Source organism: Fistularia commersonii, chromosome 3 (genome assembly GCF_037954325.1).
Source record: "Fistularia commersonii isolate RoL2024-O1a breed Wild chromosome 3, RoL_Fcom_v1.0, whole genome shotgun sequence".
NCBI lineage: Eukaryota > Metazoa > Chordata > Actinopteri > Syngnathiformes > Fistulariidae > Fistularia > Fistularia commersonii.
This window is the reverse complement of record NC_141286.1, coordinates 9,256,178-9,327,993: the sequence shown is the minus strand read 5'-3', so window position 1 is coordinate 9,327,993 and position 71,816 is coordinate 9,256,178. Positions and strand designations below refer to the sequence as shown.

At 46.0% G+C, this 71,816-nt stretch overlaps 2 protein-coding genes across 3 annotated transcripts; one reads left to right on the top strand and one right to left on the bottom strand.

Moving 5' to 3' along the window:
• Positions 1-20,137: 20,137 nt before the first annotated feature.
• On the bottom strand, positions 20,138-30,179 carry LOC147235429 (solute carrier family 25 member 36-A-like). The gene is made up of 7 exons (XM_086143550.1): positions 29,753-30,179; positions 28,512-28,676; positions 27,258-27,335; positions 25,599-25,699; positions 23,634-23,700; positions 22,722-23,011; positions 20,138-22,632 (listed from the first exon to the last, which is right to left on the bottom strand). The coding sequence occupies exons 1-7, from the start codon at positions 29,791-29,793 to the stop codon at positions 22,439-22,441; spliced, it is 936 nt and encodes a 311-aa protein (XP_085999676.1). The 5' UTR covers positions 29,794-30,179; the 3' UTR covers positions 20,138-22,438.
• Positions 30,180-41,005: 10,826 nt separating this feature from the next.
• On the top strand, positions 41,006-57,999 carry pxylp1 (2-phosphoxylose phosphatase 1). Of its 2 annotated transcripts, XM_086178737.1 has the most exons (6): positions 41,006-41,098; positions 42,206-42,350; positions 48,122-48,286; positions 49,632-49,758; positions 55,693-55,832; positions 55,919-57,999. In XM_086178737.1, the coding sequence occupies exons 2-6, from the start codon at positions 42,269-42,271 to the stop codon at positions 56,944-56,946; spliced, it is 1,542 nt and encodes a 513-aa protein (XP_086034863.1). In that variant the 5' UTR covers positions 41,006-41,098; positions 42,206-42,268; the 3' UTR covers positions 56,947-57,999. The 2 variants fall into 2 exon arrangements, with proteins under 2 accessions (XP_086034863.1, XP_086034870.1); XM_086178744.1 differs by lacking the exons at positions 41,006-41,098; positions 42,206-42,350 and adding an exon at positions 46,697-46,849.
• Positions 58,000-71,816: the final 13,817 nt, after the last annotated feature.

Genomic DNA, 71,816 nt, shown 5'->3' with positions numbered 1-71,816 from the left:
CAGACTGAGTGTGCTCAGGAGTTTGTTCTTATGACAAAAACTACTACTTAAATATATGTGTGTGCATGGCTGTGAGGGATTTTGCACAGTTGAACTGCAGACTCCTTTGCCCAACTCAAAAACTAGAGGCCAGACAAGCTTGGGAGTGGTGTTGTTGGAGAGCCGACACAAGACAGCATGGGGACAGGTCCAATTTCCATCGCTCTATCTCACACGGTCCTTCGGACAATTTCGGTGATAGTGGTTCTGACCTCCTTATAGAACCTTAACCCTGATGACCAATTTTTAAACTAATGTCAATCATCTAGTGAATGGAGCACAAATTTGGTACCGGTACTCGTGGAAAGCCCACATGAACCAGAGGCCTAACCCAAGCTTGATGCTCGACTTGACTATCTAACCAAAAAAAAAAGATGTTGGTTGTATCCCCCTTACCTAAAATTAATCCAAATGATCAATATTTAAAAAAAAAAAAAATCCTTTAAAACTAGTGTTAATCATGGATGGAGCTCTTCAATTTAACATAAGCTAAGCTAATGACAATGACTTTTTTCCCATTTCAAATGATTTCAAACTGATAAAGTTGAAAATATAATTCTTTACATATTACATCATAAAAGATGATTAGCTGTATTTTCGGATTAAAATGCAAAGACGATCCCTCTTTCTTTTCTCATCACAGAGCAGTTGCCATCACGAGGCCCAACCACCGATTTATTGCGGCCTTGTGCGCACAGCCCCTTCCATCGCCTGTGAAAACAATGTCTAGCGTCATGGTTTCTGACAGACCCCAAATGAAAGCCACATTTTTTTCCCTTTTTAATTAACTTCAGGTACTCTGTCATTTACCTTTCTAGATTCTTTACTTTGTGGATTTAATTAACCGGGATGATTTAGTTCTGCCCGCACAGTTTAGGAGCTCTGCACTGGAACAAGGTTGTCTGTGACGAATCATCAGCCCTAGACTCGGGCGCCTGGGCTGCATTTCAGCCCTACTAACCTTGAAATATTTAGCAGCCACCTGGGATCAGTTCCAGCAGGGAAGCTCGAACCGGTCTGATCAGATACTTAGCAGTGTTATCACATATGGGAGGGCTAATAATGATTAATCCTTCTTTAGATAACTGACGCACACCTCTTTAGCTGTGGGGACTTGGAGAACTAACCTGTTAATCCACTTGACGCTGGGCGTCTTGAGGAACGCACTTCTACGTCCAGTCAACAGGGCATTGCACAAACAATCAAGACTTAGGGCGCCAATGCCTGTGGCGAAAAACAGCGCCAGCATAAAACAGTAGTTGAAAACAAAAAGATTCACTGACAACGACAGATTCATATCAGAGCCAGCAGCCTGTGGGTTCTTCCTAGCAGAAGAGTAGCTTCTGCTAGGTTTCATTTTCAATTCCATATCAGTTTAGCGGTCACTGGTCCATGGTTCTGCAACTCTCATGGGAACCATTCAAATTGGTGGTTTGGACAATTTCGTCAATCTTTTCTGACACACATATGCATTCCAGCAGCTTCATCAATGGATGGTTATTATTCAACTAAAAGGTTTTCATTACTGAAATGAGAGAGAGAAGCTACACAGATGAACGTGATATTCAGGTAGAACTTTGAGGAGATACAATGCTACAGCTTCAGTAAGGCGTGTACTCCAACCAGGAATTCATACTACTTGTCGATCGACCTGCAGTGCCGAAACCATAACATTCATCTCTTCTTTGTTAGCATCACTGCAGGGCTACTCTTGATAGTCATCACACATTATAAAAAGAAAAATGTTTTCTTTTTGATCGGGGTGAGAGCATTTAAGGAGCACAGCAGAGGGAAAAGAAGAAAAAAAAAAGCTATAGTTGAAGCCACCACCAGCTTTTAAACACAAGACAAGCCCCATGTGTTGAAAAAAAAAAGAAATCACAGCCTCCTTCTCTACAGTTGAAGATGTCAAAGCCTCATGAGAACTTCGCTCAAATCCAGTGACAACTCAATTATGCCCGAGCCTTTAGTCTGTCCTCCATGTTCATTTCATGCACGCTTCTGTACATTTTTATTTTTTTTGGGTGGGGACGGCTGCAGATGTGCAACCAAACATAGCAATTGGATGAATACCACCGGAAGTTCTAGGGTGGCAGTGTTACACAGTATGCTTGAGTGTAATCGGCAAAAAAAAAACAGAAAAAGATAACGGAAATAACGGCACTCCAGGTAAATTCAGATGAAGTGACATCCATTATGCCGCCTTTTCTCAGAGTACACATTAATACCCTTACTTACAAGTTTAATACCTCATATCTCACAAGTTCCTGTATCACATTGAATTTCTCAATTAAAATAAACTGAAATGCTATCAACCTGTTCCAGCCACTACATTATTTAGTTAGGAAAATTGTACTTTAGATATAACAAATGATGTTAAAAATGACATAAGAGAATAAACTGTTTTTTTTGGTGTATTTAATGGGAAGATCTGACGTAATGCCAGCAGCGACAGAGGAGGTTGGAGGAGTCGCAGCTGTATCCCTTGACTTATCACACACGTAATGCTACAGTGTATTGCTAAATGTAACACTGTGATACACTTCATCGCTAAAGTGAATTCTGGAACAGAGCAAATCCTGCTGCTCTTTTTGAAAATGATCAAACCGTCCCCGACTCTCTTTGAATGACTCTTCCTATGCCTCGCGCATTGACGTTCGCGCCGGCTGCAGCAGCAAATCCCTGTAAATGTCTCCTGCATTCTTACGAATGATGCTCTCTGTCCTCGTATTTCAAAAACAACAATTTCTCCATCTCTTCATGGACGAGTCGACAACACGCTCACCTCACCCACTCTTTTCCATGATTTTCTCTGGGCTACATAGTGGCAGGCAGCGCGTTTGACTGTTTTTGCACGCCACATAGGAGACAGCTAGTATTTCAGAAAACGCCTAAGTTGATGCGCTCGTTAGTCAAGCTTCCACTGTACAATTTCACCAGGCCCTCTATTGTTGCCATGTTTGTTTTTGTCTGCAATGAAAAGCGACTCGGAACCAATGCCCTCTAGTGGATGTTTGAAAACAACGACAATGTAAAAGCATTTGAGTATGTAAACAGTCACGTTTGACAACATTTGAAATGGACAGACATAACCAGAGCATAAATGAGCCTTAACTCCCACCACAGACAGATAATCATGATTTGCATCATTTGTTTGTGCTCAAAATACTGATTTCACACTGGACATGCTCTGGTCATTCACACCTCCTCTGCGGCGCTCATCTCCTAAACAATGCTAACTCAAGGAGCGCAATTTACTGCGCCGCATGAGAGGAACGCAGCCAGCTGAGCTGCTGCAGGACGACTTGCGTCGCATAGCGTAGATAATGGAGAGCTGAAACGGTTAACAAATTGACAGTTTTAATGATGCTAAGAGGGAGGGGGACATTAATCATCAGAAACCCAAGGGGAGAAAACATCACTGAATGGTTTATGCCTCATCTACCTTCTCACCCGCCAACGATGAGTTTCAATCCAAAATATTCTCAAGTGACTGATTGCTTTGTGCTGGCCAAGCTGCGAGCAACCTAGGCTCTGATAGTCTAAATGATAAGACATTCACTTGGACGACAAAAGATGCCTGCCAATCCCCAGAGGCAAGCAAAGAAGAATTACATCTTGAATCGCGTCTCATTAAAATGAATTTCAATCCCGCTTTCTGCTAAATGGCTAACACGGTGAGTTAGCAGACTTCCACTGGTTCAGCTGAGTGGTCGTGTTTGTGTGTGTGTGTTTGTGTATGTCCACCTCAAGGTTGAACTCAGCTAAACGGAGTCATGTAGCAGCGGCACACAGGAAGAAGCCCCACTGACGGGGGGGGGGGGGAACAAATCGTCGGGGGTGTGGGACATATCACGGAATTAAGCACATTAGCAAAATTTCAAAACGGCAAGCAGCCAGGCGTAATAACAACTTCCACGCCGGGCGCGTGCAAGTAGGCCGCCCAGCAGCCCAGATGACATAGAGCTTAACCAGCAGCCATGTATGCAGATCAAAAGTCCCACGACAGCTTCAGCGATTCTGTTAGCAAAGCGTGCCACGATTGGGCTCGGGGCCCCCACTGCATCCCGGGGTACACCAGTCATTAGTTACAGTCAAACATTAATTTTTAATGGATGGCTGTACTTGATTGATATTCAAATTAAAATGCAAATGTTTGTGGGCGGATAGTAATTTGGAAAAATTGCCTGCCCTCCCCCCTTTTTTATGTGTTTGTAGCTTTGATGTAAAATAAATATTTTAAAAAGTCCCAGAAACTTGACTTCAAAAAGGTGCGAGTCTGTCCCCATCTCAGGATAATAAGGCAAATCCTCAACAGGCAACAGATTGGGGAGTAATTAAAAATGTTTTTTTTTTTTCCAGTGCCAGACTATTAAAGTAGTATACACCTCCCATATTTGTACTTTTCTCGCTATGAATTTCTGCTGGCAAAACAAAGCTGGATTCTGAAACTGGAGGACAAAACTGTGAGATTTCATTTCAAATCTGGTTAGGCTCACTGATTTCTAACCAGTAGTGTTTTCTGTTTATGGGGTGATTTATTTTTTTAAACCAAAAGTTACATGAAGTGCATTAATCGTCGATTATTTCGATAATTAATCAAGTTATTGGATTTTTTTTTTTTTAAATTGGGCCATTCTGCAGTTGCTTCCTGTTGACACATAGCTGCATGGAAGGCGTGCTGGTGTGGAAAAATAAAATACAGTGTACGGTCTATTTTTTCCTCTTTGATTCAGCTTGTAGCGGACCCATTTTTTGACAGTGCATTTCAGTCGCGGTGCATCTTCATGCTGCTTTCAATTACGTTAGCAGCGTAAGTTAACTTCAGCTTAGGTGCTAGTGCTGCGTAACAGAAGTAACCATTGCACATAACAGTAATACTGTATTTAACAAATACTCAAGGTACTTAATTTGCACTGAGTAGTTTTACTAATCCAATAACCTGGGGAACGATTTCAGCCCTGAAGTAAAAACTGCATTACTGCCTTTAAACAGCAGGTACTTCCTCTGCGATGGGAGACAGAGATGGTTAATGATTAGTGTCTCTGACTGGCGGCAACTGCGTGTTCACGAACCCTGCCCTCACAGTGACCCTGTGTTTTGGCCCAGGCGTTTTGCATGTCAGGAAGGCCAGCATAGGGGAGGGGGGGGAAGGCAACGAGCAGGAAGAGGAAAAGGCAGCTGGGTAAAAGCAAAAAGGAGACAGGGATGTCTGGTGTAAATCATTTAACAGGAAACCTCCCGCATCCAGGTCAATTTTAACTTTTCTGGTTTCAAACGGAAAGCCTAAAATGTAATCTCCGTGGAGCGGGGCGCTCAGCCCCCCACGTTTGAAAACAAACTGGGTATAGAATAAGCAGGCGAGGAGCTACATCCAAGTTTGCGTCAAAACCAGCTGTGCTTTCCACTGGGCCGACCCCAGCCACCCTAAAATATTCAGTAACTCTACTCCTATCTGGGCAGCATCACCAAAATCCCTTAATGCACCGTGGATTCCCGCAGCTTACACTACACACACCTAATTTAAAGGGAAACAGACTTTCACGCAGGAAAAGTCTTAACTGTCTTTTTTTCGTCAGTAAACACATTTCAGGCAGTTTAGTGTAATAAAACCCAAGGTTTCACTTAAGTTGAAAAATGAAAAGAGATAAGAAGCCAAAAGTTGGGCATTTAGTTTCACTTCAGGTGCTCCAACAGGGAGCAGCTTAACGGGTAGTGGGGAGTGCCGGTACTTTCGTGAGGCTTTGGCACCATACCTCCTGCATAATAAAATAAACGGAGCCTTCAGCTGCTTAAAAAGAATTACTTTGGCAATTACCAGTGTTTATTTAGGAGGCGTTGCATTTTTCAATAATCAAAAAGGTCACACAGACCCTTGAACAGCCTTTATTTGCATTCCTCTGCAGCTACCGCATTGATCTAACTGGAGAAATTAATATTTGCAGCAGTGATATTGATTAAACCACAGGATTTTGCATGGATCAGGGACTGTACTTAGCAGGGCGCTGATGCCCCTGGCGAAAAGCCTCGGCTCCCGGAGGACGCTTCCGTTGTCATTCCCCAAATAGGGGTTGCGGTTTACAGAAGTCACGCAAAGCCGGGGTAATTTGCGAGCCTTGAGTCGGAGAGTCGTTTTCATTCACAGGGGTTTACAGGCGAACGGAGCATGTAGAATTTGTGTCTAAACAGCATGGGGACACACGGAAGGATTATTTCTTTTTACACAAGAAGAACATTACCCTACATCCTTCTCAAATCTGAATGATGAAACTGCTCCGCCAAGCTTTGTGTGTTCTTCCTCCCCTTCTTTCCGGAGGGAATGGCATCCATCATCCACCGAGGGAGCAGTGAGAGAATAGGACGGTGGCTGCACGTCACTCACCCGCTGCCGGCGGCGCACAGCATAGACTGGTTTTGTTTTTTGCACACACCTTGCCTACAGCATGCCAGTTTAACATAGTGGGAGACGCTTAAATTGGTGCACAGAAGACCTGCTGCTGGAGAAAGTTGTTGAGCCAGTCCAATTTAGCATTGATTGACAGTCCGGATTTGCTCTGTGCTACGGACTGATTTTTAAAATAGGACTATTATTCTTACACACCGGTGAATGATCCTGCACTGAAACGTTGCACTTCTGCTTATATTAAAAAAAAAAAAAAAAAAAGATGAACAATCATATTTACAGTGGGAAAATACACACAAATTTATTTTAAATAAATGAGCTTTAAGTAATAAAAGCACAGCTCCCACCAGCAAACAAAACTAGCAGTTTCTACATGACAGTTCTGTCTTGTTTACAAAATGTTTGCAGCGTCAACTGTTTTGGCCGCAGGCAACACACACACACACACACACACACACACACACACACACACACACACACACACACACACACACACACACACACACACACACACACACACACACACACACACACACACACACACACACACACACACACACACACACACACACACACACACACACACACACACACACACACACACACACACACACACAAGCAGGGGAAGATTAACAAGGAGATTGTCATACACAGCACCACCAGCCCCCCCTTAAACAAAAAAAAAAAAACACAGCTGGCTTTAGGAGCTCAGTGTTGTCTCACTGACAGTTGTTTTTTTGGAAAATCTTTTTACTTAAAATTATCCATCTGCTTCCCGATGGCTCTCCCAGAAACGTTAAGTGGAAACACAGCTCTATAGCACGCCGTCGCTGATGTCGAATCAACCGCACAAGAGCGTCGATAAAATATTTGCCTTGTCCCTCCCAAACCCAGAATGATAAAGCAGTGGAACAGACAACTGAAGGAAGTTATTACAGATACTAAATGTCCATAAAACTCAAATTGGGAGAAAATGTTTTCATGCGAGCAGCTCGGGGGAGTAGAATTGGTCACATAGCACAAACACAGGCCCGCCAACCACCTTTTGAAATGACCCACTGTCCTTTACCCGAGTCCAGGCGCGGCAGCCCGCTGCACCACAATGCTCTTAATGGGAATTCAAAACAAACATTCTCCTGACTCAGCATCAGACACACTGGCTGCAGCGCTCCCCTGCTGCCTCATCTGTGGGCGTGCGAGTGTGTGTCTGTCTGGGCAGGGGGTGTTACCTAATTGGGACCGTTTCTGGAATAAACACTGACCACGTCAGGACCGGTAGCCTTCACAGGGACGGTTTGCCGGGCCTGGGCTGGGTGTTTGTCACGGCATAAATTGGTCGCAGTTGTGCTGCAAATACAAATGCAAGTCTGTACTTTGGCTTTGCGTATTGTATTAAAAAAATCTTTTTTCTCAAATGTTTGATATTCAAAGTGACTTAGAGCACAAATAGTGAGAACAAACCATGCTCGGCATTCCTCGAGCTTCAGCACACGGTTCTGGAAAATGCTTTAAAACCGTGAAAGTGCACTCATTGAAACACATTGACCTCCATGGTATCAAGGCTGTTTGATATTCAAGATGCTAACAGTTCTCAAAATGGGGAACTTGCACAGTGGCTGATGCTCACCTTGAGTTTAACGGACAAGCTCTGTGCCGTGTCCACGTTGCCCTCAGAAAGAGGTGATAAATCACAGCAAGGGAGTGAGTGCAAATGTTGAGATGTGAAAGTCGGGTCATTGTTCATTGATCAGCGCTCACGCGTCTGCACGACTGACCTCACAATGACGCGTGGGGGGGGGGGGGGGGGATTACTGGGGCGCGGGTCATCTGATGTTAAGGGGTCACCGAATTACTTGCTGGAAAGAGTTTGCAGAGGTCAGTTGAGTTTCTGACAGCAACATGTGAAGTTGCTTTCAACGGCACACGAAAGCTAGTTACCATTTGAATCCCTCAATTAACCAACTTTGTATCTAAATTGACCTTTTAGAACTTCTTAAAGGGTCAATCTCACTTATTTCAGTGAGTGCTATTTTGTCCGGGGCCTCCATCCTCCCCAAACTAACCTTGTCGGCTTTCCAAAGTCACATTTATGTTCAACATTAAATACAGATACAGAGCCTTCTGTCCTTCCTCCCTGTTTAATTCCTCTGTAATCCTTTATATTTTTTGGTGAGGTGACAGACACATGTCTGATCACTGCAAACTGAACAGTACCACTGGAAGTCATAGGGGACAGTGTTGTGCTTTTTAGTCAAGCACGCCGGCAAAAGGAGCAGGGAAGAAGACAACATGGCGTCAATATCACCAGGGAGAAGAATTCTACGTCCACATACCACCTCTGGCAGAATGTACATTATCACTTGCTCCTCCACTGGCACCATCTTTTTTATTATCTGAAGTAAACTCAGAAGTAAAATCTGAACTCTGAACTGCCCTGTAGTGAATTCATTGCTGAATAACCATGGCAGCGTAAAGCACCCGTGGGAAGCGTGTGGAGGGTGACGGACAACGTTTGAAACAGACACACAGTGGAACTTTGAGTTACGAGTTCAAGTTTTCCAAGAAACTAGCCTTTGCTCAACCGATTTCTTGCTTTGTGATTCAAGCCAGGACTGAGCGGGATGAGCGTTTGACCCCGATGTGGCTGCTTCAGGCCATGAAGTGGCGTTTAAAGACGGATGCGCCGCCGACGACCAGGCAGCCCAGGAACAAACATGGAGAAACATGAGCAAGGTGTGCGAGTTGTTGTTGGTGAGATATGAGGACTGATAGCATCATCTGTGAGAAGGCAGGAGACATTATGGGGATTTGCTCCAGCAGACTGCAGGAGCCTCAACGGACAAGGCATCTGAAGGGTCAGTCAAAGCCGGTCGAGGGCGGTTTGATCATTTTAAAAAGATGAGAAGCCCTCACTTTGTTGCTCAATGAAGTTTAGCAAAGTGTGCAAGTTACATTTAGCAGCACACTGTAGCATTAAGTATGTAGCCAGTAAGTGAAGGTAAGCGATAGCGCACCAAATGAAAAACTCCCCCAACTTTCTCCGCAGCTGCTAGCATCTTCGTCCAAACTTCCCATCCAAACTTTCCTCAACAGGCAGGTAAATACACTTTATAAAGGCAAATGAATTCTTTACATTCTCTTTTATTAGGTGCTATTACTTGTTATTTATAAAATACACTTTTCTTATGTAAAATACGTAACAGAACGGTGGAACTAGGACAGATTAATAGCATTTCAAATATTTCCAATGGGGAAATTCAATTTGATGTACGAGCAAACTGAGTTATGACCTCGGTCATGGAACCGAAGTCGAGGCTGCACTGTACTATTTACATTACGTGAGTGTAGATGAGCCCAAAAAGTGCAGCAGCTTCCAAGAAAAGAGGAAAAGCATCTTGTGCGTGATGCAGAACTTAACATCCATCGCCTGGACAGTGTGGTTTCAATACAGACAGCAGAACGGCAAAGCTGTGGTCGGGTACTTACGAAATTCCTGTGAAGTCAACCCGCCGGGCCACACTCATCCGTTTACACGTCAAAAGGTTCACTTCTTTTGTTGGTGAAAATAATCACAACAAACTGAATGCAACACAACGACATCGGCTCCGCTGCCACATCAGCCAGCAATATTCTCCACCTCACCATCTGCTGTGGTCCGCCCACACACAATCTTGCACACACACCACTTGATCTGGACACTAGCCTGCCAATGCCCAGGAGGGCAAACAGATGGTGCAGTTACAGCCAAAGCATCAGCCTTTGAATAACTGGGAAACTTCCAAAACTCAGGCCCAGCTCTGAACCGGTTGAGTACTTGAGGTTTCTTTCACCAAGAGGGCTTTTGAAATCTTCACACTGCGCTACTGGCCAATGAAAATCGTCGCCGGGAGACGGGCGAAGCCTGTCATAGCGATTGGTCGTGTACACAATAAGTATTTCTGACTGTTTTCCTTGCCCATTCCTTTGAATGTGTATTCAAAGGAATGTCAAAAAACACTTTCACCATTAGATTATGTCTACACATGCATTCTCATAATTGCTGGAGAAAGGCGTATATAAAGTTAATAAAAGCTTTTATTATTATTCAGCCAGAGTGGACTAAGGCAAAGCATTACATCCACCTTCTTCCAAAGCAGAGGGGGAGGGAAAAAAACAGAAAAGCACGTGATAACGGGAAGAAGAGGTGATTAAAACGTGTTTGAAGGGCCGAGGAGAAAATTGAGACTGAAGGAGGGGGTTGTGGAGACGCCTTGGCCCACTTGTTGAAAATCTAAACATGTCAGAATAAAGCTGCACACACCCAACTCTAACCATTATCGCCAAAGAAATGCGTGCAATGCACAGAGTCGGGAACAGAAGTGTGAAAGCCTGCAAGTGGTTTGAAAGGAAGTTGGAACTGCCGCGCAAAAGCGCCTCTATGGTGACATCTCCCAAACGGGCATGACAGACGACCACAATGAGCAATCACATTTGATTTTACTCCTGCAGGAGTGCGATCAATATGTACCACAACATGGGGATCGATCAGGATGGCATGACTGCACTATGCAGACAACAGGACTGTACCTGTATGAGCTGACCAGATTTTTTTTTGTTAATCTTATCTTTCAGGTTGTTAATCCGTTTTACTTTAAGACTGACCTGTCATACTATTACATAACGTAACCATATGCAGAAAAAACAGACATGTTTATTAAAGCTGAATGTGCAATCTGAGACCCAATAAAGCATTCAAATGATAAAGTAATTAAGTAATGTACCAGCTTTGTAAAGATAAACCTCACATCTTGTGTCACAGGAGTGCAGATTAACTGTTTCTCTTTAAGTTTTAGTCAGAGACTGAGACAAATCAAAAGATTTTCATCAATTCCTTCACTCATGAGGAACGGGATATTATAAACGCCTGTCAACGTAAAACACACACACACACACACACACACACACACACACACACACACACACACACACACACACACACACACACACACACACACACACACACACACTTTTCATTGGGTTTGCGTTGCGCTGTGCACTCATGCCGGTCTTCCAAATTAAAATGACCAGGTTCAAATTTTCGGTTTAATTCGTCAGGAAAAAAGTGATATTTCTTTCGCAGAATCGTTGAGTGAGTATTCATTTTATGCCGATGATTAGAACGCGTAGAAATACCCGGAGATTGCTTAAAAATACGTGTTTTTGTGACTGTTTTTCTTACCAGCCAGAGAAAAACCCGTAAAACCTCACATTTCGTTTCGCAGTTCGGCATCAGTTCCCCGAGGGAGGAGAAGCGAGTGGAGTGGAGCGCCAACCCCAACCGTCTCCTCGGACGAGGCAGAAAAGTTTGGTAGAGGTTGACGGCTTGTGACACGGCAATGCCACTGACATCGTTAAAATAATTTAATTTAAGGATAAAGTTACATTTCAGCGTGGAAAAAAGGAGCGGGACTTAACTTACGCGTTTCCAATTCCAGCCACGGAGGTTTCCGGAGAATCCGACCAGAGGCAAACACCGCTCGCAAGTTTCCTGTTTCGCCGCCGTAGCCGGACGCACTTCGACAGAAGTCTTTTAAACTAACCGGGAAACAAAAATAAAAATAAAACCCTTCTGTAGTATCAGAATCCACCCGAGTGGATAAAGTGAGGCCTCCGGGGAGGAGAGGGGAAAGGCGAGGAGAAGCGACCGGCGGGCGGCTTCCTTTGTTCCTGCTGCCCTGCAGCCTTCTGCTTGGATGTTAAAACCGTGCGTGCGTGCGTCCCCGGCGGTCGCTGATTGGCTGGAGGTGCGGGCTCATGAAAAAGGTGACCGGTGTGAAGCTAGCGTTATTTACCCTTATTTTTGTCCATAACGCGGCAATTTGACGGTAAAAATATCATTTGCTCCTCTTTTCTGCGAATATTAAGAAGAGTTTTCTCGAGCCGACCCGTTGACGCTTTAATATCATTCTATGGCGCAAACAAAACCGGCTTTCCGCTTTTATTTTGTAGATATCTTTTAGTCACTTCCGGTTTGTGCTGCAACTATGGAACTTGATGCTGGGTGGAGGCCGCCTCATGCTTGGCATAGTTTTATTCTGGGCATGATGTCCGTGTTGAAAAACAGAGAAAAAAAATGTCTTATGCACAACCTGTAACAATGGGCCAAGGGTCGTCTAGCATTTTTTTTTCTCAAACGTGCTCAGTAAATTACAAATTTATATTTCATTTTTTTCACATGCTCGAAATGGATTTGGCTGAGGTATATGCTCAAGTTCAAAACAACATATAGTTATTACGCTGCATACAAAAAAAGCAAAATGAACTCAATAAAAGAAAAAAGATCCAACATGGAATGATTTTTTTTTTTAAGTAAATGACCATCAGTTAGTGAGGATGTGGTTTCAAGCGTTAAGATTGAGAAATTCATGCTTGTGATATCTTTCATAAATACAATGCCATTTTTTTCCAGGGGAACAGGTAAGTCAGATAAGGACCGTTAAGTAGGCACAGCTAAAGCATGAGGATTTACACACTGTCACTGCGACACTGCATTCTGCTAAGCTAATCTCATGGGAGTGGAAATTACAAAAGACTATTTGTTCATCGCAATCGGGTATCCGCTCCTTGCTGTCGTTCGGATGATGGAAGGCGTTGATATCTTGCAGGAAATGTCAACAATAGCCAAGTAAAAATTTGTGGAATATTAAGAGGTGTTGCTAATGTCACAGTGGCAAAATAAGGCTGTTTATTGGGTTTATGCAGAGTGTTCACGTGGTTTCTGAGATTCAGTGCTTATATCCGGATGGGAATGGACCAGGAGGCCCTTGGACGCCGACGGACTTGATTTATCACAACATTTTAATCGCAAAGATGACTAACACAGTCCATGATACCAAAAGAAGCCTTACCTGAAAATATAACCGTTGGGTGACTTGCAGTGACCTTCACATTTCCCCAAAAAAGTATAAAAAACACCTTCAGCTCACTACTATTTGACTGTTTGCTGTATGTCCATTGAGCAATATTTTTCCTCTTTGATATCTCTACTTTGCCAATAGAAGAGCCCAAATACTCTCTGTAGTGCAAGAATAAAAAATCCCATGCACTGTAGATAAAATGTGTGGGTGCGTGTTTCCCGCTTGTGTGTGTTTAAAGAAGAAAAGAATCTATTTTTGTGACCTAAATTTGGTGAAGAGCAACTGTAATTTTCTTCCATACTGTCCTTTATTTTGTGATTTATAACAAGCAGAGCATGTTGCTGGTTGGATAAAGATTGCTATCTTGTCCTTGTTATTTTGGTTGTGTCTCTTTGGTACGTCTGAAGCTGTACACTAATCCTTTGGGTGTACGGGTATCAATGAAGTTGTTTTCCATGCAAACACGTTCACTCGTTCAATGCTGTTGAGCTGTTTCACAGGGTTACCGTCAGTGCAAGTGTCTAGATAATTCATAAGACAAGGCATATAACATATAACACAGCTACATGTACAATATTTTTCATACTCTTGTGCACTCCTTATCTTTCACTTGTTACTTAAGACATTTTATAGTTTTCACTCGCTACATAAGACACTTTATAGTTTATTTGTATTTCTTATTCTCCCTTTTCTCTTATTTTTTACTGTTTATACAATTTTTCTACTATTATTTATTATTGTTATATTTTTCTTGTAACTCTGGCACAACAATTTTCTTCGGGATAAATAAAGTTGTTCTTATTCTCATTCTTATTCTTATAGAAAGGAATCATGGTTAGTGCTTCTGCTTTAAAGCAAGAAAGCAGTGGGATTCTGACAGCGGGTCTTTCTGTTTGGAGTCTCCATGTTCTCCTAGCATGGGGTTCCTCCGAGTTCCTCACACAGTCAAAAAAAAAATGCAGACGGAAGTGTCCAGACGTGAATGAGAAGGTGATAACTGCTATATGCGGCCATGTGATCGCTCCAGGGTGGATTGGCTCCAGCATCTCCTCGACCCCAAATGCAGCATGAGCGGTATAGAGAACCAATGAGCGAATGATTCTTTACTTTATCTCACCAGAAACAAAACACACACCGCAGTTACTTTTGGGGTGTGTGATATGCGTACAGAGCTTGCATCACCCAACAGGGTACCGTATACCATTATGGTACCACCTACAGACCTTGGCATTAAACTGTACACACACAAAAAAAGAAACCTCTGCTGCTACAGTCTCATCAAATATCACTCCGGATCTGCATGCATTTTATATTCCATACTATATAGGTCAATGTAACAGTGTACGTTACTGCTAATTTGCACTCTATTATCATTATATTTTGTTAATTTCATGTCACTGTGGGACTGTGAGAAACGTCTTCTTGATTCCTCTGTATATCCAGTACATGTGGAGAAATTGACAATAAAGCTGAATTTGAGACTTGAGACTTTGGGATGACTATGCCGTTCTCCTCCCAGCTGAGCCCGGTTAGCCGGCTCGTGGCGAATCGATGAGGTCGGGGCGTCGGGTTTCTCGGACGGCGGCTCTTTGGCCGCAGTTCTCCAATAAACACCTGGGTGACTAATTGGTAAACAACGTCTCGCCCTCTGCACTCATCAGATGCAGAACCAACCCAGTCCGTTGTTCTTCGCTGTGGCGCCTCGTGTTGTTTGCCCAGACCCCACTGACCAGCATCTTTTTATTCCAGCATGACTCTGCTTGTTTTCTTTTGCTTCCTATCGGAGAACACTTGCACTTTTTATCTTCAGCCTCTCTAAGTAAGCTTGAAGAGCGTTCCGCTTGTGTTCTCGCCACGCAGCGCAGAGGATCATCGTTCCCGCCGGGCCATTCTCACGTGTCCTATGAGAGTTCGCAACGGCAAACGGCGGACGCAGATGAGGAGTGCAGCGGCCAGGTGGGAGACAGCTTCGTCGGGATGGATTTACGTGAGAGCGTGGTCAGATTATGACGGAATTATTCCAGCAATATTCTGACCCGGTTATTTCAATCAAATCAGAGTAGGATCTGAGTTGACAGCAGCAGACTTCCAGACAGAGCCTCGGGAGGCAGGTGTGCAGTTTCAACAAAAATGGACAAAAATGTGTCTATACTATATCGCTCAAACAACAAGGAGGCTCTTTCATTCATGCGGAACTCTGTGTATCTAAAGGACATTTTAAGCTTCTCTGCTGCTTCCAGGGAAAACACTGTAGACATGATCCGCTTTCAGACGGAGAAGTTCTAAGGAGTGTTCTACTCCAATGTTGTTCCAGGATCTTCTACCCTCCTCCAGGGGAACTTTTTAGCTATGCATTCCCCCATGCAGTGAGAGACCATGGTGGGTACCTGTGATGCAGGCATCTGCAACATGCACGCTAAGCACCACACTCAAAAACAAACCACCAAAGAAAAAGATAAGGAAGAAAAGGATGATGACACAAACAACATGGCTGTGGAAGCTGCCACACCGTTCATGTTCTGCAAGGCAGGAATAAAAACCATGGCCACTCAGATGGATTGGAGTGTTTTTATCTTCTCCCTGCTCTGCTTTTCTGTGTGAAGAAAACCCCGTTAGCCGTAAGCTAACCGGACTTATTTTGGCCCAAAATGTTGACGTTCCTCCACAAGTCCTGGAACGCCCCAGGAAGAGCTCAGACCTCTTTATCGCTCACTTTCTTGCTGGTGATGTCCAGTTTGTCGCTAGAAAACAGATGACCAGCGACCACCATAGTTTTCAAAAATGACCCTCAGCTTTCGAGTTCCACCAATCATCAAGCACCTACAGTCATGGCCAAAAGTTTTGAGAATGACACAAAGTCTGTTCCTTCAGGGTTTTTAGGTGTTTGCCAGGTGTTTCTATGGTTGTGTCATTCTCAAAACTTTTGTCCATGACCGTACATCAAATGAGTTTTTATGGAACTGTAAGAAGACCATGTCTTGGTGGAGAAGCTCATGTGGTTCTAGGAACTGAGGTCCTTGGCCCCTGGTTCATATGTTAATAATGATAATAATAATAATAATAATAATAATAATAATAATAATAATAATAATAATAATAATAATAATAATAATAACAACAACAACAACAACAATAACCATAATAATAATAATAATAACCATAATAATGATTGTAATAATAGTAATAATAATTTATCCTTTATTAATCCCTTGTGGGAAAATTTGTTTTCTGCAATTAACCAATCATGGATGAACCTTGAGCGGTAGGCTGCTGTCCACCAGCGCCAGGGTCCGCCAGCGCCAGGGAATCGAACCAGGAATTACGATTGCTCGACCACCTGCGCCACGCTGCCCCCTAAAAAACAGCAGCATTCCTGAAAAGGTACTGGGAATAGCAAAAAGTTCCTACAAGAGCGGAAGGGGCTGTGTTCACAGAATGATCACTCATGATGACCATATATGGCTTTCAGCAGGAGTCCGACCCCTGACCTCAAGAAGTTTCCTCGGGGGTCTCCAAGGATCTTCAGCCAAATAAGACTAGTATCATTATTTCCTCTGTTTACACTTGGAAAACACACCCCTGCAGGGATCAGCAAAACCATTCTCCAATACTCTGCATAGCGTTAGCTGATGCAAGCTAATGTATGGCTGACGGTAAAGGGTCTCAAGTTAATTTGGTGCATTCACTCAGAGCTGCCATGCTAGGCGCTAACCGCTAACCTTTGAAAACGCCAACCTGAGTCTGCTTCGACTCCGGACACAGCCGTGCCGTCATCTCGACAGCCCGACTTCCTGCCGCCAGAATTCAGCCTGTCTTCCCAAAGTCGTCCCGTGAGTCAGTTTTTTAACACACATGACTCAGAACTCCTGAAAGCCTTGTCTTTCACGAGACTATCCCCCTGTATATGTGCGTCAGGTTTTTCGCCATTGTGCAACATCAAAATCTCTCCTTTCCGCTCTGACTTCAGAAACGCCTGGCGCCGTGGTGTTCTCACCGGTGCGCGGTGTGAGTTCTCTGAAAGGTGGGTCACGTCGGATGCTTTCATATCACACCTTTCATTACGCCGTCCCTACTCTTTTCCCTCCTCCAGCACCTCTAGCATGCCTCTCTCGCCTCCTGGCTCTGCTATTTGTCTCTCTCAAAGTCACATCTTAATCCAGGGGGCCCCCTGCACCCTCCCATCACACACACACACACACACACACACACACCCAGACTGGCTGCGGAGCCAGATATAATTGGATAGCGTATTGACAGTCAAACAATGTCACTGAATCACCACAAGGATTCCAGCTTTTTAGAAAATAAAGGCGAGTTCTTTGTCTCAACTTGGCTGAACTTCCCTTCACTTTGCCTCCCATATGTAGACGATTTGTGTGTGTGTGTGAGTGTGTGTGTGTGAGATGCAGAGCTGTCCCTTCGTTCACCCGGGCCCAGCAGAGCTCCTCAAAACGGGTGGAGAGCCCAGATAAGTGGGTGCTGGTGTGTTTTTTTTTTCCCGGCTAATGCCGTTAACACACATCGGGATTCTTGTTTAATCCCTGGTCAGCAGACACCCGGGCCTCGAGCGAGGTTCTTGTTCGCGATGCCAATCCGCCGCTCCGACATTTTGGAGAAAATACCTTTTCGGTTTCCTTTTTCTTCCTCTCTCCGTATGACTCATGCATCTCTTCCTTCCCGAATAAACATCCTGTGGTTTGTTTTTAATCTCAACATGTTTAAGCAGAAACAGCCCGACAGCTCACGAGGTTTCCAGCTGTAAATGAAAAAAAAAAAAAAAGGTTATTTATCTTCTCGCTGTTTATTTTCAGAGTCCGACGGGCAAACAAAGAATGTCGACGGGGCCGGCCTGTAAGCTCACGTGTGCACAAATGGACTCACCTGTGTTACTTTTCAAAATAAAAGCATCAGTTAAACTCATCTCATTTACACATTCATCATCTATGCCACTTATCCTGCATTTGAGTCTTTAAGCAAGAGGCAGGGTTTATCCCAGACCTTCACCGGCTAACATACAGACATACAAGTATTGACCCTCTCATTCACAAGTCATATGGCGAAATACAATTACTGACCATCTTGCTCACACAGGACCAATTAAGGACCCTGCATGTTTTTGGACTGTGGGAGGAAACTGGAGAAACCGGAGGAACCCCGTGAACACATGAGAAGAACATGGAGACTCCACTAGGCTTTAGGAGCCGTGTCAGCCAATGAGGCAATTTCGAAGTGCAGATGAAGCACAGATTCCCCAAAGTCACAGAGCAGCCATGCAAAAAACATCGAAAAGAGGCAAAGCGGGGCGGGGCATCGAATACATTTCTCCTCCTGATGAGGAATCTGCTCGTAGTGTCTTCTGTGCCGCAGACATTTGCTGCAGCCATACTTTCCTGTCATGACCGGGCGGTGGCCGGCATCGGCGGTTACACAGGCGAGATGCTAAGGAATCGAATCCAGCGGGTATTTTAGGCCCTAGACGCAGACTGCCAGTGGTTTCCCCCATTGCTTCATAGGTGCGCGAGACGATGACACATCCTTGAAGACGCGACTCCATGCGTTCACTTCCTGTTTGCCTGTTGGAGTTTGGTTCAGAGAGGTCTGGGGACAGAGCCGTCCTCCATGGATCCTTTGGCTTAGAGGGTCTGATCTTCCTGGCTAATCGATAGATCGGCGGGTGCCACGTGAACCTCAAAGATTAAGTAATTGATCATGACACCGGGTCAGCCTCTAAAGCTCAAAGGTGGATATTGATCTGCTCAGAGAAACCAAGTCTTGAATAAAGAAAGCTATAAAGAAAGCTACAAAACATAGCTATTTTAAAAAAAAATTTTAACAAAAAAAAAGCAGTTGTGGATAATCAACACATGAACAAATGTTGGTGCAAAATGAAGCAGTGTGCCGCAATGATTGACGAGGACCTCTTACCCAGCCTTGTGGAGCTTTGTGCAGGAGAGCTACCTGGGTGGTGAGCTCACGGAGGACAACATGGAGATACAAGTTGCCACAGCATTCATGTTCAAGGCGGGAATCATAACCGTGGACTACCAGATGGGTTGAAGTGTTTTTATTTCCTCCCTGAAGAACCCTGCTGTTAGCTGACTCGAGATTTATTTTGGCTGAATGTTCCTCTGCGAGCCCTGGAAACCACCAATGCGGTCAATGTAGCAGACCAGAAGAGCTTGGACCTCCTGGTCTCACTCTTCCTCACCGATTCTTCCCATTTTGTTGCAAGAAAACAGCTGACCGGTGACCACAGATGGCACTCTGCGAGCTGCAAGAAGTATCTGGTAATGGGCAGGGCTTATGAGTTCCACCAATTAACAACCACCTTTGGAACCGTAAAAGGTCGGGGCCAAAATGGTTCAAGGAGCTGAGAAGATCCACCGCCCCTGGTCCAAATGCACAGAGAAATGGACTAGTTCCTGGAAAGGTACTAGGAACAGCAAGAAGTTCCTGCCGTGAGAAAGGGGCTGAGAAGACTCTTGAATGTCTCTGCAACAAGGTAATCTGCCCCAACGGGGAACTTGTCACTAACCTGATGATGTGATGCTATTCTTACGCCAGGAAATGACCCGTGGTTTAGGTAAGTGTGTTTTTTTTTCTTTTCTGAGGCTGCCGCCATTACTTATTTTTCTGCGGTCATTTATTTTCTTTGGCTTCAGTTGCTAAAAAGGTCCGCTCTGCAAGCGTCCACAGTGCAGGGCACAAGAAAACACTTGTGAGCTGCAGAGCGAGGGAGATAACCACGGGCTGTTAGCCCCACCTGCTGGACTTCAAGTAAAGGACAGACACCAGTGGATGTATTTGCACTCTTTCCTGTTTATTGAATTGTTCTGTAACAAAATAAGAGAGGTGTAAGAGGATGCATAGACCGAGCCACATGTGGCTCCATCAGGGGCGACCCGGGAGAGACGGATCCAAAGGTCAATGGGAAAAGGCAACATGTATTAAAACAAAATAAAAAAAAAGATATTATCAGTGTTTGCGGCTTGTGGGCAGAGTGCTTACGAGACATGATTGAATAATGGGATTGTCATCAGAGCGGACAAACTAGAGAACACAACAAACACTGATGGGCAAAGGAAAAAGAGTTGCACTTATGTTTAAGGTCAATCCATCCCCCCAAAACAAACAAACAGCCACACACACACTTCTCACAGTATGGAGTCACACAGATAGTTTTGGCATTTTATTGTCATATTTTCTCACCATCTCATGGTGTTGAATGGAATTCTGTTTGCTTCATTGACGCACCCCCCCACACACACACACACACAAACAAAACTACCTGTATAGTGTGCGTTAATATATTAGAAAATCTGCAAAACGAGACCCTTAGAGTGCAAGGGTGCCTTCAAAATGAGCGGAGTCTTGGGATTTTCCAACTGAGTCCAGACAGAGATGGGGTTGCGGATGTATTTGGGCAGGTAAGGGCAGTTCACCTAATCTGCTCCTACCATCCAAAAGGAGAGACAGTGGAGAATTAAATAAAAAGGTGGGCAAAGTCAAGATGAATTTTAGGCTGACTGGCTCCACCGCCATGACGCAACGAGAGATCAACCTTGCTGCTGTTATCATGAGAATAAGGTGATTTTTGTTTGTAATAATATTCAAACACACAAGACAATGGCAGTAAAAAAAAAAGGGTTTAATCCTGTTTTAAATGTAACAAATTAGTGTATCTTAACGGGCCTGTGTTCGATTTACGGGATTTAATGTGCTTGCGTTGGGATCACGTGATGCAGCTGGGTGGTACCGCTAGATTTCTGGAGTGACCCTATCCTCGCGGATTGTCCTCGCTTGGTTGAACGGACCCACGGTATTGAGACAAGTGGGGTGTGAACAGTATGAGACAGATGAAAAAAAAAAAAAAAACACTGCCATGTAACAAGAGCAACTGTTAGAGCCAAACAGGAAGTTTCTCTCTTAACCGGAGAAGGTGCTCAAAATCCGTTTGCCTTTGCCGTCCCATTACTGATTGGACAAATGCAACACATTCACACCATGTAGGCAGATATTATGTATTCATATATATATGTATACATATATATACATATATATATAGATATATATGTAATATAGATCTATCAATAATGCAATTTGTTAAAATTAGTTATTTACCTTTATTAACAAAAATGGGATAAGTGTTGTCCATCTTTCTCTCCGCTGTATTTACATTCTAGTCTACCGGATGTTCTAGCTCCATCTGATCCTGCTGGTTACTCTTCAACGGATTCCACAACACATGAGGGGGTTCGGTTTGTCTAGGGGACGTCCCTTAACACGTCAATCTGACGGCATTAGAGACGACGGAGTCAGATGGGTGCATTTCACACCACGCGATGTCCTGACGCCATCGCGTACCAGTGTGTGGCTACACCCCCCAAAGGGAAAGGGGGCTCCTCAGTCCCGTCCCGCTCTTGTAGATCAAAACCTGACACTGCATTTCTGCACAAGGCACCTCTACACCCTTCACCACCGCCTCCCATATCTACTAAACTCATCAAGCCTCAAACTGTGCCTCGTTCCCGGGTAACTTGAGAGAGCCCTGGTTCTGCCGGAGGGCGTTTTAAACCCGGAGGTGGGCGGGGAGGTGGGGGGGGATCATCGCTGGTTCGTGCCCACAAGGTGGTGGGGGGGGATCAAATGACTCGACTTCTTTTCCCAGAATTAGTAATGTTAAGAGGCAGAATATGCTTGAGCTCGGGTTCTTTCTTCACCCCTCTGGACACTACGTAGCGCGCTGAGCCGTGAGGAGGGCGGGTTGGAATACAAATTAATTGTGGGGAGGGAGAAGAAGAGGAGGAGGAGGAGGAAGGCAAACCATGCCGTTCTTGCTGCTTAACCCGGCACCCCACGTCAACTGGAGGATCTCCCCTCCACCCCCCTCGCTGAGCCTTTGGTTACGAACCCATTCGTTTTTTTTTTAAACACCGGCGGTGTTGCTGAGACAGACGGCGGAGGTGCAGTTCCCTCCATTCCCTCGTCCCGATCGGTGTGCACTTGCCTTCTACTCGCTTTGCCATCTCTAACTAAGGATGGCGTCACATTTACTGTCTTAAAGGCAGGGCGTGGGGAAACGGGGGGGCGAGGGATGGGGCTAACGGTTCAGGAGGTAGACCACCAGCTCGTAGGTGCACATCATGATGGCGGTGTTGGGGATCTGTCTGACCAGGTGTGTGGTGAGGCCGCGGTACAGGGCGCGGTAGCCCTCCTCTTTGGGAACGGTCGTTAGAGTCTGGAAGAAGGAGCGGTACTTGGTGCCCTCCTCACGTAGCCTGGTGCGGATCACTTCTGCAAAGACGGAAATAAAGGGGTGGTTAATATGAAAGCTGCGGCCACAGAATTGGGTCCGGTTGATCTGATCGAATGAAGTTCGGTACCGTGAGGATAAGCGATGGTTGTGGCACAGGTCTTGGAGGTGGCGGCGGCGAGCATCATCCCCACGAAGTCGGAGGCGTCCCTGGACGCGTCCTCCTCCTCGTCCATGTTCGGAGCCGCCTTAGCCTCCAGGAGGCGCCGCTTGATGTTCTCGTAGATCACAAAATGGATCACAGTCTCTGAGATGCCAGCGTAAGAGGCAGACATGCCCCGGTAAAAGCCCCGTAGGCCGTCCGACTGGTAAACCCGCCGCACGCACTCAAAGGCGCTCATCCTCCGCTCGCCGCGATTCCTGACGAAGGACAGGACACACAAACACTGTTATACTAGCCGTCAGTGCACATCTATTCTTACCATAACACACTTAAGCTGTTTTCTTTATTTCGCGTGGCAATCTTCGAAATAATTCAATGAGGGGACTGGTTTGTTTTCCCCCTGTGATGTATAATAATTATCTTAATATAATTGAATTTCGGTAAATAAGCTTAAAGAGAACACATGATATATAAATGAAGAATACGCCTCTGACTAAAGGGGGGGAGGTAGTGGCTGCAGGAAACGGGTGAGCTTTGGCTGGACAGTTGTCATGGCGGCGCCAAAGAAGCCGCCAGGCTGTGAGTTGGGGGCGGACACAAAGTTAAAAGCTCATGGCTGAACTGCGAATTTAGTAACAGGAGAAGCTTCGACCTGTGCTTCCGGCCCGAGGCGACGCCACAATCCCCACCTCCGTGCAAACACGCACGCAATTTCAGCAATATGACCTACAATTCGCTGTCATAAAAGTAGGCCAAAAGCAGCTTCTGTTGGTTTGGTTTTGATTGCAGTTTTCTTGGCGGAGATTGATTTCAGGTTTATTCTGTTAAATGCAAACAGAAAGTTCTGGACCGCATAGTACGTCTTTTATGTCTCTTTACCTGGCGTCCAGTTGTAAACGGGTCTTTATCAGCCATATTGGATTGGTTGCTGTAATGGCTGTAAAACCTGCAGGGGGAGGAAAAAAAAAAGCAGGTAGGGATTACAATGAGAATCTGAGAAGTTTCATTAGTCCCCGAGGAGCAATTAAAGGGCACAAGGGGTATCATAGCAAGCTACAGACAACCAACATCAAGAATATATAAGATAAAAATGAATTTATAGAATACATTGATTTTTAATTTCTAAGATACGCAGTTACACAATTGGGGGTATGGGGGGGTGTCACATGGAAGAAGCTGCAGCTTGACTGATGACCTAGAAGATAAACGGAAGGCAGCATGGGAAATTTAGAGAATTGCTCCTGATCCTCACATGGACCCGGATAACACTGCCCCCTCCTGTACGCACAGAGCGAGTGCATCTGATTGGCCAATCAGAGGACGTGTGTGGTGAGTTATAACTCAGCAATTTATTTCAGAAAATGAAAACTACAAATGGGAGCTGAGGCAGCTCTTGACCATTTGGGGGCAACATTAAGCAAGCTTTATCACAGGTAGCAGGGGTTAAGAAAGGTTAATTATGTTAGCCACGTATTGAAAAGTCATATTTTAAATGCCAAGTGTCAAACCGGTTTCTTTTGCCTGTTCGCTGAACCCGTTGGTTAAAAGCAACATCTTCAAACCGTTTTAAATGTGCCATGGTTAATTCATTTATTTTTATTTTATTTTATTTTTTTTTCTGCTTTTCTGGATTTCACATGTAAATCTGAGGCCCTGAGTCAATATTTCATCAACTTCATGTTTTAAGTCAAACAGAATAATAAATATTGCCCTTTTATTTATTCTGACAAGTTACACAAAAATTGCTTTTGTGTTTAAAATAAATAAAAAAGATCAATACATAATTAAAGCAAAGGGGTTATATCCTGTTTTTAATTTGCTTTAATTTTTCACCGGGACGTTATGAGACTCATGTTCTTTGACTTTGCTGTAAATGAGGCGGTGAGAGTTGATGGTTTCAATATATTTGTTGTGAAGCGTGATCCAAGATTAAGTAGGGTGTACATGTGTGTGTGACACACACACACACACACACACACACACACACACACACACACACACACACACACACACACACACACACACACACACACACACACACACACACACACACACACACACACACACACACACACACACACACACACACACACACACACACACACACACACACACACACACACACAGTCACTATCCGACATGCAACCTGGGGATCTTATCTCTGCTGTGGTGATGGGAATAGAAAAAGCATCGACAGGATGAATTATTGCTGGTTGATACCACATCACCTGTCACGGCAGCCTGGGCTGGCTCTCACAAGGAGAAATACCAACAAATGACTGACCTTGAACACAGAAAAGGCCCAAGTCATAGCGGGCTCCACGTGCAAGGGGTGTGACCCTTCATGTGTGTGTTCACACAAACATTCATAGATGGCAGTTACAGCCCGCCCGGCTGACCCACATTGTAGTATTTTGCCAGCTGGATCGGGAGGAGATAACGGGCGCTCGTTGTTACGGCATCAAAATGGAGGTCAGAGCCGTCCCTGACATTTAGACGCCCGCATGCAAATAATTTTTTAATGCAGAGCTGCTTGGAAGTCCATCGTTGAGAACATTACAAGATTTCTTCTTTCTGGCCGGCGATTAATTGTTCAAAAATTTTCTTTTCCAGCGGTCCTGAGGATATTGGTACACTATTCGAATGTTGTACCTTACCGCCCTTGAGAAAAATGCAACAAAACCAGTGCTAATGAGCAATGAAGCAACGTGACACAAGTTTAGCAAGGCTGATCGTATGTGTGTGTGTGAACTACTTGTTTCATTCAAGTGGCACTACCCGGGCATTTTTATGAAGAGAGTTGCAGCAGAGTGGTAAAAGTACATCAAACAATGTTTTGCTTACCTGCCATTCCAGCTGAGACCATGTGAACCTGCGTAGAGTCGGGCTCTAGCATGCCGTTCAGTTTCTCTTTGGCCATGGAGTAAGCAGCAAAGTAGATCGCCCTGTTGGAGGGCCGGGGGGGAGAGTATATTTTGTCAGAAGCCGGAAAAAAGAGGGGCGTCAGGTGCCGAGGGGTTTTGAGAAAATGATTTTCACCTGTGAGTACACACTGCCACAAGCAGAGTTGTATTATTTTCATTGTATGGGGAAATATGTTTCCACACTGTACATATGACAATAAATGCCTTGAGTCTTGAATCTTATTACACTGTCAATGCTTTGAGAAAGAAAAACTCAGCTGACCGCACGTCACATTCATATTAATCGGCTTCCAAACTCCATTAAGAGCAAAGTAGTGAGCTGAGAGCCCCATCAGAGTCGGCTCGTGTTCACAATGAATCTATTCAGTGACCAGAAATCTGTTTCTTTTGGCTAATCTCCATCTCGATTACCTAAAAAATGGTGGCGAGTGTGTGGACACTGACAGTCTAAAAAAGTATGTGTGCGGCTGAACATCTATCCAATGTGTTAGGTCGAGACAAACAGGTCGGGACAAACAGGAGGTGCCTCCAGCTCGTCCTATTTCATTCTACCACTGTTTGTGCATTCATGTTTAAATCTACGTCATAGCCCACGAGGCCCCGCTGGCCTTACGCTACACAGCTCATTGGATCAGCATTCCCTGCATTTTCTCGAAACAAAACAGTCCACGTATGCCGAACGCTGGCACCGGCCTGCTCCGATCCCCACCGGACTCCAGCTGAATGCTGATCTGTGGCAATCTGTATCATTAACCAACTGAAGTCGGTTACACCATTTCTTAGAAAATGACCCGCTTTGTTTTTCTCCTCTCTCGACGTCCTGCTGCCGCACCATCTTGCAGATCTTATGCATAGAGCTGCTGAGCAAACAACGGACCCTAATGGTATTTTGTTGCCAAGTATCCCCTAGGACCTCTGCGGTGGTTACATAACCCTTGGGATGCTCTGACAGGCCATGTATGCAGACCTTGTGTAGAAGGTGCCAGTGTTTAGACATGCTGAGATGAACTTAAGCTGGGGATATTAACTAAAACAGGTACAGACATTTTTTTCCCCTTGGTTTGTTGACGGACAACTGTACACTCACAGAACAGTGGTAATTCTGGGGTGGAATAATGTGGTTCAGATGGTCAAGTTGAGGGAAAAAAACATGAGGATGACAGAAGAAATAAGAAGCTGGGCCTACAAGAGAAGGGACTTTTTTTTTATTTTAAGCTAATTAAGATGCAAGGGTTTCATCTGGGTTCTCCATTTTCCTCCCACAGCCAAAGAACATGCAGCAGGTCAATTGAAGACTCTAAATTGCCCAGACACATGAATGGTAAATCTATATGTGGCCCACCGCCACCTGCTGACAGCTGGGATAGGCTCTGGCCCCCCTGCAACCCTGGGTGTAGGATAAGCGCTGTGGATAATGAATGAATGAGCAAGCTGCAAAACCATGGTCTGCATGGTGGTGAACCTGCCCCATATGCAGATATAAAAAGACTTGCTAAATTCTAACAAAAAGCGATACATTTGTCAATGAGCAACTCTCAGGATCACCGACGAAGATGAGAAAAGTCCATTGCCGGCTTACCTAGAAGGTGCAACGCCCACCAGGTTTGGTCCCAAGCCCCTGAAGAGGGAGCGTGGTCCCTCTTTTTCCAAAATCAGTCTGGAGAAACAGAGAACACAAGAGGAAAATTAACATTGTTCACCAGTAGATGATGGTACATGGAGCACCACAGCCTGTGTTCTATCTTTTCTCAGCGAAGGGGTATTCCTCACCGTGATTCTTACCATCTGAGATTTCCCCGTGACACTGATACCCTGTGTACGGGCAACCACGACAAAGCACCTCAGACCTTTACTCTCGCTATTATCAGGGTCAACTTTAACCCACATCCATGGCTCAATATGAACCAGGCTCTAAAAATAGCAATAATTATTACAAGCACGTTGGCTGACCTTTCTGTCATGAAAATGACATAGACGATGGGGTGAAAGTGAGCTTTATAAACATGCATTTTCCCTTTGTAAAATTAGAGAAAAAGAACCACGGTGCACGTGGATCTGCTTACGACCCGAAACAATTTTTTCCCACGAAAAACTATGAACGTATTCAGTTAATTAATATTTTATTGCGAAACCATTACGGCAAATAGTGGATGGGTAGGCTTTGCTTTGATGAGCCGCCACATCCGGGGGGGGGGGGGCGGGGATAGTAAATGTGAGGCAGAAGCTGAGATCTGTCCACCAAAACCAAGCTTGAGCTGATAATGTGGAAAGAGGAAAACAAAAAGAAAGACCGAAGACCTGCCTATTCTCCTCCTCAGGGTGCAGATACATAAAACACATCTGGCACTCAAATAGTACAAATCAAGTGGTGTGGTCTCAGTGTTTGGTTTTCTCAAAAAGGCTGAGGTTGTGGAGTTTGGTATCAGGCAGTGGTCAGGCTTGCCAAGGGGATGTCATCTTCGGAGCAGCAGCAACACGGTTGCAATTATCTCAACGTGCTTCCTCATTTTTTCTTTTTTTAAAAAACACAGACCAAAATCAAGCAGACTTTTACACCATCATGAGTGATCTTGGGTTTTTCAGCATTCTGCTGTCTCTATCTATTTCCACACAGACAATGAGGCACAAGGGCAGCATGATATCCCTGCTGTCAGACAGCCTGTGGCTACTGATGGACGAACCGTGACCTCTGCTGCCAAATCCTCTCCAGGAACACAAAAGAGGAAGAACCACAAACAGCACCATGCTGGAGTAAGACATGTACCAATATACACTGTGGGGAAGACTTGCCAGTTAGCATGATTGACAGGCAAAGGCGATTTAGAGAACCCACTTGAGGCAGTGCAGGGGGCCTGGTGGGGACATACGGGCCACACTAGGTCCGTTGACGGTGCTGAGCTGGACCTCAGACACATAGAGGGTGATGGAGGACGACTGCAGGCGAGTTTTCACGACTTCCAGCGGACAAGTCAGTATGGCTCCTACCGTGCCCCCACATCTGAGAAAAAGACAGGGGGAAAGAAAAAAGTTGAGGTGAGACCGCAGGCAATGTGAGGTATGTGCATATACACTGAAACTGGGTTGTCAGTCCTTTCTCAGCAATAGACAGGACAGTCATAGGAGTGAAAAGCATGCATTATCTTGTAAAAATAAATTAGCTAATGATGCGGTAGGTGGAATTTTAAAGATCCGTGGCATGTAGACGAGAAATAACTAAGCGGGGACAGAGAGCAATTCAAGGATAGCTTTGTGTTTCGTAGGAAATAGCAGCGAGCCTCTATTCGGTGCCAAGTGACATCTCAATTCCTCAAATGTACATATTCTAGGAATATGTGCATTGCTTTAGGAAAGCGCCATAGCTACTATTAAAAACAATGTCACACTTTGAAAACATTGCATCAGAATTGAAACGATTGACATGAAGTTTAGACATCCTCCTCTCTGCTGTTCAAAATTGCCTCCCTGCAGCTTCAAACCACCTAAATGAACTACTTCCTCACTTTCTTACCCAAACAGGTTTTTTTTTTCCTTTTACCCAAGACGTAACGATCGACAGTAGTTACTAGGCATGTTATTTTAAACATCTATGCTTAACCTAACACGAAATGCAAACAAACGACAACTTGGTGTCATAAAACGTGAAAAGGGGATAATGACATGAGTCACAAGCCAGAATGCTGGCACTTTTCCCGATTCTTCCGGCTGCAATAACCTCCGGCTTGACTAGTTAAGAGCTGCAAAACATGCTGTTTTAATGGACCCTGATCCATGTCTCTCCGAACAGCAACGGCATGCGCAACAAACCGCCGCCGCCGCCCCCCTACACTTCATTCAAACGCCGGGATGTCATTGCAGACCGGTGACATTGAGCTCGGCGATCTTAGACGTCTTTCAGTGCGGTTACAAAACAGTTAGCTTGACACCCGGACACGCCGATCGTTAATCGCTCCCATCGGCCGTATTTCAAAACAACATCGCTCCATTGTTTTGTAGCTTTCGTGGGATTAGCCGCCCCCCTATGCTAGCAACCTCGCGCACATACGGTTACAGGGTTAACGTAGGAGAAATACTCACCCTCCAGCAAACAGATGAACTAAGGTATCTCTCTGACTCATTCTGGATCATATTCGTGAACCGTCCACGGGGCACCACGCGTGGACAACTTAGGGGGGCGGTAACGGCCCCACTTGGCAAAACGCAGGTGGTATCGGCACCGACTGTGTTGTGGTGGAGGTCAGTTGCGTGGAGCCGAGCGCGAGGGTATGTAACAGCTAGGGGAGCTAGCTCAGGTTAGCAGGAGCGGCTAGCCGGTTTTCAGTGACAGTCGTCGGCGCTACACCGACAGTTTCCACTCTTCGAGTGAAACACGACACTGCGGCATTATTGTTCGTAGCTCTTGGACATCTGGAAGTAATTCCGGTCCCGTAGTGACGCCGGCATCTGTGTTCACGACTCGGCCTCACTGCGAGCCTGGCGCGTCAAGTCCCACTGTTTATCATCGGAAGGGCAGCCTCCGCGTGGACGCGCTGATTGGCTGGCGCCTCCCGCAAGCCCGCCCCGTCACTACTGTTTCACGTGATAGCGCTTTTATTTTGAAGGGCAGAAGCTAAAGCTAGCAAGAACCAACGGTCAGTGGAGTCGGGCCACGGAAGGAAGAACGTAGACATGCTTCAAAGTTATTAGTTTCAAATTTGATTTACTTATCACACACATAGATTTATTACACTCAATATTTATTTCCCGGCACTGGAATGAAACTAATTGTGATATAACTTATTCAGATGTTATATACTTCCGATCCCTCTGGTGGGCGTGGTCATGTCATTTTGTAACGTTGTGGGCATAAACGAGATGAGCCCCATAAACCACTAATACCACTTCCTCCTATTTGGCTGCAACATTATAATGTTTACAACCATCATTTTTAAAAAAAAAGAGAAATGACGAATATAAGGATTTGTGAAGTAAATGTGTCCCTGGTATTTTTACTCATGTTATTTTTATCATGGGAAATCTCTGTGCGTGTTAAGAGTGTGTAAGAAGACAAGCGCAGAGTTGAACCGAGACTGCGTGTACACAGACAACGAGGTTTTCCAATTTGGTTGACAGAATAAAATCCCTGCGCTACTTAATTTCATAATTACAGGGGACCGATAAACCAGGCCAGATCATGTGCAGCAGCCTCTCATCGCATTACTGGCGGATTCCATGAAAGGCAAAACGGAACAGGAGCGTATCTGCAGTCGCTTTACACTCAACCTTTCCTCTGTGGCAAACTATGCATAATTTGGGCCAATGACATATGTGCAGTTTCCTTTTGAGAAGATATTGTTTAATTTACCAATACGAAGCCAAAGGCCCATGCCAGTCAGACAAGAAACAGTACCCACATTAGCATATTTCTGAATCAACAGGGGTTGAATATAGCTTTTTTTCTTGTGTTCTAAGCAGTAGAATAGAATAGAATTTAATTGGATAAGGTTGCTATAGTTTCACCTACAGTAGTTTCATTGCAAAGAATGCATCGATATCCTGTACAGAGAATTTAGAGCTATTGCTTTTACTAATTTTCAACTCCTGTCCCTACATACTACATTCCTTTTCCTTGTTATTCATAATTAATCATTTATTAATCCATTGTGGGGAAATACCGTCCCTGCATTTAACATGAGCCAAAAACAAAAAGCAATTTCCCAATAAGTTTGAGACCCAAATCAGTGGTTTGTTCTTTACTACAGCATCCATAGTATCCACTCTTTTGTATGTCTTGTATATTTACATTTTTAAATGCTATTATAGTGCCAGTCTAAATTAAAACTGTGGCTGTGAAACTGTGATTGTCACTCATTGCAATTCCTTTGGCGGTGGTGCGGACATTTTTTTTCAGCTAAGAACTTGGTCACAGAGTGAAACGCTCGCCACACTCTTGGTCTTGATGCGAGGGCATGCCACTGGTCAGCATGGCAAAATGCAAGGTTCTCACGAAAGTTAAAATACATTAAATATCTAAACCAAATAATTCAGTCATTAAGTTACTATCTTGGCACTTGTCCCGCACACAGGGTCACAGGGGGGTGGCTGGAGCTTAACCCCAGCTGTCATTTGGTGAGAAGCTGAGTTCACCCTTGACCGTTTGCCAATCCATCCCAGGACCACATATAGAGACAACCATTTGCTTTCTCATTCACCTATCCAAGGAACTCCATACATGTATTTGGACTGTTGGAGCAAACTGGATGACACCCATGCAGTCAAGGGGGAACATGGAAACTCCACACTGAAACACCTCCTGTTAGAATCAGCCGTCTTGCTATGAGGCATAAGTACCAACAAAATATATGGAAATATATAAGCATAGATTAAATCAAATGATTTCATACCCTTTGTCATGTGATTTGATGATTCACCTTTAAACTCCAGGCTTTTACTGCGATACATTTTGAATATATCTGGATGGTCTGTGTCGCCTGTCCTTTATCTCCTTGGCTCATCTGCTTTGAACGGTCCATAAAGTATAGAAAAACTCCCATTATACATTTTTTTAATTCTGTGAGATCCGGCTGGGCCCGCTAGCAACCAGCCAGTCCGCCATGCAAGCCCATCTCAGATTAAACTAATATGCCGTAAAGTGATTAAAGCGCAATTCCTTCCATACGGGTCTTTATTAAACCTTTACGTAACCGGGGCCGATCTTCTTAATGGGAAGATCTTTGAAATGTCTCCTTGTGTCTCCTCAAGGGGTGAGCTAACCGGCTGCAGAGTCACTCCGAAACGGAAACCCGATTCGCCAGGAATAAATCTGGAATCCACTCAATGTGTCAAACATTTGTGACTCAGGATTAAAAACCAGACAGAGTGAAATGGCGTCAACCGAATACGAGCACAGTTTCAGTTTCAGCCTGACAAATCAGACCTTTGGGTGCTGTTTGCCAGGAAAGTGTATTTTTAGTGTGCTTGTTTGGCTGGTCAGGTGCTGGCCAAGATGCCGGTGTCTTCCGGACAGGTCTGGCCAAAAATAGTCAAACAAAATGTTTGCCTGAACTTTGAGAGCAAATACTCGTCTGGGGTTTGCTGGTCGGCCTCTGAAGCAGAAGTCCACAACTTTTTTTGTAACAGGAACCAGTTTTATGCATGAAAATGCTTCTATGGACTGGTTAGAGGTGCAGCGGTTCAAATAATAAAAACTTTTGTCAGTTCACTGTATTTAATCTGAATACGACAATTACACTTTACGCTTTTGGTTGCTGATGTGTGAAATGGGCAACAGAGTTAAGTGGGGCAGTAAACAAACACTTGCTTTTCAAAATAATATCCAGAAGGTCTGATGAAAAAAACGATACATTTTTAGATATGAGTTGAAACATATCCAGCCCACTGAGCTTCGGAGCTGTGGTGCTGTTGCTTCAGATGAACGGATTACAGTAGCCTTGGGGCTCAGCTCAATGGACAACGCCTTTTGGCTTTACTCTGTGTTCATTTCCTTCGTAATCCTGACGTGTAGCCATACGCAGCAAACTGAGCAGTACCACCTGAAGTTGTTGAGAGGCAGTGTTGCACAGAATGCTTAAATCTGACCAGCGGAAGGAACAGAGGAGAAAAACATGGCGTCGGTATAACCAGGCCGAAGAATCAGCCATTTACATGCTGCGATGTTTGTTATAATCTGAAACAGAAATCAGAAGTGAACATGAACCATGCGCTGTCCTCTAGTGGATGCATTACTTTGCATGGGAAGTATGTGGGTGATGTCGTTTGACGACATTTGAAACAGATGGATGTGTTTATAAATGCAGCCTGAGCATAAGTAACCCCTTTAATGATGTTGTCTATGGAGGCTCTCAGTCATTTCAGGTCATGGTAAAATCTTGCCGAAATCTTTTTGTGGCAATTGGACTTGAATTTCTTCCCATGCAGATGTTTCACCTCTCATCCGAGAGGCTTCTTCATTTCTGACCTGAAAAGCTCAAAACTGTTCTGAACTGAACAAGCTTCTCGGATGAAAGGTGAAATGTCTTTGAGGGAAGAAATTCACTTCCAGTTGCTATAAAAAAATTTCAACAAGAGTTAAAGTTCAACTCAACCCAACGCTTGTTTAAAACTCCTTCTTTCCCATGCCTCATCCAATCTTTGCAGCGGGATAGATGGACCCGTTAGTGTGTAGTATCAAATAAGGTAGAATAAAAAAAAAAAAAAAAAATCAGGAGGCCACAGAGTGTGTGATAAACACGGTATGTTCCCTGCCCCTGTGAATCCGGGAGAGGAAGTGAATTCCGTTCCATATTAGGGTGCTCCCTTATAAAGAACATTGATTTTGGGGAATCCCTCGCTGCGAGAGGTGAGTTGTTTTTTTCACTGTGACATTTTACGGAAAGCCGGGCTGTGTTTCGGATACCCTGGGATTGTCGGGATTGTCGGATTTTGAGACAGCGACACGTTTTCTACATCATTACTCTCTGGAGAGGTTTTTTCTGGAACATGTGGTCGGTCAACATTGCATCAATGATCAACCGTCATTTGACCATCTGGCCATATTATTTCAACAAAAAAGCTCCATAACAGTATGTTTCTCTATTTAACGGCTATGTATATGTGTATATGTATGTATCTTTATATATATATTAAGTTTTAATTTTTTTCTTGCTGTGCCACGGAGCCAACTAGGATAAAGTGGCACGGTGCGCTGTTGTTGCAAAGAGGGTAGTCATGTTTGCGTTTGCAGAGGCCGGTGAAAAGCGGCCCCGGTTAAACGTTAACCGCCGAAGTGCATGTGGTTCAGGTGACACACATACGCAGTAACTGAGCTGGAAGTCGGCCTCCGGAAAAACCTTCGCTCTCGTGGAACGCCGGGCCCCCGAAGGCACTGGACCATGACCTTCTTTAATTTATGTTGCTGAAAAACGGTTCAGGATGATCTGTCACAGGGTCAAAAAGGTCAAGGGTCTGCTCCGGTGTTGGTATGTCGTCAGTGAGGATACTCAGCAATCAGATCTAGTCATATCAGCATGTCCTCAGCCCATATCTTCATTCATTCATTATCAATACCCCTTATACTGCATTCAGGGTCGCTGGAGGGGTTGAGCCAATGAGAACTGTCACTGAACAAGAGGCAGGGTTCACCCTGGACCGATCATCAATCGATCACAAGCATGGAGACATGCAACCACTCTCTCATTTGCAAGTCATTGGGAAACATATGACGATTCGCCCTCTCTTTCTTGCATCTGGACGATTTAGGCTCTCAGATGAACCTCCTATGTGTTTTGGACTGTGAGAGTAAACTAGAGAACCAGGAGGAAACCACCACCTGAACATGGCCGCCCGTCGGACTCCAACCAGGGACCTTCTTGCTGTTAGGCGGAAGCGGTAACCGCTGCGCTACTGTGCCGCCCCCCAAAATGACCTGATCCATCTTTAAATTTTTATATGTCTGAAAGAATCCCCAGCCAGTGAGGAGACCGCTCGGCCTTCATTCTCGGCCTTTTCAGCAAAAGAACACTGAGAAGAGCCGGAGAACCAAGCCGAGCAGCGCTCGGTTCAACTCTTCCCAGCTCGAAAGGCTACAGTCACAACTTTCTCTGTTAATGCTCATTATCTGATACAGCACCTTCATCTCCTTCCATTGCTACACTTGAATCCTCCCCGTGTTTTATGAAACTGACGTGAGGCTTCGGATCAATGTTGGAAGAAAAGCAAACTCTTGTCTTTCATTTCCGTGCTTTTTTTTTTTAAAATAGATTTGGTAAAGTTTCGCTGCAGGGAATAATAAACCAGCCAAAATGAATGACGGGTGCGGTGAAACCTCGAATGCACCGCGGACGTTTTGGTAAAACTCACTTGTAACCACCGTTGCGCTCATCTGTGTGGCCCGCTGAAGCGACAGTGCTCCAACTTCACACGGAGCACCCTTGGCCAATGAGTGGATGGAGGTTCACACCCACGCGCAGGAGCACACTCTTCCCAATCACCCGCAGCATCTTGGTCAGCCCTGTCCCATGACTTGGATTGGAGTGGAAAAAGGGACGAGTTAAGTGGTTGCACGTTCAGCAGCCCGGCTCATATGACTGCCATGCTCTCAGATATTATACAGGAGAGGAGGAAGCGGGGACAATGAATGACTGTGGGCCCCGGGAGGTTTCTGTGCGAAGCCTAATTCAATCATCCACAACTACACATTCAGCCGTGATTGTCCGAGGGCCCCTATGGAGCCATAGCCATGGTCGGACCTGGCAGGGGCCGTGCCCCTCTACTGCCCGGGGAGTTTCTTTTTGGTTTGTTCTGAAACGAAGGAGCTTTATACCGGTCCTGATCCTGGCTGGAGTCAAAGTTTGAGCTGAGACAGGGTTGGGTCTTGCAGATATTCATTCGTTCATTCAATTGTAGCATGGTTGCCCTCTATAAGAAAGGTCAGAACATGATAACATATAGAGATTTACAACCATTCAGTATCTTATCAACATGCCATATAGAAACCCAATTTATGTCTTAATGTAAGGAAACTATAGAACCCAGGGATCCACAGACACAGTAGAGAGCATGGAGACGCCACACCGAAAGGCCCTCTGCTTGAAGCATTAACCAATACTACCCAGGTCTCTGTTAACAATTGCTAATCAATCACAATTATTGGCATTCTGGGCCAGACAGCCATTGGCATCTACAGGAAATTGAGAATCTCTATGGGCCTGTGGTCTGTGCAACAGAGCCCTCAACATAACCCCCCCCCACCCCCCATTATGTTTGCGCTTTGCACGTGAGAGTCACGTTGTTTAATGCATTATCAGCTTTCGTGCAAAAATTATGTCGCTTTGAGAACTTTGAGGTTGTAGGAGGTTAAAGCTGCTGAGGAGGCCTGCAGAAAAAAAAAAGTCCTCGCAAGCCGGTACGCTAAACTAGCTTTGCGCCACGCGCCGCGTGCAGGTCGCGTGCATCGTTTCTAGGCCATCACCAGAAACCCAGAGATATGACCTCCTTTGTTTTGTGACCGAATCTACAAGAACCGTTCAAAGGTCTCCACTTGCAAAATTGCAAACGTGATGGCAGAGATAAGGAAAACAAACACTGGCCCGTGCATCGGAGGGGACCACTCCCGCGTGACGCTATCTCAGCTTGCAGAATGACCCAGAGGTGGCGGAGACACTGGGGTTAATGTCAAGCTGAACCTCTATGAAGGAATATTGCAGTGAGAGCAGCTCAGTTCCATGCTCCATGTTTGAGCATGTTATCCAACCAATAATTTAATTGACTGATTTATTGATTCTTTTCTTCTCTTCTGTCCTTATATTTCAGAATTCCCAAAAATGCATACAGGTACAGTACAGCGATGTCGGCTTAATGAAAAAGAAAAAAAATGAATATACAGAAGACGAAATGAGCAATTTATGGTCTGACGTGTTCTCAACAATACATGCTCGCCGTGGCAAACGGGATTAAGCTTCCATGTATCATTTTCTTGTCTAGTAAGTTGTGAGTTTTCATTAACCTCTCAGCATCTCATTCTGGCTGATGTTGACCGGGAAGAAATCTCATCTGGCGGCGGCCTTGTGCTGACAGTGGTGTGCCGCCGCAGGCGCCGCAGGTGATTAATGGTGGTCAGACGTTGCCATCAGCCATCTGGACCGAGCTCCCGGCCTGAGCTCTGCATCAGGCTTGCCTTATCTGCTAACTTACAATCCGGCAGGAGGTTTTTGAAGATAAATGGAAACCGAAAGTTCACTATCCATTCAAACTGCAGGGACGGAAAATTAGCTCAGACGCATTCCAGGAAATATATTTCAAACTAATACACATTCTCCATTAAATGCTTCTGTCTCACAGCAAGAAGTTCCCTTGTTAGATTCCCACAGGAGGGTCCGTTCTGTGTGGAGTCTCTATGTTCTCACTGTGTCCGCATGGGGTTCTCCGGTTTCCTCCCACAGCCCTAAAACATGCAGGAGGTTAATTGAAAACCCAAATTGCCAAGCTGTGGGAATGAGAGGGTCAATGGTTGTATGTCGTGAATGGTTGTATGTGTGGATGTGATGGTTGAATGAAAGAGGGAACGGTTGTTTGTCAATATGATCTCTGAGAAAGTACACGGTTGTATGACTGTATGGTCCCGTCTTTTGCCCAATGACAACTGGGACCCCCCCCTCCACCCCCTCCGATCCTGAGTGCAGGATAAGCTGTATAGATAATGAATTAATAAATACATTTCCAAGAGTTAGACTTTGTATTTTTGACATGACTAATACATGGGAAGACATTTAATGTACATATATTGATCAGCATTGTGTCATTTTTGTGCAAATTAAAAAAAAGCAACCCAGAACAGTTTCTCCTTCCTGTTGATATGCAACGTGGCCATGAATCTGTTGTTTTGTATTCAAACAAGAAACAAGACCATGGCCAACTGGGCTAAGAGTATAAGAAGTGAATATAAAACGAGAATTGACAGGAATAGTCTTGGAAATGTGGATTTCTTCCCGTTAAAATGTACATCTTGATCAGCAGTTTGCCGGAAGGGAAGCATTAATTGTGACTATTTTTGAGAGGCGATCCCGTGATTACTCTCAACTGTTTTACAATGTTATACAATGAAGTTATGGGAAAGGGTGGTGGAAACTAGACTGAGAGCAAAGTCAGCATCTGTGAGTAGCAGTATGGTTTCATGTCTAGAAAGAGTACTACAGATGCAAGATTTTTCTTGAAGAATGTTGGAAGTGAAGTACAGGGAAGGTCAGAGGGAGCTGCATCGTGCCTTTGTAGACCTAGAAAAAGCATACAATGGGCTGCTGAACAATGAGCTATGTTATTGTATTTTGGAGTGACAGAGAAGTATGCTAGACTGGTGCAGGACATGTATGCCAGATGTTAGACAGTGTTGAGGTGTATTGTCGGTGTGACAGAGAAGTTCAAGGTGGAGATGGGACTTCATCAGGGATCGGCTCTGAGTCCCGTCTTGTTTGCAGTGGTGATGGATCTGATGTGATCTGTAGAGAGAGCAGAGAATAAGTAGAGGAACATCAAGAGAGGTGGAGGTGTATATGAAGGAGAGAGACCCAAGTGGAATGATGGGGCTACAGGGAGTGGCGATAAAGAGGGGAGAATATTTCAAGTACTTAGGGTCAACAGTCCAGAACATGGAGAATGTGCAAAGTGGGTGAAGAAACAGGTCCAAGTAGGCATGAATTGATGGAGAAAAGTATCAGGGGTACTATGCAATGGAAGAATATCAGTCAGAATGAAAGGAAAGTTGTACAAGACAAATTTTGAGACCAGTGATGCCGTATGATTTGGAGACAGTGGCATTGAAGAAAAGACAGGAAGCAGAGCGGGAGGCAGCAAAGATGAAGATGTTGATGTTCTCTTTGGGAGTGGCGAGGAATGATGGGATCAGGAATGAGTCCATCAGAGGGACAGCCCATGTTAGATGTTTGGTGATAAGGTCAGAGAGGCCAGGCTGAGATGATTCGGTCATGTACAGAGGAGGGATAGTGGTGATATCGATAGAAGGATGCTGGGGTTACAACGTCAGGCAGAAGGTCATGTTGAATTTTGTGTTTGTGTGTTTTTTTTTCTTACGCTCCAGCGTAAGACCAAAGACATTTGGTCTTCCTCTAGACCAAAGAGATTTATGCTGTGGAACGATGCTTTGAAATGGGACAAGAAGTTAGTCGGTGTGAGATAAGAGGATACAAAAAATATGGTTAGATGGAGGAGGTTGAATCACTGTGGCGACCCCTGAAGGGAGAAGCCGAAAGTTAAAGATGAACAGTCTCTTCGGTCACTCAAAAACCGAAGTCCGCTCAGGAAATAAAATCCCAATGCGCATTGACAAAATTTGTCCAGCAGATGGCGCAACTGCGCAAAGATTTCAGTGGAGCGGCCGGAGCGCCAGCTTCTAGCGGTCTCACAATCGTCAAGCTGTATCAGTTACCAAGGTGAAACCGGAAAACAATTTATATTGCACTTACGAATGAGTCACAAAGCAGAAAACAGGATTTTCTTGTGGGAAGAAGCGGTTCTGACGGGTGATTAAATCATCACGTTTGGTTAGAAAATAAATACATAAAATGCATAGTTGAGTCACATATAAAAATATTTTCATTCAGTTATTACAGACTGTAACGTCTGTTCTCGGATCTCCTCATTATCTATGATCTTCTAACACATAAGATAAGATAAGATAAGATAAGATAAGATAAGATAAGATAAGAACAACTTTATTTATCCGGAGGGAAATTGTTGTGCCAGAGTTTCAAGCAAAAACATAACAATAATAGATAATAGTAGGATGGGGGGGGATAAGAAATTCAATAAAATATAAATTGTCAAGGTCAAGGCTATCAAGTGTTTTAAGGTCTTAAGTATAAAGATTTGATGATTCCATGAGGCTGAGAGAAGAGGAATTAAAAAGTCTGATAGCCTCAGGTAGGAAAGACCTCCTGTGGCGTTCTTGGAGCTCCTTGGTGGTATCAATCTACGACTGAAAGAGCTCTGACAGGATGTCAGTGTAGCATGCATGGGGTGATGGACGCTGTCCATGATGCTGAGGAGCTTCCTCATCATCCTCCTCTCTGACACCTGCACAACAGACTCCAGCTCCACTCCCAAGACCGACCCAGCTCTCCTGATGAGCTTGTTGAGTCTGTTGGTGTCAGCTGTCTTGAGCCTGCTGCCCCAGCACACAACAACGTAGAAGATGACGCTGGACACCACCGAGTGGTAAAACATCTGCAGCATGGTCCTGCAGACGTTGAAAGATCTGAGAATTTCTGCAGGTGGCAGGACTGCGAGGAGAACCTAAAGTCTGAGGTGTAGAGCGTAAACAGGAAGGGAGACAGGACCGTCCCCTGTGGCGCCCCCGTGCTGCTCACAATGGTGTCCAACGTGATGTTACCCAGCCTCACGTACTGAGTACTACATGATGAAGCCACGTGCAAAAGAAAAGTCGGTGTGAAAGTGCGGGTTATTACACCTTGCATCCAGCGTCTCAATTCCCACAGCTTGGTTTATACATGTTCACATGGCGATGCTTTTTACTGTATCTGCACTTTCTATGCTCTGGTGTAGGTGTGAACCCAACAGATAAGATTTTCCATATGGACCTAACATAGTTAGTGATGGATAAGATCAACAGACACTTTGAGGTAATACATGCTAATTACAGGTACTGATAAACGCATTTAAGGAAAAAAAAAGTATTTCACATGCAACCTGAGCCTCCATGTATGCCTGTCAGTTATCGCGGAGTCGATATTTTATTTTGAAAGTCCTACCAGCGCCCAGCGATCTATTTCCGGTAATCGCGTGAAATTGACTCATCGTCTTTGTCGCTCTGTCTACAGTCCAGTCGGTCTCACCGGAGAAACCGAAGCGGCGGATTTAAGTGTTCGAGCGGTCGTCGTGGTTAAGTGACGCCTGGTCTCCCTCCCCCGCCAGGTAATACGTTTATAAAGACGTTTATTTATATGGTTTGCAAATGTTTACATCGCCTTACGTGACCGGGTACGACTATTGATGCGGCGTTTAAATGCATTGACCCCGGTTGTCGATCGGTAACATACCCGGTTAGCGCTTCTCACCCGACGGGGGGGTGCGGGGGACTTGTCGCCGGCGCAGCGCACATTTCCAGCCGGTAGACACGGAGTTGAAAACGGGTTCGAGAGAACCTTTTTCCACCCTGGAACCTACCGAAGGGGGGAAGGGAATTCTTTCCGTCTTTGCTGACCTAGCGATGTAACCAGAACCGATTAGCATAACGGCTAGCTAGTTAACCGACTCACCGTTGGCAAGGCAACGGGAGGGAGGGGCTCGCGGTTACCTGCAACGTCGGTGCGGCTCGGTGAACCCGCCGCTTCTCGGAAACGGTTCCCCTGTCGTTATCCGTTATGAATTACCGATTCACCTCCGTCACCCGTAAACTTTTAAGACGTTTTTCATGTTGTTTCCAGCATGAGGTGAATTTTTCAAGGTACTTGTATTCTTCATCTGTGGTGTTGTTGTTTGGTGTGTGCATTACACACACGGGGAAAGTAAAGCAAGTTTAGTGTGAGTGTCCAAAATTTCCCTCGACGAATCATACTATTAGTTAGGAAGAAATCTTAGTTGTTAAAGAAAAATAAGTTGGAAAGAAAACAACTCCCAATAGAGGGTATTTTTAGAGTACTAATGGTAGGGTTTGAAAGGGGATGGCTGCTGTACCCTCCTTACCCCTCCTTGTCTCAGTCTACTCCCCCTAAGACACATATTGTAATTCTCACTCTAATCACTGGCATGTGTTGTACTTAAACTTCCCCTTCCTGTTTTTTTTGTTTACTCTAGATAAAGTTGCTCCAAGTGGTATCAAATGAGACCCAAGGCACCATTGCCGATGAGGATTGGGTCTCATCGAGCAAAAAACACGAAGGATAATGTTAGCGCTTGAACCCACAGGTTGATGTTTCAAGGCGTGAATCATTTTCTGGGAATAACTTGAAATGGAGCAGACTTGAAAGTTCTTATCATCCTCCAAACATTCCCACTCCTCCATTCCCCCTTTGTGTTCAGGCTGCAGGAATGAGTGGTGGGACGAACCGCTAATGGACAAGGAGCCGGACCAATCGCGTGACGATGCTGGCTCGTAACCGCTTCCTCCTCCTGTTGGTGGCAGGGGGGGCAGCGCTGGCCATCATCAGTTTCAGCCTCCAGTTCTGTAAGTGGGTCTTAACACTGAAATGTACATGCCGCTCCATTGCTTCTCAGTTTCATGTGAACCAGCTGAACGCTTTGGTCAAATTCCGGCCTGCATCGTCAAAACCACACATCCTGTCAACGCTTTCTTCTTCCTGTCATTGCGAAACAAAGCTGAATCCCCAACAGACCTAAAAATACCCACGGTACAGCACAGCCCTTTGGATGCTCCGAAGCCCTTGGAGAGGTTTCAGTGAGACTCTTGCATCTGTGAATGCCTGTTAGGATACAATAGTAGCTTTCCCCCCGAGTCATTGTTCAGCATCCCCTGCAGGTATTGTCTAGACAGTGTGTGCTTGCCGGCCGGTGTGAATGCAAGGAAGCCGCGTTGAAGCGAAGCGCAGACGCGACTCAGATGCCATGAGTGTGAGGTGAGAGCGCCACAGGCAGCGAGGGTGTGGATACCGAATGAGACACGCAGCACAAGTGGGAAAAGGCTGGATCACTTCCTTTGCAATCAGTTGTTTTCTGTTCAGTGACATATACTTTCCTGTTCAGCTCCCACAGCCCTCCATGCTTGTGAAATTACAGAGTGTAGCTCTGTGCTGCACGCAGACAGTGGACGCAGTCGTCCAAAGCAGCACCAGGCAGTGGGAGGATCATTGCAGCAGTGTATTTGAGGGCTCCCCAGTAAATTCAACACTGTCTATGATTGACTCAAGATCCTGCCTTGATCTCATTTCAGCCCATTTTCAATGCTGCGATTCTGGCAACAATGACCCGGCCGTTGCCGTGCATTAATCCGTCCACACCATTGTGAGGAAAGTGCTTTCTCAGGAATCTTGAATAGAAATGGAAAAGCCGAACAACTGGATCAAAAAGAGGCTTATTGATAAAAGGCTCCAACTGAACCGCTTTTCAAGGCCTGTGGAATGAAGGCCAGCAATAGCCACTGACTTCTCACAATAATGAAAACAGATTTAAGCAGACTATTTTGGATGGGATCCAGGACACCAACAAATGATTAAGATTAATGAATTCCTTTTTTTTCTGTTGGCATCCCCCATCTTTTACTTGAGGCAAAAAAAAATCCTCCGGCTAACAAAAATTGTACCATCACAGATTACGTCAGTACTTCAGTGAAACAATTTTGGAATAACCTATACTATGCCAGTGTATATATGTGATCTATTAGTATGATGGGAAGAAAAAATATTGCTGTAAGCATTAACCTGGAGTGCTTTTATTTTTATTTGTCACTACTTATCATGTAACATTTGTTATATGTCCGAATGAGAGCAAGTGCTGTGTAATTTCATAGGCCCGCCCCCTCTCCTGCCCTTTTCTTCCTTGAAACGATACTGAACTGCTACAGAAGGAGGTCTGACGAGTGAAACCACTCCGCTGAGCAGGTACTCAGATACTTGACCGTCTGTTGCAATGTGAGAATGATCAGTGCTGCTTGTGAGATAAAGTGCTCATCATTTCTTAAGCACAAACTGAGGAATTCCGCTGTTATTTAGAAGAAACCCGAGAGTGTATGGGATTTCTCCCTGGCGTTTAACGACAATACTTGGTTTCCTTCCAGTTTTGCCCCCCCCCGCATAACTGGTGCTCCTCCTAAATAGCCTGGATTGCACACTGTGCCGTGCCACCTATCTCTTTATTATTGAATGATGATGGAGAGTCCCAGTGACAAAGGATGATTGCTTTCTGGCTCCAGGCTAGTTTGAATTAAATTGGAGCAGCGTGGGCATTGCAGTAAAGGGCAAGAACAGGAATGGTACACCGACTAGGCTGTTTTCCAACCCGCACCCCCCCTCCCCACACACACACACTTTTGTGCACTCCTGCGTGCCTGACTTCTTATCACTTTTTTTTTTTTTTTGAGTATTCTTAGTCACCATGACAAAATGCCAGGTAGGCTGACCTCCACTGTACCAAATCCTGATGGAACGAAATGTAAGTGGCCCCATATTTCATTGCTTTTTGACAATGGGCCTCCCAGATCGAAGTGGGCTCTTTTCAAGGGACAAGGGGGATGGCTATTTTGAGAGGCGAGCAGGCGAGATGTGAAGGGCAAAGCAGAACTTGATGGGAGTTAAGTGCGTCAAGAGTAGGCGGAGATTCACATTGAGGGAAGACTTAGAAACAGAAATGCATGGTTGACCAAGACCGGCTTAAACAGAGCTAACTTAAAAAGAGCTTTGTTCTAAGTGGTGAAGGGACGAAAAGAGTTAAGAATTCATTCCCCTCCCTCAGAAGACTGGCTGGTCAGACATAGAGGAAGCAGTAAATAGATTATCTCTGCGCTGATCGATCAGCTGGTGCCTAGAGTCACCCCGCCGTCTCAACGCAGGATTCGGTCTTGGCTTGATTTACCAACATACAGGGTGCAGCTGGACAGAGCAGGAAAGAAAACGTCAGCATTCAGAAGGAGGAACTCTGTCATCAAGACATTGTAGCTCTTTCTGCTATGTTCGCTGACAGGTCACCAAGTTTAAGTGCATAAAGGGCAAATTAAACAGGGCGGGGGTTGTTGACGCAGGATAGAATTGTCACTGTTTTATAATGCCCGAATAAAATCCACTGAGGGCTGGCCAACCCTAGGCGCCATTATGTAATAAGATCCTTCAACTGGTTTAAATATATTAAGAGTGCAATTGCATAAACCTGTCATTCAGGTGTACTTCTGATCAACAGTATCTTTACTCCCATAGACAGCAGATGTAACATAGAGGGCAAAGATATTCCTCCATCTGTCGGTTTGCTTTACTGGCATGTTCTGCATACTCGGATGATTTGAGCTTGTCATAGCATGCAATGCACGAGAGCAGGGCTCAGCGGTGAACATATCACTTTGTATGTCGTGGGTCTCGCTCACACACTTTTCTATCAAAATGAACCCTGCTGAAAGAGTTTAAGGCAAAACCCAGCAGACACAGGTTGAGACTTAACATGCAGGAGACAAGCTGACTGGGCCTCCCCTTTTTTTTTTTTCTTTTTTTTTTTAAAGGTGACCCTCTTTGATTCCGAGCCTGTCTGATGAAAATGAGTGCAGTGTATTATCAGGTCATGCTCTGTAGATGTACCCATACTCTACATTAATGGAAATAGATCAGCATTTAGAGCAATCGGGCTTATGGGTACATTACAGCGTTTTCTGCATCACAAAGCATTAGTGCTTAATTAAATGTGCAGATCAGGGCGGTGATCTCCTGATGTAATTCATCCAAAGCCACACAGTCCTGCCTTTTTGTATTAGTAAATATTATTTGATTGTGTCTCTGACTAGAGGGAATTAAATCAAGGCTACGTTTGTGGCATCTGATGTAAGGAAAACTCTGCAGACTGTAATTTCCATAAATACACACTCAGCGTCAATATATGTTAGAGCAAAGGTTTTCCGTTTGGGCTGTGCCTAAAAAAGTTTCTCCAACTGCCCTAAGTGTCTATTTCTGACAATGGGAGGCCTCCCAGAAGACTGTTGTCACAGAGACGAAGGGCTCTTTAGAGGGAGGAGCAGGACAAGTGCAGGAGAAGGGATTAAAGAGACAAAAACACAGAGAAGGAGAACTATTTTGAGACGATTGCGAGCAAGACATGAAAGGTGAAGCAGAGCTTGATGGGAGTTAAGTGCTTCAAAAGGGAGCTTAAATTCACTGTGAGAGGGTGACATTGTTTCAGAGAAAGAGAGAGACAGACAGAAAGAAATTGAAAAGTACTATAAAGGTTAAAACACAAAGTGGAGTAAAAGATGGGTTCTGCTGAATTTATTCCCGGGCCTTTTACCATAATCGGCCATTAGAGCTGAGCGACATGGAAAGTCAGCAGGACCCCATTACTAATCTCTGGCTCAATCGCATTCTGCAATAACATTGTCATCACATTATTAATGTGGCCCATAAGCTGGTAAATATGAGAGAAAAAAATGATTAGTCAAAGTTTTATTTAGCAGAGCCTTGTTTTTGGCTTATGCAGAAAATCTAAAGTTAAGGTCATGAAGGATGCTCTGGTGTAGTCGGAGGATTTATGAGTGTGAAACTGTTTAGCGCTGCTTTTTTTTTTTGAGCCTGGATGCAACATATTCGTGTTAAAGCAACATGGAACGTCAAGTAGCTTCATTAAGTCTGAGACTGGCCCATTACCCTTGTTGAAAGCTCCCTTAAACGTTCTCTATTGGTGCGCGCAAACTCCTTAAGAGTCCTTCAGCCTGCAGCCTCATGCATCTGCGGCGTTTTAGAGTAAGCTGTGTGCCGTTGCTGCCCAGGCACTTGGTAACGTGTGGCGGCTCGTCACAAAAGCCCCATTGTGTAGGTGCTGAGCCGGTCTGAAAGTTTGGTCGGCTCAGGCGGGCCTGCATGCGTACGGGGAGGCAAGGGGGCGGCAGCAGAAAACAGAAGGGGACAGGTTTGCAGTGCTGAATGGACCCCAGTGTGTGCGGCGGGACCCCGAGCCGCTGAGCCGTTTTCAGGATGGTCTCCACCGGCGCTTTGCATCTCGTCCTCTTCCTCGTCAGCTGTGAGTTTCGGAGAAATTGCCTTAATATAATTCAACATTTCGGGTTATTTTTCAGAAATAGAACCTCTGAGGTGGACTTTCACTGTAATGTGACCTGATATCTATTAAACTTGGAGTAGGTGTAGCTTGACCGTTTCTCTTTTTCAACAAACTTTCTTCAGATTCAATAAGGACATTCATGAAGTCAATAAAAAGATTAGTTGTTGAACTCTTCAGTTTTGCTCCCATCTGTCAGTCCAATTGTGTCCACCTACATTATGTGGTTTGTTTTTTGTTCCCAACACCTCAGCTTCTTGTTGGAAGACTTTCCAAAGCCCTGCTGCTCAAAAGGAAAAAGAACAGAAGATCACTTTGTGTGAAAGTCCTTTACGTATTTATTTGAATCTAAGTTCCGAGTGAATTTTTTTTCAAGTATATGAGATGTCATTGCATTTGAAGAAAAACAAATGTATAAATTTCACCGTGAATTCGCCACAGCTGAAAAGCAGAAGCCAGTAATCTTTGTGCGTTTTGGTTTTGATAGGAAGTGACTTTGTGTTTGGAAGTGTTTGCGTGCTGCTTATCAAAACCATTGCAGCGTGAGGTGTTTGAGCGGGTACACACGGCTGATAGTTGAAGGCTTGACACGTACGATGTTTCTCAGGCTGTTTCAGTCATAATCACAGAGCGTTGTGTGTAATGTTTTGAGAAATGGAAACAAACAAGGTCTTTCCTGTATCATTTAAGTGAGTGAGCAGGGTGGAAGCGCACTAGAAATGTGGAACCCGCTAAATGCCAGAAGTAGACTGGTTATCTAAACATATTTGTACTCCGAGTCAAAGTATATAACCTTCAGTGCTTGGTATTCGGCAGCCTCTCCTGTCTTTGCGACATTATTTAGACAAGATGGGCTTTGGATGATTTTCTCCCCAAAAGAGCGAAAGGTCTCCGCATCTTTGTCTCTTGAGTTGGACGATTTTGAATGGGTCTTTCAGTTCCCACAGAACCTCTTCTTCCATTGGACCAGTTCTCCACAGGATCAGGTCACTGGTGTCCAGGCAACGTGCTGGTAGTGAGGAGGGTTTTTTCGGGGGGGAGGGGGATTGTTGACATGGAGCTGAACAGCTGTCAGCGATTGTTCACGCTTTTCTCTGTCCCATTAATACCTTGGAATTTAATGAATTTAGGACTTTGCAGATTTTCCGTTTTTTACGTCTTGGCATAATATTTCCATTTCTCACGTTGTTGTTTATCTCTCTGTAAAACTCTTCTTTTCTCATTCTGTGTTTGCAGTGAACTTAATTCCCACCACTCCCATCGTGGAGGAGAAACCTTTTGTTGGCCGAGGGAAGAGCAGAAAGCGGGTGTTCCCGGTGCTTCATACAGAGGAACCCAACCCTATATCTGAGGCCTACAGCTACTGCAACACCCCCAACCGCTCTGAGCTGGCCTGGGAGGGTGAGACATCTTGCTGGGCTAACCCGAGAACCGAGGATCCGAGTCAGCTCTCGGGTTGGACTTTGAGAAGTTGGCGGGGGGGGGGGGGACGAAAACAAAAAAACTAGCCTCAAGTTAATCATCTGCAAAACACATCAATATTTCAGGGCTTGAAAAAGAAATGTAGGGCAGTTCTCCCCTCAGTTAAAACCAGCTTCTTTGACTGTCAGCGCATGAATATTTGATCATGTCATGTTTAGTATGTAAGTACTCGGGGATTTGTTAATAGTGCAGGCGTCGTTTTTTTTCCCCCCTCACAATTCTACAGCTGTGTTTTTCCTAATGGAGAAAAAGTCAGTGTAGCCTGTGGTGGGAACATACAGTAAAAAACACCCTTCATTGCACCAAGTCATTCAGTCTGACATTAATTAGCTGTCATCTATGGATGCCAGTTTGTTCCTATTGAAATCCAACCCCTGGATAGTTCCTTTAATTCACCCTCAATAAAACATGATGTCTCATCAGGTCTTATTGTAGCTGCTAAATAACCTGGTCTTTTTACAAAGGAGCCTAATGGTTTCTTGTGTGACCTTCTTTCTAAATGAATGTCTACTGGAGGAAAATTTGTGGATGTTATTGGCTGACCCAATCAAGAATCAGGAATCAAATTCTTTTTTAATTGTCGTTGTTCAGGCACAGTGAAATTTTGCAATGAGAGTCACCCAGTCATTAATTGCATATTTATAATGTCTTGTGATGACATCATCCAGGAGGGAGGTCGTTGTTACTCTGCATCTTGCCCAGATCTCCGTTTTATTCCCACATCTTACAGTCTTATTACAATTTTTTTGGATTCATTTGTTATTTAAGACAGTTTAAGGTCATCAGTTTTGTCCCACCTTTTTATGTGCAGCTTCATCACAAAGGGTTTGAAGTGATATTTGGGGTGCAAACAAGTGTGGTCTTACCCTGCGTTGCTATAATTGTGTGTACAGTGTGTAATTGGCTTGTGTGTAAACCTTGATGCTGGATGAAAGCACATTATGATTATCACATATGGGAAAAATCTACACCACAGTGTAAATACACCTGCTTTCTTACTATAGAGGAGAGTAATACTTTAATAGAGTCTTTCTGAGTTATAGCAGGAGAGAATGGCTTAATTATGTGCACTCAGAAGATAGAGAATGGAATCGTCTGGCTATTAGGAGAGTCTGAAAGGACTGAGGGTGAAAGAAGGGTGACGCTCTGATTATAAATAAAACTGTTAAACCATCTTCTCCTCACAGTGTCCATGATGGAAGGTGTGATGTACTGAATTCAGGTACTTGTAGATGATTGTTTTGTCTCCTCCCCCTCCTTGTAGGTCACAGCCCTGCTGACTACAAACTGCTGTCCGTCCAGGCAATGATTCGTCATGGCGACCGTTACCCACTCTACTCGATTCCCAAGACCAAGCGGCCCACCATTGATTGCACGCTGTCTGTCAGCAGGTACACACACACTTACATTTCCTGCACGCAGCTTTTCAGTCTGTTCATCTCTTTATCCGTTCTTGTTTTCCTCATAAGACGTGCACAGTTCATTCTGCCGGGCCTTTTCTAAGGATTTTGACAAAAAGCAGAGCACACATCATAATGGCCCGTGCCGCTGTTGGTCTCTTGGCAGATGCAGAAAATTGAAGAAGCAAATGCAAAAAGTGTACGACATGAATATCATCATCCTTTTTGCAGCAGAGCTCCCCAATCCTGTTAAGCGAGGGAGAAAAAATCATACAGCATCACAACCTCCGTTCACGACATGCCTTGAAACATCTGCTCATTCTAATGCAATCAAATTCACTGAGACATAGTTAAAGTGGGCTAAATCACATTTCTAAGTCAGTCTCATCAGTGTAGCAGCACACGTAACAAATCCCTTTTATGACTCAGATGCACGTTGTAGTCTTGACTGAGTTCGGTGTGTTTATTCTCCTGGCACAAGCAGATAAGTGTTTGTATAAGGGCACAGTTGGGGTGAAGTTGTGAGATTGGGCTGAATGGAAAGGGCAGGGGGTGGGGGTGGATTTAAAGATTGAAATTCATCAGATCAGCAGATTTGTGCGTCTGCGTGCAACAGAAAGAGCTTAACATCAGCAAATAACATATGAAGTAAATGAGATGAGGCAAGCTGGTCATTGACAACGGCATCGCTAAAGCCCAATGATCCACGGGAGGTGCCCAGGTCACACCGTGACCGAACAACGGGGATGTTTACTTTGGCCTCATTAGCACCAGAGAATTAATTGCACCGAATCAACTTAAAAAGAAGCGCCGCCTTAAACGTGCACAGGATTGATGGCCGGCGCCCTGAATTGAAAGTGAGACAGGCAGATTTGTCCGGTTGCCAGGCTACAAGACAGGATCTGTAGAAAAGAAGATAACTTAATCAGAGGCGTTATTTCCACACCAGGCTTCGCGCCTGCAGTTTTTAATTAAACCAGGCCAGATAAAAGGGCACTTAATACCACCGGGATTGAGGCAGTCTGGAGCAGACTCCCACAGCTGTGAGTTTTGAAGCACCCAGCAAGGGGACCTGATGAACACTGTGTGTGTGCGTGTGTGTGTGTGTGCGTGTGCGCGCGGAAATTGTTACATCGACAGAGCCCAACATTTACTGCAGTCAGGCTTGTTTTTCCATCAAGCTCTGCAGAGTTGTCGGCTGTTCTCAGGAGATGACCTCATTGGGTAAAAAGGCGAGGGATCCTTTTTGTGTATGTGTGTGATATTTGTCTAGAACATCCCATCGCAAAGCCGCTCAAGTGTTCTGTGGAATTCAGTGGCATATTTTAAACCGAGAGAAGTGTGTGTGTGTGTGTGTGTGTGTGTGTGTGTGTGTGTGTGTGAAGTCATGAGTGCTGCAACTGCGAAAACACTCATCCAAAGCAAATGACCTCTTCTGACATGCCTTTGGCAGAACCAGAACTACCTCTGTTGCCATGTCATCCAGCACCCCGGGTAGCCCTCGCCACCCTGCTCCCTCTAGTCAACAATGTAGATACTGCTTAAAATACATCCGGGGTGGTTTCCTGGATTTGTCTGGGTCCGACTCGTGTTCGTGGCCCGTGAAATCAGTGCTGGTCCCGGGTGCACATCGCCATGTTTTCTCCACATAGCCGCATTCAACCAGAAAAGCTGCCGCTTCTGGTTACATGTCTTTGAGTTTGGAATTTCTGACCAATAAAAAAAAGAAGAACGCGGCAAGTATTTACCTACTGCTCAGTGTGCAGCACTTTTACCAAGACGATAGCAGGGTGACGGTAGACTGACAGTTTATCAAGGGTGGATGAGAAATGTGAGATTTTGTGCTAAATGCTAATGCTAAGGCCATTAAACATCTCCAAGTTTCATGCTTAAATAATAACGATAATTATCCTGCATAAAAGACACATCCTGGGATGCTGAGTGAAAGTCACTGTCTTCTGCGCCTCTTGCTTTAGTGGTGTGTTTGAACAGCGGGTTGTGTTTGCCACATCTGTTCTCCTGTGCATCGATGTAGCTGAATGCAAGCTCAAGAATACACAAACAAAACACACAGCCATGCACGCTGCCTGTCACTCAGTCGTCTCTCGCTGGAGTGCTTGCTCAGCAGACTGGTTGTGGCTAATCTGTCACCGCCTTCAATTCCGCTCTGATCAGTCATTTCCCATTCTTGTCTCTGAATCACTTTATGAGCTGCCTTTCTCTGGCCCAAAGAGGAATACGCCTCACTACCACAACTTCAGAGTAATATTTTTCTCCAAATCTGTTTGTGCTGCACGATTTTCTGAGTCCGCTTACTTCTGCCTTTAATTTTGTATCACAGTTTTATTTTGACCCAGAAAAACTCATTTCCCTTCACATGCGCTCCCCTTCTTGCGGATGCAACATTATAGCTCGATAATCCCAATGTCACAACACTTTCTTTTTATTTTTTTTCTCCGTCCAAAGACAAACACATCGACAACACAGATCTAGGCCGAGCGGATTGTCCGGCAAAGGGTTGGCAAAGTCCCAGGAGTTCAGTGTAGCGCTGTACCTCGGACATATGAAGAGAAGCAAATAGAGCAAGGGCGGCTTTGTGCTTGTTTCTGTGCTCTGTTGCTCCGTGACCAAAGGATACGGCACACCAGCCGCTGCAGCTAATGTGAAATAGAGATGCGCTTTTTTTGGGGGGTGACTTTTTTATTTCATTAAAACAAAACTTTGTCATAAAGTTTAGGCTCAGTATATATTTTACTGCAGTATTTCTCCACCACTGCATATGCAGGTTGGCTCCTGTATAAAATGAGAGTCCCAACCCGGGAGATGGAACTGTGCCTGTCATACGGCTGTGTGCGTTGGGAAGATAGGGGGGATAAGGATGGATTTTAGTCACAGCAAAATCAGGCTGCGTGGATTAAAAGTGTTTTTGTGTCGCTTCTGGCGTGAACGTGCTCCGCTCAGCCTGCTGTGAGCAGCGAGGCGCAGCGCTGGAAGCCAGCTCCTTATTCCTTGCATCCGGGGTAGTAATGGATTTAGTTATTTTTATTTAGGGTATAATTATAGGGATCTGCAGTAGCATGTGCCCCTGGCCTCTGTGTGTGTGTGTGTGTGTGTGTGTGTGTGTGTGTGTGTGTGTGTGTGTGTGCGCATTGGCACCAGCTTGCCAACCACTGTCTCTGTCTGTGGTCAACTGAACTCTCTTCAGAGAAGAGTGTCTCCTCTCTGTCTGTCTTTTTCTCTCCCTCCTTCACTCTCCCTCCCTCCTTGTCTTTCTTTGTCTGCCCCCCTTACCTCCCCACTGTGCTGCTCTCTCCAACTTGCTTCAAAACAGTCCAGTCACCGTCTCGCTCACTCCGCCTCACTTCCTTTTCTCGTTACTCCTCCCTTTTATTTATCTGTATCTTTATCTCTCCCCCGCTCATCCTCACGTCCTTGCTAATCTCCTTTCCGCTGCCCTATCCAGCGATAATAATCCTGCTTAATGTGATTTTATGCCCCGTAATCTTCTGTGATTCCACAATCAGCCTAATAGAGACCCCGGCTGCCTCCTCGCCAACACCAGACCCTCCCCCTCCCCCCCAACCCCCCGGTATCCGGCCCGCCGCAGCCAATTAAACCCGGATCGTCCCCCCGCAGCTGATGGGCTGATGACACAGAAGAAGGGAGCCTTGGCGGAGATGATGCTCTTTCATGTTTTTTGCCCGCGTGGCCCCGCAAACGCGGCACAGCAAAACAGCGTCTAATTCTCCGCTCGTCTGGACTGCAGTGTTTTGTAAATGTTATTTTCTGAGAGATATTGATTCACCCCCTGACTGTGAAATGGAAAGACACTGAAATAGCTTGATACACACATCTTCCTAATCATTGGGGTATCCAAATAGGGTTGACCACATTACGTAATTCGATTAGGTCCTTCAAGTAAAAGCTTATGAACGCGTGGATAGTGAGAGCCGAGCCATGAAAACAAAAGTAAGGGCTCCTGAGATGTTTCCACGGGGGAGCGGCGCTTTGAAGCCAACTCTTCATTTCTTCTAATGTCTTGGCAAAACCTGATTTTCCTCCTGGCTGTAGTCCACAATGTTTGATCATTCAGCCATGTCGGTATGACTTTTTTTCTAACTTTTTTTTTTATAATAGCTCACTAAGAGGATCACTATGGAAACCACCTCTCCACCCCCTCCAGACTGCTCTTTCTTTTTTTTTTTTTTTAATCTGAGAGCTCCCACAGATATGTTAAATTAAAGTGTAATCTTCAATCATCTTGCCTCCATCAGCTCACCAATGGCTCCTCTCTCAGCTCTCAAACGTGTGTGCGTGTGTGTGTGGGTGTGGGTGTGCGCGCGCGCGCGCGCGCGCGTGTGTGTGTGTGTGTGCGTGTGTGTGTATTAATCTCAAGTCCCAAGGCAACAAGCGCCTTCAAACATTTCATCTCTGTCCATCACACTCCCACCCACACACTGGATAACAGTGCAGTTTGGCAAATTTAGGTTAGAGCAGCGCCCAGTGTTCAAACAGGGAATTAACACATACAGCAAATATGTGCCCGTTCAATTCAACCTATTGAAATTGAATAACCACCAATATACTTTATTTTATAAAAAACGATGTTCTCATTGAGTCATTTTCAAGGTCAGAATTTAAAGCATCGTTTTTCTGATAAATATCAACGTGCAGTATATCCCACAAAACAAATGATTTTATGCATCACCACAAAATGGGTTTTTATTCCTCACTGGGTCAGAATGTATGTGTTCATAACCAAGTAGATAATTTGGCTTGTAGTAATGTTGCCTCCTATGACTGTCTCAAAGCTACGCAGTACGTAAAATAAGTAACTTTTTTATTTTTTTTATTTTTAATGACTACAAATTTCATATGACCTCTTTTTGCTCCAGAAACATTAAATGAGGTCTTGTTTTTAGTTTTAGAAACTTACACAGGTGTGTTTTCTTAATAAATAAAATCAATTTGATCAATTTGCCGACTGAGTTAACACCAGGATGAGATGTTTGTTCAGCACAGCGGGATTTTTGTTTCTGTTGTTTTTTGTGTCTGTCTCGATCGCTGCGTGACTCAAGTGCTATTCGATGCCTCCGTGTTTTTGACACATGCACATCAAGTCTCGTAGCACTTTGAAAAAGCACAATGTTATTCTCGCCTTCTTCTCTACACACAGTTCAGCAGGCATTATCTGTCACGTCCAATGCAGTCAGTGTAACCCGGAGTTCCGACTTTGAAATGAATTAGAAAAGGCAGCAGAATTCTCCTCAATCAAGCGAATTGTAGGGTTTTTACAAACGCAGCCTGGCTTAACTGGTGAAAGCTTGAACCGCTCGGCCACTTCAGCCGGAAGAACCCAGACTACGTTTGCCTGGACGCTCGTCTCTGGTCCTAATCCCCTTTTGTAACGTGGCCGTCCTGAGTCACTGCTGACTTGACACGTCTTTTTCAATCTTTCCCGCCTTTTGTGCCCTTTGACTTTGAGCGAAGCACCGGTCCGTGGCTGAAGGACTCAGCTGTAAATCTGCTCTTCAAGAGAGCTATTCAGCTGGCGTTTCATCTCTGGTTGTGAATGGGCCTGTTGAAAACAGGCCGGGTTGACCTCTGTAGCTGTGGTCATCAGTCTTGTGACACTGTAAAAACATTTCTATAGGATGTTGTGACGTTTTTGAGATTGCTATACATTTTTAATGCCAATTTGCACTCAGTGCAACGACTCCACGCGGAAATACTCTCCACGCCGCTGCCATTTTGCAAGGACACGGTGTCAGGGCTAAGCGATGAACGCAAGCAGACCACTTTCTTCCTCTGCAGCAGCAGTAAATCACTGAGATACTCTGCAGTATAAAGTTTTATTTGTTCTGGAAAAAGAATGAACAGCAGTTCACTTTTTTTTTTTTTTCCCTGTTTTAACACCAACAACAGGAGGCCCTCTCACCCATTACTGAACGCCTTCATTAGTCACATGGGCCAGGGGGGCCTCGGTCACTGGGAGTCTCCCCTGAGCTCCGTACCCCGGCTGCCCAACCACAGTGCCTGCGAGATGGGAGAACTCACGCAGACTGGTAGGCCAAGAAGCTTCGATCCATGCGTCATTGCCGCTGCGAACAATTATCTTCTCGCCAAACCTGTTGGTTGCCTCCCCTCCTAGGTGTTGTGCAGCATCTTCGCAACGGGCAGCTCCTCCACCATGCCTACAGGCACCACTACCTCCTCCCCGCTGACTGGTCACCCCGCCAGGTGTGGCTGGAGACAACAGGTAAGAGCCGCACCCTCCAAAGCGGGCTGGCCTTCCTGTACGGCTTTCTCCCCGACTTCGATTGGACAAAGCTGACCGTGCGTCATCAGTGGAGCACGTTGTTCTGTGGCTCGGCCTGCGACTGCCCGGCCAGGAACAGGTACCTGGAGGAGGAGCAGCGCAGGCAGTACCGGCTCAGGGTTGCCGATTTCGAACTGGAGAGGACCTACGTGGACATGGCGCGCACTCTGGGTCTGCCCACGCACCAGCTGCGGGCCGCGAACCCCATCGACTCGCTGCTGTGCCACCTGTGCCACGGCCTCTCTTTCCCTTGCGTTCCGTCCTCGGAGGGCGGCTCCGGTGGCTGTCTGACCATGTCGCAGTTTGCGGTGATCCGCCGGCAGCAGCTCGACGATGAGGCGGACCGGCGAAGGGCAGGGCTGTACCGCAAGTACGCCATCTTGGCGATGTTCCCTTATCTTAACCGGACGGCCGCCAAGATGGAACGCGTGGCCAAAGCCAGCGAGGCCGGCAAGCCGCTACGAACGGGCGGCGCCGAGGTGTTCACCCTCTCCTCCGCCCACGATGTCACGATGGCACCGCTGCTAAGCGCCTTGGGACTCGAGGAGGCCCGCTTCCCTCGCTTCGCCGCACGAGTGGTCTTCGAACTGTGGAGGAGTCCTCCCGCAGCTAAAGGGCCGCAGAAGAAGCGGCCGGTTGCCGGGAAGAGGCCGGACGCCAGAGATGGGGACCTTTTCGTCAGGGTCCTGTACAACGGCGAAGACGTGACGTTCCACACCCTGTTCTGTCGCAGCTACAACCGTGGCACCGGCCAGCCGCTCTGCCCTTTCAGAAACTTCCTGTCCTTCGTCAGGAGAGACATGTTCAGCGCCGTCAATGCCACGTCCTACCAGGAGGCCTGCTACAGACGCCCTGCGTGATGACGCTCGTCTCCTGGCGGTCCTTACTTTCAATGTTTCCATTTCAATGTTTTTTCCATTTCTGAATTGCAACACTTGCAACACTCATAGTTTAAGGTCAAGAATGTAAGAAACATATGTTCTTCCACGGAGTGAACTGTTAACCCACGGTACACGTCTGTCATCTGTTTAACCTGAGGCTTCCGTGGGATTTTCCTTAGGAAGCCAGACTTGACAAATGCTTACATTCAGTGACTTATCTGGGGAAAAACAAGGTTTTATATTTGTAAAACACACACCATGAAGCTGGATGACACTTAGCCACTTTATTTCCGGTCGTATTAGCGTTCACCTTTTTTTTTTTAATGTTTTGTATTAACCTGGTAGAAAAGGGAATCGTCAAGATGGTAACACTGCTGGATTAGTAATCCCTGCGATTTACTCAATATAGTCTCTTAAATCAAGATACACTAATGCTATGTTGAAATGACATTTATCATTTTTCCTGTTTTTTTTTTTTTTTTTTTAAAGATTTGAATCCATACCTGTTACCCTGGTCCTCCTGTCACCTTGACCAATGTCAATCAAGCAGCGCCATCTAGTGGCAAAGTCGCAAATTGCAGACAACTGACTACCTCGTCCTCCCCCCTAAGCGGGCCTGAAAAACCAGGGTTGCCTTCAGGGTCTAGGCTTTGACGCCTCAGTGGTTGAATCCCCGCCTTTTCTGTAGAAAAATGTCATCTTCATCAGCACTTCAGATCAATTCCCCATCATATGACCTGCTTTTCCTTAAAATTGGTCTGCACGTGAAAGCCTCATCCTGAGCTCGATACAAAGGCAATACTTATTAGATTATGGTGATTATACATGAATCAGATCCCTCTTTTATTGATATATTTTCCATTAATCTCTTCAAAATTGTAACACTTGATACCGTGTCATTCCATAGCCCTGTGTCAGGCGGTATGTTTGAATTTCATTCAAGGGATGATACTGACCAGAGGGGAAATTCCCAAAGGTCCTGGATACTGTAAAGCCCATTTGAGGCAAAATAAAAAATGCTTTTGCATTCAAGTCGTGTTTGCCAGCCTACTGTTATGTGTCAGTGGATTATATAAAATTTATTTATTTTCATGAAAACCTGAACGGAAGTCTCACTGCCAAGTGGTCAAGACTTGTGTTGCGGGGTCCGGCCAGTAGGTGGGGACTGCGTTCCACGTTACCGAACCTCCCTCCGCCCGTCTCCGACCATCAGTTATCTACTCTGTCAACACTGTTGCGGGAGCCAAGTGCACGGTGAACGCAATATATTTATATAAACATTAAAAAAAAAACGAACCCCTGAGTGCCTGTTCCCCAACACCGGACGAGCCATGTGTCATCATTAGGGAGTGTAATACCACGATGACAAGATACCAATTGTACAGCTCATTTTCAGAAGTACTACGACGTGCCTGTTTTTTTTATTTTTATCCCCCTGCTGTCTATGATCATGGGGGTATTGACCGAGTAAAATGGAATTATGGGTAAATCACATTTTGCAGCGCGCAGATATTTGTCATGGCTGTTTTCTTGTGAATAAGTTGTTTGTGACAGATGCTGACGACATCATCACAATTGTCGTTTGTCTTCACGGTCTGTTTTTTTTTTTTTTTTTTTACTTTTAACTAGTTCTTAGGATTAAACACCCCGATTCACTTGAGCTCCTGAGCGTTTGAGACCAAAAGCTGCGCAGAGGCGCTGAATTCCCGAAGTTTCCCCGCTCACCTCCGGAACGTTCTGCCGGATCGTTTCCCATGTAATGGCATGACGTCAGGGCTGCTAATGATAGAGCTAACCTTCGCTGGCTGTTCTGGCTGGATTCTTCCTGCACTTGCATCCCTGCTGCCCCCCCCCCAAAAAAAACCCTCTCGCCCCCTACTGCCTCTCTCCCTGGGCTGTGACACCCGTCCTACCACCCACGCTTCTGATGTCATCCTTCCAGGGAGAGGTGGAGCAGTAATTTCCTCCCACCGCAACTTGCTTAATCTTTCATGTTGTTATGCTGCCTCCAGCTTTGGCTCGCGTACTAGGACATTGCAGTCTGTGTGTGTGTGTGTGTGTGTGTGTGTGTGTGTGTGTGAGGGAAGAGTAAAGACAAATCAAGGTGAATCTTGTGCATGTGTGTGTGTGAGTGCAAACTACAGCCAGGTTGACTGCCCATACATGCCCACATGACCCGGTCTAATTTCTGGATTTTCCCAAAACGGTTAACAACCACACCAATGACACATTGATGAGAAAACTGTGTGTGTGTGCAAGTGTGCGTTTTAGTCAGTGCGTACAGCAGTGTTATGTCTATATACTGTTTCGTCTAGTCCAATGTCTGGATTTCACAAAACAGTTAACAGTAAGACAGATAAGAAATGTGTGCGTGTGTGTGTGTGTGTGTGTGTGTGTGTGTGTGTGTGGCAATGCCCGTTTTTCCAGAAAAAACACAGAAAACAGATGAGTAAACCTTGTTTTTTGTGTCACGGAAGCTCTATGATGTTGCCACCACTGAACCATCTCCGAACTCCTCTCCTGTCTTGGTAGCGAGTTGGAGGAGCTTCTGCGCTGTGAACAAGTTGTCCGGCGCAGGAAAAGCAGTTGCCGTGTCGCTAAACTGCAACGTCTAGTTTTGTAAAGTAAAATTTTAAAACGGCGGTGCCCTCTCGCTTTAGTCGACATTACTCTTTGGCAACAAGCCTGCAGGTGGGAGTATGAGGGCCGAACGGCCTGCTCAGAGGTGACAGGAAAATCCTTCAAAAGATCACCGCCGACGAAAAGGACATTCATCGGAGGCAAAAAGGGAACATTTGCGCGTTTAATAAAAGCGTTTGTTGAAAACGAATACAATCCACAATGTGCTGTCACTGCTAATCCTGCGTAATCCCGCCCAGAACATAGTGATGTGGGTTTGCCTAGAAAGGACAGCGCTAAGAAGCTGGAGGGGTGTGTGAAGGTGGTGTTGGGGTTCCTGCCTGAACAGGAAGCGAACAATGTCGTCTAGAGTTGATGAGGGGGTGTCACAGGTTTGTTGTCGGTTCGCTCCTTTTGTCGCTTCTAAATCAAAAATCTCAGGATTCGGCGGAAAAGAAAGGGCTTCACAGTCCAAACTGGGAGTGTCTGCCTAGCAGGAGGGGAGTCCAGTTTGGACGGGTCGCAAATCAGGAGGAGGCCAAAAGGGCGCACGTGTAAAGTCGAAGGTCGCAGAACAAGGATCTAGAGTGTGTATAGATGTGTGTGTGTGTGTGTGTGTGTGTGTGTTCTGCCAGCCAGTGTGTGGACTGAACCACCAGTGTTTTCTCAGATCATGATGTGAAGCTTTATTAAATCCATTACACGAGCAAACCACACAGCTGTGTGTGTGTGTGTGTGTGTGTGTGAGAGTGACCGCGTGCACGCTGAATGCACGCCGTATCCGCCCGCCTACCTTTTTTTTGTGCATGTGTGATTTATTAAGTCGGGACTAAGTCCTCGTTAGCTAAAATAATCAGGATTTATGAGTCTCCCCGCACTGTGAGTGACCGGCCAGAAGCTTCGCCTCACACAGGCAGGCTAATTGGGTTTGGTCATTTACCGTGTCGTTCTTGTATCAGGCCTTCAATCAATCAGTCATTGATCACCGTGAATGTGCGCGCACACACACACACACACACACACACACACACACACACAGATAAAAAGAAAGCTATCTTGCACACGTGCTCATACCCTCTGGCTGTCTTCTCTATGAGCGCTGTGTTCCTATGTGTGTGTGCTTGCAAACGTACCCCCTTCCTCCTTCCCCCACCCCCCAAATATCCCCTTTGACATCCCCCGCCTGTCTCTGGTGACATTTGCGTCTCTATCACGCGTCTGTCAGCGTCTTCTATCTTTAGGTGCGAGACAGCGGCTGGGAGTGCGTCGATCCCCACCCAAACCCCCGAAAAAAACAGCTAAGAAACCTCACCGCTCTGGAGGCAACGGAGGGACGATCACGTGGATAGAATAGAGGTTGCATATGCATGGATATGTACAGCGAGTCAGCAAAGGGGGGGTGAGCGAGAGACTGAGAGAGGCAGGAGGGGGACGAAGGGGGGGATAAAAGTGCTTGGTAAATAGGTCAGGCCTGTCTGCCATCCCAAGCATATAGACGCAGTGCACAGCCCCGAGAGAGAGAACCAGACTGAACAACATGCTGGCGGAGAGGCGGTGACGAGAGCTGAGCTAGCATGGAGATAAGGGGTGGTGGTGGTGGGGTGACGTCGTAGAGGCGGTTTAATGCTTGTTCTTTTGAAGTGCTAATTCGCCGGAACGTCGGTCGCTCTCGGCATCGGGAGTTTTAACGCCGCCGCGACGTGCCGAGTTCGCCCGACCATGTCTTCCTCGTCTTCCTCGGCTCCCGAGACGCCCCCTTGACGGGATGAACGGGTTCATTTCAGTTGACGTCATACCACGTCGAGTTCCTCTTTCTTTTCAACTCATTCGCCTCCGTTGTAAGCGGGTCAGTCCGCCGTGCTTCGCCAGACGCCTTGGGAGTAGCGGCTAATCCATTCCGGGACCATTTCTTCCCCCCTGAGGTACGGCGGAATCAGGTGGAAGGGTTCCACTTCCTGTCTTTGTGGACGGGTTCCTGGCCAACGGAGGGGACAATCTCCTGTAACAGCCCTTGGGGGGTTGAACACAAAACCCCCAGCGGCGACGGTACCTGTTCCACCGCAGCCCCGGACGGCGCCACTCTGTGCCCAGCACCGGGGCGTGTGTTTATTATTTGTGTGTGTGTGTGTGTGTGTGGGCGTGCAGGTTTGCATGAACAACAAGAAAACGTTGGCCAAGAATAGAACTTCCACGGTCATCAACATTGTTTGTCCTGTTAATAGTCAAATTGCATTACAATTGAACACACACACACGCAGTTTCTCATAATTCAATGTATTTAGTGCTGCATTCAGGGTGAGTTGTGTCTGTTCCCGTGTTGTGGACGTGCACAAGACGCACACCGTCATGGTAGAGTTTGGTTTCCGAGCATGGCAGCTGGAGGAAACGGCAGAGATGAAGATGTGGAGGTTCCTCCTCTTTGGGACTGAGGAGGACGGCGAGGATCAGGAAGGAGTCCATCAGAGGGACATCACATGTTAGATTATCTAGAGATAAAGGCAGGCTGAGATGGTTTGGACATGGACGGGTGAAGGATGGTGAAGATCTGGGTGTGAGGATGCCGAAGTTTGAACCGTCAGGCAAGGGGGCTTCGAGGAAGACCAGAGAGGAGGTTGGAATGGAGGGAAAGCGAACAGGAAATTAGTTGGGGTGAGAGAAGAGGGTCAGATGGAGGAAGATGATTGGCTGCGGCAGGGAAGATGATAGTTTTGCATGGTCCTGATGGGAGGAACCATATGATGGAAGGACATCGGTGTTAAGAGGTCCTGGTTGTCCTGGCAACCTTTACTCCGAAGCAAAGTGGAGCAGCAAATCCCCGCTGAGCTGGTGCCCCTTGTTTTTGGTCTTACAGTTTTCCCTATACCAGGGTGACGAATGCAGCTGATTTTGGCCCCAGAAATTCCTTCTGCACTAATTTCCTGCGTGATTCTTCTCGGCGAGTCTCGCGGATGCCAAAGGCAATGCTGCAAACCCCTGGACGTCTCAGTTGGCAGCGGTCAATCGAGTGCATCCAGAGAAAGGAATGGAGAAGATGAGACAAACCAGGGAGAAGGATTCTTTGTCTATATGAAGCCATGTATTTAACAGCAGCTGCCATCTAATGTACATTATCACCAGTTGCCTAATTTGTTGTTGTTTAAAATTGAAGTGAACTCTGCACTAATGGGATGAATGTGGCTGGCAACATTTGATACAGTTTCAAATTTGATACCGTGTTGATACGGTTTACTTTCGAGACCCGTGTGTGGCGCGTTTGCACCGGGTGAAGGTCCTCGCCACAGAATGGTTGCCATGCCGACTCAGCAGATCGCTCCCGAGAAAGGATGAATTCATCAGCGTCGCCCAAAGGTCAGGAGGACCGGATTAATGAGTTTAAACGAAGATAATGAGATCTGTGATGCACAAAGGGCGAGGAGCGTGGGGCGTCGCGGCGGAGACGTCATTTAACGCCCCACGGCGTTTAACCTTTGCCCGCGAGGCATCACTCTCCAAAGATGAAATCAAGGTCACGTAAAAGACCGATGAAAGCCAGAGCTCTCAAACGCAACCCTCCCCGGCTGGCTAATGGGGCTGGGGCTGCTTCAGTCCTGGCTAAACAACGCCGAGACAGCGCCTTAATGAGTCTGCCACTCAGCGAGCGCTACGTGCGTGCCGGGGAGTTTCAAACTGACTCACCTTGAACTGAGAGTGATGCGACGGCGGCTGATCGGCGGACGCAGGATCTGCATTCGCCCGTTGCTCTCGGAGGCCTCCCGAGACCGGGGACGCTACGTCGGACATGTATTCTCTCGTATCTGTCTGCTGCTAGCATGCAGTTTAGCCCGTTCCCTTACAGGCTAAGATGCCCGTTCTCGGATTAATGTCGTCGGTGCCTGGAACACCTAAGTAGCTTAGCGACCCTGTGGCGTGAAGCGCGATAACGGTGGAGAGGTGTCCGCCGGGCGCCAGAGCCCGCTAATCCACAACAAGGGCCGAAGCCTTTAGCGCACATACGAGCGGTCAACTCCTCACCTGAGCTCTCAGGAGGGCAAAGCCCATATAATCCAAAAAGGACGTGCAAAGATGTACCGACGACACGGATTCCAAAATACTTTATGTGTGCGCTCCTCCAGGTTCTCAGGGTTCCTCACATAGTCTTTATGTGACATGTGAATGGTTGTATCTTTATGATATATGATCAAATGAGAAGGTTGTCCCTAACGCCAGGTAGGATAGCGATATAGAATAATGAATGAATGTCAGACGCTTTTTTCCAACCCCTTTAAGTAAATTCCGAGGCTCTTTCTTTGGAGTTGACACGGCCGAGACGTCCCGCGGGTATAAAAATCAATTCCTCGCCATTCTGTTTTTTTTTTTGTTGTTTATTTATCCACCGTCGAGATCCGTAGCGGCGTTTTTGAATTATTACAAATCCATTTCTTCTTGTTTTGCTTTGTCTTCCCGCCAGGAGAGGTCGGGGGGGTCTGGGGAGTTGTGAGGGGGGGGTTGTTGAAACAATGAGCGTAAATCAATGGCCTAACAGCAAACACAAACACACACACACCCCTGTGGAGCCCCCCCCCCCTCTCCCGCAGGGGTCAGGCCAAGAGGAATGTAGAATTATGATTAGGGCAAATCTCTCCGCCGCTCGGCCCGCCGAGACGCCTGCCCTTAATGGAGGAAGAGACAGAGGTGTGTTTGCATCTATCTTTCAGGAGGTAGTGAAGTCATTATCCCAGGATATTTGACCCTGTTGTCACCCGATGGTGACTCATTCGCCAAGCTCCTCTCAGCGAACCCCCTCCCCCACCTTCTTTGGCCTCTCGAGTCAGATTTTATCGTTATTGCACCGAATCGCAACACCGTCAACCGATGAGGCTTTCCATGCAGAGCAGGTCTGCACCGCCACGTTAAGCCAAGAGTAAGCAATTGGCTACAACGGCGAGGAAACAACTGGTTTTTTTTTTAAAACATCAGAGAGATCCCAGTTCAATGCAGGTGGCCTTCTACATCGACCGTTTAGGGTAGAAAGAGACAGAATGAGGCAAGATAAGGACAGAGATAAAAAGCAAGTGTGATAAAGACAGTTAGGTGAATGAGGGTTCTGGTGGGGAGGCGCTAATGATAACACGTGCTAACACTTACATGCTAACAGCTAACATGATTCAAAAATAGCTTTAATACTCGCAGGAGACGAAGCCGAGGGAGCCCAGGGACTCGTGTGAAGATATAAGGTTGTTATCTTGCATTTGTGGAGGGACATGCAGAGCATGAGAGAGGTGCACCATGGGATATTCCTCAGCAGAGTTAGCCAGCATAACTAGGAGCCTGACGCTAACTTTCTCAGTGCAAAAACTTCAAAAGTGCAAATGATGTACGGCGCCGCCATGTTGAAAATGCAAATCCGAAGTTAGCGCGCCAGTGAGCGTGCTCAGCCAACCAGCACTGTCGCCAAAAGAGACGTATTTTGGAAATACAATTCCCTAAAACTGTACATCTAGGGAAACTCGCAGTGCGTTTTCGCCATGCACGAGGACCCGCGTGCACAGGGAGGCGTAGCAGGAGTCCTGGGAAAGCTGGAGGAAGCAGAGGACAGCTGACGTCTCGGTTTGACAGATGCCCAAACTCCCAGAGGAGCAGCGTTAAATAGCTGGCATAGTTTGGATGGAGAACTTTCACGCCCTTCCTGCTTATTCAATCTCTCTCACACACACACACACACACACACACACACACACGGACAGTGACATAGCAAGCTGTCTGGCACATCATAAACGCGCATTAGCTGTATCATCTCTCATCGACACTTAGCGCCCGAGCGCCAGGTGCTAACACGCCGCGAGCCCCGCTAACGCTCCCTGGCTGTCCTGTTGAAAGTGGCTGACGTACATTAGCGCCGCCGGATTCACCCGGAGGTGATACAAGACTCCGCGGAGGGGGAGGGGGCGGGGGCGGGGGCGGGGTGGATATCACGCCGTTCCCACCGCGCCGCATATCTCCGTATTTATCTCTTCGTCCAGATGGACACGCGGCGCTCACTAGCGTGTCGCTCCCTAATCCGGCCTCCACGTGTCCGCCGTTCCTGATTAATTGCGCAGAAACACGGGCTCGGAGGAAGGACCTCGCCAGGTTTCGCTGTGCACACAGAGCCGGCCTGCGAGGGCATGACGCGGCGCTGTGGGGTTTGCGGACGCGGATCTGCTCGGCCGGGAAGGTCGGGCGGCGACCAGAAAGTGTACGTTTGTGGACCGACCTCAACCTTGTGAAGTCTTAATGGAACGCTGACAGACGATCCTCAAATCTCATTTGGCGGAAACAGCCTTTTTTTCTCCGTCTTCCAGCACGACCCCGAAAGCGTTTCGCCAAATTCCGCCGTCAGCTGACGTTCACCGCCTTCATCGCTCTCTCTTTCACTCACTCCTCTTCATCTTCATTGACCTTGCCGCTTATTTTCTCCATTGATCAGAACCTCGCTTTCAATTTCTCCCTCCGTTCGTCCCTCTTCTTGCCACGGCTGCTCTTGCGGGCAGTTTCCCGACTGGCCCGTGAACGACCGTCGGGGAAGTCGAGTCAGATTTTATTTAAAAGGTGGTGGATCTTAATGTGGGCTCGCTTCTGCCTCGACCGGTTGGGGCACGAAGAGAAAGATGACAGAGTGATAGAAAGTGTGATAGAGACAGAGGAAGATGTGAGCGTTGGGAGGGACACAGGCTGCAAAGGATCTATTACTGCTAACAACCGTAGCGCTAACAGTTACACTGAAACCTTGACTTGTAACTCCATTTGTTTGTGTATCAAGTTAAATTTCCCCATTAAAATTAATTGAACCCACGAAAAAGCACACCATGTTTTTTGTTACATGTCTTTAAATAAGAAAAATGTACTTCCTTCCAAATAACAAACAATGTCTAAAAAATAGTAACACATAGCAAAGGAGAACTTGAAGAATTTTTTGTTTTTATTATCGTAGTTTCACGACTATAAAGCGCACATAAAAGTCGTAGATTTTCTTCAAAATGTGCGGCGCGCCCTATAGTGCAGTGCACCCTGTGTGCGTGGTAGAGAACACCATGAGAACTTTATAGGGGGAAGTGTGGCCGTTGATTATATATAAAAGAAAGGGTATGTGCGTTATGCAGAAAATCTTTGTTTTAACAACCCTGAAAACATCGCCAACAAACACATCCAGCCCACTACATCACCAACACGGACGAGGTGCCACTCATTTTCGGCATCCCGATGAGTCACAGTGTAGAGATGACAGGGTCCAGCACGGTAGCGATACGCACAACGGGGTATGAAAAGTCTTCTTGTAGACCACAGTTTCACTAAGAGTGGAAGGCAGCGCCGGGCGAGTTACGCCACAATTTGCGAATGGATCGTAGATGCTCGGGCTAACGTGTCTGCTGGCACTGTTGTTCGAGCTTCCGCAAAAGCCGGCATCATTTCCAAGAAGCTGCACGGATATCTGACAGTGGAAGAAAGTGAACCTGGCATGTTTGATGGAGATTTAGTGCAGCTGTTCAATCAGAAACAGAGGATGAGGACTTCAGTGGGTTTGATTGATTACGATTACCGGTAAAAAAGTATGAATACAAAACTTAGTTTAGCTCCCGCTCTATTTTTAAATATGCATACTTGATGCTTGTGTGTGTTGTTGTTGTAAGGCAGATGTAGTGGAGGACACCATGAGAACGTTGAATGGGGAAGTGTGGGCGTGAATTGTATATAAAAGCTGCGCCCTATAATCAGGTGCGCCTTACAGTAATGCCACACATCTGAGACTGCGTCTTTTAGTGCGATGCGCCTTATGGTCGTGAAAATACGGTAAGTGTATTTACATTGAAGATCGGACGAAGATGGTGAAGGAGCTCAGCGTAAGAGGTTGTTTTTTTTTTTTTATTTGGACGCTATTGCTTAACTAAACTTACTGGCTATACACTTGATGCTAAAATGTGTTGCTAAATGTAACCTGCACACTTGTACACTTTATCGCTAAACAAAGTTTAGTTTTACGGATTGAATCCCGCTTCTCTTTTTAAAAAATTCAGACCTTCCCCGACCGTCTCCGACACCTCGTCTGTTGACGTTCCCGCCGTCTACAGCGACAAATCCCCGTGCCTTCTCACCGATGATGCTCTCCTTCACCGTACTCCCAAGCCGATGCGCTCGAAAGTCAAGGTTTTGCCACAAATGCACACTGACCGAAATGGTACGATAATAATTTTGATGACAATGGTGGATGAGCCCAGAGAGAAGATACAAGGTTTCTATCATGCATTGATGAAGGTACATGAATGAGAAGTGCATCATGAGACATCCGGCAGCAGAGTAAACGTATGGCAGCATAGCTAGGAGCTAGCCTTGGGCTAACCGTAAGTTTTATCAGAAGGAGAGGTTACGAGCCTATTCTTAAACGAAAGGAGGGTGTCTGTCCTGCCGATGGAGATGTGAAGATGGTTCCCCAGAGGTTCATTTTCTTGCCCAACAGGCTCGACACCAGGCGCAGGCGGCCGTCGGTGCTAGCGTACCCTCGCTTCGCATTTGCACAAAAAGCGGTTCTTCTCTCTCCGCCGAAGTTGGAGGCGGTGATTGCAACTTTCTGCCGGGGTCCGGGCGGTCCGCTCGTCCGCGATGGAGAGATTACAGAGAAAATAAAGAGTGGGTGGGTGCAGGAGGCTCGATCTCAGCTTATGTGAGAAATAGATGACTAACAAAATAGGAGGGACCAGCCAGCCATGACCACGATCAATGAGCTCTTCGCAGTCCCCCGATCCCCCCCATCCCTCCATCCACCCCCCCGTCCACCACCTTGGGTTTTCCGCTTCTCCCCCCCCCCCCAATCCCCCCTTGCTGCCTTCCTCCCCCCTCCGCCTTCGTGGCTTCACACTCTGTTGAATTCCTTTTTCGCTCTCCTCCTTCCATCCCCTCTTCCTTCTTCTCTCCTCCCTCCTTCTCTCTATCGATTGAGTTATCGCAGACTCATTAGGATTCTCCCGCTCACCTTGCCGGATGCAGCCCCGGGGCAGCCGTCCGGCGGGACCCTAGAAGGAGAGGCGTCAGGGTTTGCGTGTCGCCCCCCCCCCCCCCCCAACTCCCCATTTCATACTCGGCCGTCTTACCCGGGCTTATCTGGCCGTCCCAGGCCGCCCCTGGGAGCGCTCTTCAAGGATGTTCTCGCCTCCGTCCCCCAACCCCCGCCATGAAAGATGTGTCACAAGTGAAAACCGGAGGTGAAGACTTCATTCGGGTGGAGTTTATACGTGTGTGTGTGTGTGTTTGTGTCATTGCGCACTCAACAGCTTTATCTGAAACGACGTACCGAAGCAAAGGGTGATGGATTTCAAATTTAGAGGGCGATTAAAAATACATGTTCAGAGGCGGCGTTTCATCAGAGGTAATGATCCATCTGATCCGTCTGGAAACAGAAACAACCTCGTCGTGACCCCCAGGAGCCCCAAGGCTCTGTGAGCGTCGTATCACAAGGTTTAAAAAAAGAACCCTGTCTATGAAGAGACGTCATCCATCTGAAGAATCCGGAAAAACTTCCTCTTTGGTCTCTTCAGGGGTCGTCACAGCCAATCATCTGTCTCCGTTTAACCCTATCTTGTATGTGTCCAAGCGCGGTAGTTAGCGTCATCAAGCAAGGAGGTTCCTGGTTGGATTCCGACAGGGGAGCTCCAGGTTCTCCATGTAGGGTTCTTCCGGGTTCCTCCCTCAGTCCAAAAAACATGCAGGAGGTTTATTGAAGGCAAGAAATTTCCCAATGTGTGAATGAAAGGGGGAATGTTTTGACCCTGTATGACATGTAAATGACAGTGATTGGTTGTATGTCTTTAAATGACATGTCAGTGAGAGGGTGCTTTAATCTGTCCAGGTTTTTTTGGTAGACATTTCCTCAGCCTAGTGTGCTATTTGGTGCTGAATTCCCTGCCGAGGAAGAATCGGCGGAAGATTGTGGGATGGTTTGGCACTGTGCGTGGAGTTGTATGTAAAATGGCACCAAGGATTTCAGACTGAACAGGACAGATCGAGCCAAACGCCGTTCTCATGGATTCTCCCTCCTCCCCGGTCTGGGCGCGTTGCGACCTCCCCGCTAATGCACTAAGCAGCCGATCAGTCATGACTCCCCTCCCAAATATGTCAGCGCTCCGGCGGAGAGACAGAAAGCAGAGAGCGAGTCCACCGGCAGCGTGGGAGTCCAGCGCCGAGAAAGCCAAGACCCTGGCGACCATGAGACGCATCGGGATAAGATGCCGATAACTCCGGCACAAACGTACACGTCCACCCCACCGCTATCTAACCTATGCCTGCACATGCACATGCATCAAGTTGGAAAGTCAGGCGCTGAGTGTATTTCTACGTCAAGCGCCTTTTTTGAGATTACACTGCTCTCTGCAGAAAAACATGCTTATTCTTTTTTTTTTGTCATTTCTTTCAAACTTCCCTAATTTCAGGCACCGGACACAAAACAGTCCCCCCCCAACCCTGTGTTTGAGATCTGTGTTTGATATGCAGGACATGTTTGCTTTCACTGGTCAGCCGCCGTCTTCACATGGCCCTCCAAAAACCACGTAATGATATACCGCCGTGCTGTCGTGGGGTAAAGATATTTTCGAGCACTCTGAGAGGACAGAGGGAGTGAGGGTAAAGGAGCAGGGAAAGCACCAGAGGGACGAGGGTACGGGAGCAGCGCCCGTCGACGACCTGGTTTGGGAATGAACTTACTGTACGTGATAGTGGAAGCCCTTCTGGAGGTCGGGGAGATCCTGCAAACACCACAGAAAAGGCTCGATTTATGCTAACGTTGCACATAAACATACACGCTGCCATGCTTCCTGTGCGTGCTTAATGTTGCCGTGGCTGTTAAACAATACATCCACTAGAGAGTGTTGCTGAGTTCACTTCCAATATCACGGCTCTGTTTTGGATAATAATGGACGGTAAAGGAGCCGGTGATAATGTATTATCTACCAGAAAGCCAACGCCGTACTGCATACTGTACAGTATAATTTAAAGTTGAGCATACATGAGTCGTAAAGAGGGTCATGCGGGTGCATTTGTATTCACATCAACTTTAGCAAAGAAGGATGAAAGAGAGGGGTTTTATGAAGTCGTCTGGAAACGGGGCCTCATTGGAGTAAATTTATCCAGGCCTTCTAAATCCAACAGCTCTCTCTGCGATTACGATAGTGTCACCTCCAAATTTCATGAGAAAGGTGTTTCTGGTTGCTGAGAACCCAAAGAAAACAATGGTTTTGATTTCCTCAGAACAAAACACATGGCAGGGTTTACCTGTCTGCAGTGAAGGAATATCTTTTGATACCTCACAGTTCTATTGGTTGTTGCTCATTGTTGATTTATCAATGCATCGATACGCCGCTAACATGAAGGCCAATGTGTGTCTTTCAAAACAAGACGTGCATTTTTATTTGGCGATTATAGAAAGAATAATGTGTCTGAAAATCAGCTCTCTCAAGATGGTGCTGGAAGACGACAGCCTGTCGCAGCAGCTCCTATTATCTCATACTCTATTTCTTTATGTTCTTGAGTTATTTATTTACCTGTCCACTCTTCTTTTGCGGGTGGGACTATGTACTGTTTTGCCAGTGCACTGTGTTGTTTGCCTCAGTGCTACCCCTGCCAATACTGAGGAAAATGTTGAAATACACCCGGGAGGAACTTCTCCAAAAGAGGAAAGGTCAATGTCCGTCTCCCCCCCCCCCACATCCCCCCAAACACTGACGCAGACATTCTTCTCAACCGTCTGGCCAACCACGGCCTAACCCTCACCTCACACCTCAAGGTGTATGCTGAGCAGCTTGCTGGAGTCTTCCAGCACCTCTTCAACCTCTCTCTGAGGTTGCTGAAGTTGTCTGACCTCTGGAAGACCTCCTGCATTGTCCCAGTACCTAAGAAGGGACGTCCAAGTACTCTCATTGACTACAGGCCTCTGGCAATACCGTCACATTTCAAGAAGTCGTTGGAGAGGCTTGTACTCCGCCTATCTGCTTCTGTAGACCCTCTGTACTTTGTCTACAGGTAGCCCATGGATGTGGAGGATACAATTATCATCCTCACTCATAGGGCCCTATCCCACCTTGAGGGTATAGGAAGCACTGTGTGTCACCTTTTTTGACTTCTCTAGTGCCTTCAACAGTGTCCAACCCACCCTCCTAACGGACAAGCTGCTGAGTACGCAACTTCACCCTGACATCACTGCCTGGATGCTTGACTACCTCACGGGAAGG

Coding starts and splice junctions, on each gene's coding strand:
- LOC147235429 (XM_086143550.1), bottom strand. CDS start 29,793: ATGAGTCAGAGAGATACCTTAGTTCATCTGTTTGCTGGAGG. Junction 28,677..29,752: donor GTTCATCTGTTTGCTGGAGG/GTGAGTATTTCT, acceptor TCTTTTTCTCAG/ATGTGGGGGCACGGTAGGAG. Junction 27,336..28,511: donor GGCCCCCTGCACTGCCTCAA/GTGGGTTCTCTA, acceptor CTGTTTCTCCAG/ACTGATTTTGGAAAAAGAGG.
- pxylp1 (XM_086178737.1), top strand. CDS start 42,269: ATGCTGGCTCGTAACCGCTTCCTCCTCCTGTTGGTGGCAGGGGGGGCA. Junction 42,351..48,121: donor CAGTTTCAGCCTCCAGTTCT/GTAAGTGGGTCT, acceptor CTGTGTTTGCAG/TGAACTTAATTCCCACCACT. Junction 48,287..49,631: donor CTCTGAGCTGGCCTGGGAGG/GTGAGACATCTT, acceptor CCCTCCTTGTAG/GTCACAGCCCTGCTGACTAC.